Genomic DNA, 72089 nt, shown 5'->3' on the forward strand with positions numbered 1-72089 from the left:
AGTTACGATTTGTCATGTTCAAGTCGGTGTTCATATCCCCCATAACTAGTATACGGTTATAACAAGGCATAAGAGAAAGCAAGGCATTTTCGAAATCTGTTAAATGACCTATTTTCGGTGGGCGATAACAGATACCAACGAGTAATTATCAGTACTAGATAAGGATAATTCAAGTAGCATAAACTCTGGTCTGGAACAATACTCTTGTTTAGATGTGATTAAAACTTTTGTTTTGATACCTTCTTTCACATAAATTGCTACACCCCCACAAGCTTTATTTAATCTATCATTCCGGAAAAGATTATATCCAGGCAATGCAACAAAATTTGATGAAATACTAGGCTTCAAAAATGATTCGGAAATTCTGATTATATTGAAGTCCTGAAAACGGAAGATTGCTCTGAGTTCATCAATGTGGCAACTGAGGGATTGTACGTTAAGGTGAGCAGCCTTGAAAAGTTTTTTGAAAGAGTGGAGCTTATTTGCTAGAAACATACCTGCGTCATTATTACTATTATTGAAATAATCATACCTACTTGAGGGCGAGCGAGCTGACGTGTCAGTGAGAGGCATCATGGAAGCAGCAGACCAATCGTGAACCGACCTCAGAACGACACATGACGGGGAGAATGGGGATGAAACTGATAAAACTTAACCTAAATGAAAAAGTCTCTTGATTCGAGTGCATTCAGCATGCCTTGACAGTTCGGCTCCCTTCACTATTTAAAGCACTAGTTCCAAAAAAAATTCGCTAAACACAATAAGATGTAGATGTGTGGAGTTCCGGTGATGAATAATCCTAATGGTGAATAAGATGAAGATTGAGGAAGAACTGGTAGTGGGAGATCTGGTCCAAGTGGAGATAGAGCGAGTAGGTATCCAGTAGTGGAAGAATCGGGTCCAAGTGGAGGTAAGCGAGAAGGAATCCAGTAGTGGAAGATCGAGTCCAAGTGGAGACAGAGAGAGATGGAATCCAGTGGTGGAAAATCGAGTCCAAGTGGACATAGAGAGAGATGGAATCCAGTAGTGGAAGATCGTGTTCATGGTGAAGATAGAGGGAAATGGGATCCAGTAAAAACTGAAAAAGAGAAGAAAAAGCCAGCAGAAAAACGAAAAATCTTTGAAGAAAGTTATCAATTGAGAAAAGATACATAATACAACTGATAATGAATAATATTCGCATAAAATTGAAGAGGAATAGTATGATTTAATGTGGGAAAGAATCGAATATTATATGGATAAATATATGGATATTATAATATAATATATGGATACTAGTAGAAGGTAATCAGATAGAAAGAGAAAAGGTAGAAAGATAAATAGATATAGAAAGAGAAATAAACATTTGAACATGCTGGATAGCTAGTGAAAAAAATCACAGGGAAAATAATGATAATAATAGGGAAGAAAAGAAGAGAAAGAAGGAATGTGCACAAATTGAGAAGAACTTATGAACTGAACTATAGAATAAGAAATGGAACATCGTATTGTGATCTTGAATTAATCAAGGAGAGAAGAAGAAGAAGAAAAGAAAAAGAAAGAGTAGAAGAAGAAGAAGAAGAAGAAGAAGAAGACGAAGAAGAAGAAGAAGAAGAAGAAGGAGAATAGAAAAGAATAATAATCATCATCGCAAACAACAATATTCAAGTAATCATTATGAATATAAGATCAAGAAGAGAAATTAGAAAGAAAAATAAGAAGTAGAGGAGACGATGGAGAAAGTGCTAGATTATTTTAGATGAGTTTTAAAAATAGGATTGAACGGTGAAGTGTGAAAAATATTATATAGTATTTTACTATACTTCTAATAGAAGTATAATTAACTATTGGGAGTTGCAATAACAATAAAAGTAGTAAATTGAGAACTGTAATATTTTAGTGATGAATGTCTAAGATAACGTTAAATGAAACACAGCCCCTATATAAGCATATGAACAGACTACCCACCCCTCCGTTCTATCAATAATTCTTCACACATTTGCTTCTATTGCTCGAGCTGTGGCAACAGTAGGAGATATCATTATGTACACCAAAGCTACAGAGTTCGCATTGATGAGACTATTGCATGAAAGAATCAAGTCGTAGTAAGAAAATGTAAACTTTAACACGAATCGTGCGGTGATGTTAAACTTTAACATCAATGCATGCGGTGAAAAAGACACTCCCCTCAGTCCATCCCCCCTGAACATAACGAGTCAATAATAATATTGAACAATATTGTAGTAGAAGTATGAGCTAAGTAGGTCAGTATTCAAGCAAGTGTATAGTGTACTGTAGCATTGTAATAAAAGAAAAAGCTTCTACAATAATTAAATTCAACAGGAATAAAAAATAAATGATATGATTGAATGCTATTAAAATTAGGATTCAATGTTATTAGTTGCGATTTAAACCGAAATATATGCCAAAAGAAGCGAAAATTTGAATTGAAAATTCATTATTGAAACCTGAAAGATAGTGAATAATATAATCATAAAAATTAATCATGATTCCCAATCAAACCCCAAGCAATACCTCATTCTCCCCGCATACACTTCAGTATAACAATTTACAAGAATACATATTAATAGAAACAATCTATAGGAAAAAAACTCTCCTCTCCGAGAATGCACTTTCTTCGCACCAATGTTAGTGACCCGTTTATGTAAACTGGCTGTATAGGTAAAGCAATAAAGAGCAAAACTAAAATCTTATATATAGATTTTGGGATAATCTTCATGACCTTATAGAAGAAACTTTGTGGCTGAATCTGCTAATCAAATTTGACCATGTTGATAAAACTTGAAATACAAAAAATGCTGTTGATTTTATCATTTTCATTCATAATTCACTTGAACATACTTGGACGCACGGTACGATTCAATCACTTGAAAACATCAATAAGAGATGTAGAAAAATGTAGCATAACCAAACTTAAAAAATAATATATGTTGTAGGCTAATAATATATGTAATAATAATAATGTTTCAAGTGTTGAACTATTTAATATTCTTTCAATTTTGTAAATCCATTTCTACACTTTGAATTATTTGAACTATTACCAGTTTTTTGACCTTGTGCTTAAACATAATTATTTCGACTTGTGTTCATACACATAAACTTTACCTACAAGTTTCTACAACATTCCAGTGATTTGACTTGCAGTATTTTGTCTGAACTTGATATTCGTTATACAGGGTATGCCTTGCTAAACATTTACCTATTACATTTTAACGACTAGAACTCTATACATCACTTATTCCTACCTTGGGCCAAATGGATTATCTACATAATTTAAGCTCATCTTTCAACTCCACCTACCTGCTGATGCTGTTTGAGATTCTAACTACCATAGCAGTAGGCCTACTTTCTCATGCTGTCCATAGCTGTCCCAGGAACCTTGGGGTCTGCTTCTCTTGGGAGTCTATTTACAGAGCTGAGTATTTTGTGTTCATGTCTTTATATTTGATTATTAATTCATATTAATTAATTTCAAAAAATATGATATTTTCCAATTGTTCATTATTTAATATGAACCAAACTGAACTTGATTTCTATGCCACATAGCTGGTTTTCACTATTCATGACTGCTATTATTATCACTTATTATTATTGCAGTGAATTTATTTGGTATTTGATTATTAATTCATGTTCATTGATTTCAAGCTACAATATTTTCCAATTGTTCATTTCAATATGAACCAAATTGAATTTTGATTTTTGTCACATTGCTAGCTTCTACTGTTCATGACTGCAATCATTATCACTACTTGCATTGCAGTGAATTTGTTCTGTGTTCATATCTTTTTTACTGATTATTTTGTTTACACTAGTGCTATAGTTGCTATTCAATTATTGCCAATATCAGTAATGTACATTATATAACAATGACGAGCTTCTCTATATCAAACAATTATTTTTTGAGTTGAATTGAATCAAAGTAATTGGCTTTCACTAAAATTGTCATTATAGTAGAAATTAAAGCATTATAATATTGCATAACATTTATTCCAAGTCAATTAAGCATTTCTATTCTCAATTTAGCTACCTTTAAATTGTTGAGTGAATTTGTAACCACAGTATTTCAATTAATATTTTTCAAATTGCATGTTTTATCTGGTATAAAGATTTTCGGATTCCATTGATAATTTGATGGTTAAATGATATATTTTAATATTATTGACAAATTTGTTTTGCTTGATTACTGTATCAAACCTTTTGAGACTATAACCTTTTATCCAACCTTTATCAGGATTCCATTGATAATTTGATGGTTTAATGGTATATTTTTATATTATTGACAAATTTGTTTTGCTTGATTACTGTATCAAACCTTTTTTAAGACTATAACCTTTTTTCCAACCTTTAACAGACTATTATTTTATCTTAGCTATTTACCTTTATCAACCTTTTATATGTCAATATTTTTTCTGCATTTTATGTACAAATGCAGTGGTCCTCCTTTTTCCACCAAACCCCTTCATGTTGTGTCTGGATACAAATAGCTATTTTCATTCATCCACTTTCTCTCAAGAAGCTACCAGAACCCAGATACACCAGATACATAAAATTTGGTCCTCCGTGCCAGATCAGTTATTAATCCTATGACTATCCTAATCCCTGACCATCAAATTCTTGATTTTTGCAATGTTAATCATGTCTATTCAGATTGAGTCTGTGCAAAGCATCAATATTAAAAAAAACTGAAAATCATAGAGGAATGTGTTGGTGATAATTGAGCTGACTTTTCAGGAAACATATATTAAAACAACATGTTGGAACAAAGCCTTTATTACCTTAAAAGTTCAACAATGTCAGTATCAAATAACCATCTATTTCGAAGTCAAGTTAATATAATATTGCATTGGAATTATTGCATGGGATATGTCTCAAACATTTCTATTAATACCTGATACACTCTACTTTTACAATAATCAATAACACAAGTGAATAAATTTGTTCAGTGTGGGAATGAAAACTAGTTGAAAGGGGAATGATGGGAAACACGTTTCACACTAACTCCACTACTCTACTAACAATTTATAGTTTTACATATTCAAAATTCATAATATTTCATATATATTAATTTGAATAATATTATATCATAGATCTATCATGAAACATGCAAGATTGTGTAGAATCAATGTTGAAAATAGTGTAATCTGGAATGTAGAAGAGGGATAGTAGCAATATTTCGCTTCACAAATTGTAAATATTCTAAAGAAAAGGAATATTTTTGTCAGGATTGTACTCTCGATAGTAATAAAGTAATATTATATTCATTGATAGCATAACAATTGGAAATGAAAGCACCCTTTTCAATAAATAATTTGAAAAAGTTACTTTGATTACTAATTTCCAAGTAAATAGGAGTAGCCCTGAACAAGAAAGTAAACATTATTAGTAGCAGTAATAGAACGTCAATATTGAAAACATGTGCAAGGAGATCCAATATTCCCAAGAATAATAGACACCAATAAATAATTTTAAAACTACACATCAATATTTGAAAAAGACAAGTTGAATTATCCAAGACCGTACAATATAGGGGCACTAACTAGTCTAGTTTGTGAAAGAAGTTTCTGCAAAAACTTCACTTTGTTCATATTCTTATATTCTTTGTAATTCTATCAGTAAACATTTACTTAGATATATAAATACTGTAGAATCAAAAATGTAATGTATCAATGAATTATTTGATGACCTTGAATAATTTAAATGTTACAACATCAATTCATCAATTTACGACTGAGCTCCTTTCACATTTTGTTCGTAATCATCAAGTTCATGAAGGTTGACTATATGGAATTGAGTTGTTTGCCCATTGAATACTGTGAACACGTTGTCTTCGATTTCAGCATTCCTCTTTTCAACTGCAATTTGAAAAATTATTTCAATAACTTGAATAAAATTCTATCAACTGTAAACCGTTAAAACTTATTCAGTGAGCAAAATACATTTTGAGAAACAATATCAATAAACAAATATACATCATCATTCCTTAAAAAGAGTGCTGCTCTAAAAATTATTCCTGGGAGTAATTCATAAATTAAAATTTGGAAGATCACATGCTTCGATGCTTCGCAATATGATTTATTCAAATTAGAAAAGATACTTTTGTAACAAAAATACTTTGAACTAGAACTATTAATCACAACAAATAAAATTTAATTTTAATTCATAAAATTTAATACCTCAATTTTTATGTTGGATATTTCTAATGAATAGAAGTTACAAAAATGATTGAACAAGTTTCAACTTTCTTATAAACATATTTTCTCATTGATTAATTAACTTTTCACAACTCAGCTTAGAGACAGAGGCAATACTTTATAGACCTAGGAATGCTTCAAGAATTGATAGCTTTCATTACCTTTCGACTCTTCAATCTTTTCCAGTTTGAATATGGGGAACATGGTGCAATCGCGCTGGATATACATTCCAAGCCTGCTGCGATTGGAGATGGCGGGAGTGACCACACGCATTGACTGACGCAAAATTGAGAAATCCAACTCATAGTACCCTATGACAACATACAAGAAAGCAATTCTCAAACACAACTATACTAAAAACTACCAACTACTTTAATTTTAAGCTTTAACCTTTTGTATGATTGAAACCATTGAAGACACACAAGGAGAAATGAAAAACATCTAACTACTTTCAAAATCGTGATGAACGGATTTCATTTGACTTCGTGTCCAGTGGAAGGAATGTTAATATACAACAGGTGTACATCAACCTCACATGTAATTGTCTTGTATTCTGCACAAAACAAATACAACAATCTGAAGATGATAAGGGTGTTTATTCAAATAGTATGCAGACGATTTCACAAGGAATATTGAAAATTATTTTGTTGGCTAGACTTGAAGCATTTTTTCTATTCAAATCAATTATTAATAATTTTTTGAAGTGAAAGTGCAGTGCTTAGACAAGAATTTGGAATTGATATCAAGTTATCAAGATTCTATTTGCAGGTGATTAACAAATTTTTCCAAGGAAACGATTTGGTTTTAGTATTATTCATCCATAACTTATTCATACGTGTAACATTCATTTAGTATTCTTGATTTTGTGTATTTTGAAACAGAAATCCAATTTTAATTACAAATCAACCTACTTTTGTATCATCAGTATGATTGTAAAATTCTTACCAGTCCTCATCTTAATCAAGAGATCGTTGAGATTCTTTGGTGGAAGGACATGAGCGCGATCCAATGGCATGACGAAACAGCGTTTGGAGTCCTGATCAATTATAGCAGTTTCATTCTAAAACAGATGTCATGGAAATTATTGGTTTTGGCACGGCTTACTAATAATATCATCAGTTCATTCAATCACTCAAATAAGCGCTGCAAATGAACGAACATTTCTTGTTGGTTTCATTATCAATCATAGCGACGTAAAACTTTTAGGTACAAAAGCTTGAATTATTGAAAATAACGTCTACGTTATAAGGGTACGCGACTAGGTGCCACCCCGACTACTTGTCCCCTTTAGAAGTCATACCCGTCTACTTGTCTTCTTTCTGAGGAGGTGACAACTAGTCGGGGGGACACCCTGTCGCAAGGTGTCAAGTTGTCATTTACGGTCAAGACTAGTTGGCACCTCCGGTCCAGTAGATGTCAAGTAGTCGGGGTGACAACTTGACGGCAATGGTATATTTTACAAGGGTACAAGTAGTCGTCTACGGTCACGACAACCTATCCCCTCGACTCCACTCCACAAGAAATCACCATTCCAACTGGCTCTTCATTTGAAAGTTGGAAAATGAAGCCTAACTATCAAGTTCTATATGAAAAGGCATTAAGATTCCTAATTTTGATATAAGATATTTTCAACATCATGTCTTTGTGAGTGAGCCTTTTCAGCCATGGTGCAATCAAGAATAAGTATAGAAAGAGACTGTATAGAAACAAGTGTATATAAATAATTATTTATCCTCATATTAATTACCAGACTTCATGTAATACCTCAGTTGATAACCAGACTGATAGCTTCATCTGCCATATCATTGATGTATGAAAATTTGACTGTCCTAGCATTAGGCTCAATTTACTCGTAAACGGTGCGTCTGACGGGAAAATATAACTGAACAAAATGTGTTTAGAATTGTGTTCTACACCTGGTTCAGTCATCAAAAGGGCTTATTATTCTTTTCTCCTGTTTTCAACCAACTCGAAAAAATTTGTCCTAAAAATAGCAAAGACAGCAAATATCTCCCGAACCGTGTGTTTGACGGGAAAATGTTATAGAGCCAAAAGTTCTGAGAATTCATTTCTACATCATAACCAGTAATAAAAATTGTTTGATCCCTCCTCCCTACGCCGCGGGGGTGTAAGTTGTGCCAACTCTGCAGGTGACAAGTAGTCAGGGTGACATCTTGACGCCAGCGTGCAAGGTGTCAGGTAGACGTGAGCCATCCCCGTCGACTTGTCTCCTATCTAAGGAAGTAACAACTAGTCGGGGGGACACCCTGACGCGAGGGTGCGAGGTGTCAAGTAGTCGTTTACGGTCATGACTAGTTGGACCTTTGGTCTAGTAGGTGTCAAGTAGTCGGGGGGACAACTTGACGGCAATGGTGTATTTTTACGAGGGTAGTCGCCTATGGTCAAAATGACCAGGGGCCTATTTCACAAAGGTAAAGTATTGTTACCAACCATGGTTACGGACAAGTACTTGTAGTTACAAGTTTACAAGTACTCACGTTTCACAAAAAAATTTTGATCTACAAGTTAACAAGTTTACAATTTTACAAGTCTACAAGTACTTCAATGGTAAACATAACCTATTTTCATGATAATTTCCTTTTTTCATCCTTTATAAAGGTTACTTGTACTTTTCAATAATTACTTTGAAAATATTAGAAAGCAATATAATGTTTTTTGTACAGTCTACTTCATTGATTGCTGAATTTGTAACCTACACAGTATATGTACTCCATATATATATATATATATATATATATATATATATATATATATATATATATATATATATATATATAGTATATGTACTATATATAATGTATACTATATATACTGCGTATATATATATTATAGTACACATAACCTATGAGGTAATACATTAATAACTATTTTGGAAATTTATTAAATTCAATTTCCTAATGCATATATTTCCAAAATAATGAACTATAGAGGAATATAGGGCATTTTTTAATATTAGAAATATTTATTGAATATTTAAAATCATTTTTATGATCACTTGTAAATCCTCTACATAGCTTTCCACTTCGGTTGAAATTTCATAGTTACGAACAAGCTAATTTCGAAAAAAATTGTTGGCTACAATGAAAATCTTTGTGAAACACTTGTTCGTAACAAGCAAATCAATTCTGCTTTTGTGAAACGCTTGTAATCAGCTGTTCTCCAAAACCATGGTTGGCAACAAGACTTGTAGCCTATTTGTACCTTTGTGAAACAGGCCCCAGGTCTCAAGTAGTCGGGGTGACAACTAGACGGCTACCCCGTTATAATGGCAGTATTTAATTAAGATTGGTGTTGTTATCCTTTTTGAGATATACCGGTATCAGCTATCTTCACAGAAGGCAGTGGCGAGGCAGAGTATCGGCAAAGCTCTTGTCCTATCTTTTCCAATGATATTATAACATGGACCTCACTAGTTTCCACTTGATTGCCTACTCCAATTTGACAATCGATGTTTGTTTAAAAATAATTTTTTTGAAGTACAACACAAAATTATTGTTGGCGGATGAAATGTTTCAACTTCCATTTCCACTTCTAGAGTTCTACTGATTTAGGTACATTTTAGGATTCTTAAAATTGCATCATGGAGTTTGTGTGGCTATGTAAGCATGACTATAATGAAAATAGTTTCCAATTAGAGAAGTTATACTGAGATTTTTTTAAAAGAATTTTTATTTTTCAATTAGAGCATACAATACAAATTGAATACACTGGATACAAGTTCCAACAACATAATTGAAAACTGATACAATAAAAAATTCTTAGGCATGGCCGAAGCCGTCAGCGAGAGTTGATAGTTATTGTCTTTAGGTGGAAAACATCTTAATCTTATCATACTAGTCAAACAGATGACGAGTAATAATCACGAATTCCATTCTCGAGTAAAGTTCAGAAATAGAAACACTGATGCACTTTTATCTAGATTGAGCTGCCAAAAATTGAATGTCCATTCTACAGCATAACAGTTGACTACTGTTCTATGGATACAGAATAGAAAACTCTACTGTGTCTTGTTATTCAAATATCGAGATTATTTCATGCAACTTATTTCATACAAGCAAAATGTATTCACAGCGAAAAAATGTATGGTATTACATGTCCATTAGTAAAAACTACTAGCCTATAGTGAGGTCCACGTTACAATGGCAGTGGATAAAGATAGAAGACTAGCGATGCCGATTCTCTGCATTAATTAATTATATTTCTACACTGTGAAAAACATAATTGTCATCGTTATGGACCTAGAAAAGGATAGTACCACCGGCGTTGTCAAATGATAGACAATGATAGCAAAACCAAAGTAGATCAAATACTGTCATTATAACGTGGACCTCACTATACCAATAAACAAATAAACCAAAAAAGGTCGTATATTATACTTTGAGCAATATATAGATTAATTAATCACACCAGTTAACAATCACAGTTACATAATTGAAATAAATCGGTACAATAGAATATTATGTTTCATTGAGCAATGTGATTCGTCGATATTATCAATTTAAAAGTTGAATTCATTCACGAGAAAGCTTCTATATTTTAGTGCGGGCACATACATAACCTGATAAGCTTTCCCAGTTTTCCCCATTTAAAAACTTGTGAACCATTTCTTTGGTTAACAGAGAGCATCCAAACCACCTAGACCTGTATTCTGAGAGGTCCTTACACTTTCCATAAAATGATAAGACTCTTCAATTTCTCGGCTATTACACAGACAACAAATATAAATATATTCTCCTCTATCGACTCCAAAGTTTGGTGGCAACAGAGAACCTCTTGCCTTGAATATCGTACTGATCATCCTTCTCTTATTAATAATATCTATATAGTCTCGCCTCACAGAGCCGTTAGCGGTCAGATTAAAATATAACCGGTGGAGCTGTGAGTTAGCCGCCCTCTCCCACCACATATCCTGCACCTTCCGGCCTATCTTATCAATGACTCTCTCGCACATCATCCCCCATCTATCTGGTCGACTTACCGGATCTACCCATTTCTCATCACATTTATCAAATAGCTTCTTCCACTCACTACACCAGCCGCTACTACTCTGTGCTAATAGAATCGATACTCTTTTTGGAAATCTATTATCGGGGAGGTTCAGACTTTTCAAAATATATCACATAATATCTCTACCACTTTCAAGGTGTGATATGTAGTTGGGCGTGTTCTGAGGCAAACCGAACATTCGCTTCATAAAGAAACGTCTGAAACATTCTACATCCTCTCTCTGATGATATCCCCATACCTGGCCCGCATACGCGACGGTTGCCGTGCTAACTGCGTCAAAGACTTGCCATTTCGTGGCCACCGGAACATCTTCATTGCTTATGAACTTCCGCCATAAACTATTTATGCCATACTTTGCCGCTGAAAATAAGCTGATAAAATGCTTACTGAGGGACAGAGTTGGGGTGAATGTGACTCCTAGATATTTGAACTCATTCACAATCTCAATATCATCTTCACCATACTTCCACCTATCATTTTGTGATAGTCTTCCTCCTCTCCTGAGAACCATAATTTTGGATTTTTCTCTGTTCAAAACCAAGTTCCAACGGACACATTATTGTCTCAGCCTGTTAATCATACTTTGCAATTCTGTCTTATTATCTGTGAATATAACTAAATCGTTTGCATATAGGAGCGAATTAATTCTAGAGTTCCCCACCCTTAAACCTCCTCCTACACATTCACAGATATCGTGCGTGAAGATTGAAAACAAAATCGGGGATAGTAAACAGCTCTGTTTTAATCCGCTATTGAACTTGACACTTCTTGTTAGACCTTTTTCACAACATACTGACGAGGAAGACTCTCTATACAAGGCTCTGATCATTCGTACAAATTTATTTGAAATTCCTATTTCAAGGAGTCTTTAAAGAAGGGTTTCTCTGTCAATAAAATCACAGGCTGCCTGCAAGTCGATGAAAAAACAATATATTTTTCCTCCACCTACTGTCTAAAGTACTTTACTTTACTCCCTGAAACATTGAAATTGAAATTGAAATTCTTTATTCTCCAAAATTTACAATACAATAAATAGTACATATGGTAAACAATTTTGGAGGCTTCTCTTATGGGCACATGCCTGTGATAGAGAAGCGAGTTGTGAAAAATCTTATTTTAAACCAACTTAAAGAAAAGTATAAAACCGAATAAAAAGTAAAATAATACAAGTTAATTTCACATGAATAAGTAAATCTAAGTGGAAAATGAAAAACTAAAAATTATATAAATATGAGAAAAGAAAAATATATTATGGGCAGCATAATGAGATTGATAAGGATGAACGATGGCTAATCATGTAAAAAAAGGCAATAAACTAACGGGCTACTAGACTGTGGTAGAAAAAACTATCCATTCCAACACTCACACGCGCACACACACACACACACACAAAAGAGTATCTTCATTTGTGCAGAATGTCATGAATAATAATATGTGACTCAGATTTCAATGAGAGTAAGGTGACACTAGGATTCTTTCCTGTTCTTCAATGTTCAGAGAAGACACCCAATTGTTGACCATCTTTTTATAATGGCTTATTCTCCTGTTGCCAGGTGTTTTCAAGTGCACTGGTAATTTTTGGAAGAGGAAATGCATTTTATAAAATGTGGAAGTGGAAGAGAAAGTTGAAGTGAGTCTAGGGTTACCAATACCTACGTTTGATGCTGTTCGTGTATTATAATTGTGTTGAATATATGGAAATAAAGCTGGATCTTGTTTAAAGATGTACAGGATTAGAGTTCTTATATATAATTGTTGAACGTTGAATACCTTAAATTCTTCAAATAGTGCGTCTGATGGGAATGTTCTTGGCTTGCATAGGGCACTTTTCATTATAAGTTTCTGTACTATAGATAGAGGAGATAAAATAGTTTTAAACGCACCTCCCCATGCTATGATACCGTACTGTAAGATTGATTGGATGTAGGCAAAGTATACTTGTTTTATTATATTCTGTGTGAGTATCCCACTCAAGGAAGAGAACACATAAATAAATTTTCTGAGCTTGTTTCTCGTATAATTTACATGGTTTATCCACTTTAGCCGACTATCAAATATTACACCCAGGTATTTGTACTCCTGCACCCGCTCAATATGCTCACATTGGCATTGCATTGTCCTACTAACATTCGGTGCGCCACAGGTGTGTAACCTCAGCTCTAGACCAATTGGGTCACCATTGGCTCTGATAGAAATAGGGAGGTATTTTGTTTTACTGATATTGATAGTAAGTCGGTTGAAGTCGAACCAATCCTTTACAACACCCAAACCGAGCTCAGCCGAACGGAACACGTCATCCCAGCTCTTCCCCTCAAACAACAAAGCTGTATCGTCTGCATATAGATATAGACGACCATTTTCAATATCCACCCTGCTTAGATTATTTATATAAATTAAAAACAGTATTGGGCCCAGAGTGCTTCCCTGAATCACGCCAAAGTGGTTACACCGTGGTACACTCTCCTTATCCAAGATAGAGACAACTTGGTACCTTCCACAGAAATAGTTCTCAAACCACTTCAGGGCAGTACCCCTAATACCAATATATTCCAGTTTTTTCAAAAGCAGTCCTCTGTCAATCGAGTCAAAAGCTTTGGATAAATCTATGAATGAGAGAAGTACTTTTTTGTTATCAGAAATAGAACTATGTATTTGATTAGTGAGAAGAAAGAGGTTGTCATTAAGGTTTTTGTCTTTTCTGAAGCCAAATTGGTTTTCGAACAGTATGCTATTGTTTATTAAATATTTTTCTAACTGAATTCTAACTGCTTTTTCAATAATCTTAGATATGGTACTGACTAAATTTATGGGTCTGTAACTAACGAATTCATTTTTGGGGCCAGCCTTGTATATGGGGATAACTTTTCCTACTTTTAAGGTATCAGGGAATACTCCTTGCAAAAAGCTGCAGTTGATAATATGTAATAATGGTACTTTCAATGAATCAATATTTTCTTTTATTAGAAGAGCTGGAATTTTATCAATTCCAGGCGCGGATCCTCCCTTAAGGTCACCTGTGATACTAGTTAATTCAGCATCAGTAATAGGCAGCAGTTCAAAGTGTGAGTCCACACTGAAATCTGCATCATTAACTGGTCCTTCAGTGATATTTGGTAAAGCCCCAGCAAGGTTAGCACCTACACTCACATAATATTGATTAAATTTATCAGCCACATCCTCTACACCATCCGGCTCAACAGTGTAATTACCTCTATTAATGAAATTTTGGAAAGGGAAACTGTCAGAATTTTTAGATAAACCAGTGATTTCCTTGATACAACACCAAAGTTTTTTACTATTACTACCAGCGTTGGTTATTTTGTTTTTAAAATAAGATTCTTTGGATGTCTTTAATAATTTAGAAAGTTGATTTCTGTATAGCTTGTATTGGTTTCTTAGAGTGGCATTAAAAGGCTGTTGTTTCACTTTTTTACTTAAATTATCTCTATGTCGAATAGATTTTAAAAGACCACTGGAGATCCATGGTTTTAATTTAATGTTTTTGGAAGAGATTGTTTTCGACTTTGTGGATTGAGAAATAATCATTTTAAGTTTGTCGGTAAAAATTTCGCAACTGGAACTCGCATCTTGTGCGGAGGTTACATCTGACCAGTCACACTCTGAAATGAGCTGAGTTGCTAGTACTCGATCCAAAAACATTATCTGCTTGCTGTGATTAATTTGTGAGCGTACGCTCTTAACCGACTGGATTTGACAAACTGTAAGGTCATGATCAGTTATGCTACATCTTATCACGGCTGCCTTTAGAATATTAGTATTTTTAATATCTGTGAAAATATGATCTAAGCAGGTGGCAGATGTGTCAGTAATTCTGGTAGGCACGTTTATGCAACTGACGAAACCAGTTGCATACAGAACATCAAGGTATCGTTGAGCTGCATGATCAAGAATTATATGAGGCAAAATACAACAATTAATATCACCCAAAATATAATGAATACGATCTCGATCTCTATGAGTGAGATGAACTTCAAGATCATCAATAAATTGTTCCATATCAGCAGAAGGGCTTCTGTAAATTGCGACTAAGCACAATCGTTCTGCACCCAAAGAAATGTCTAATTTGACACTTGAGGCGCCATACAAACTTACATCACCTTGACTCACAACAAAACATTCATTTACATATACAATCACACCATCGTTCTGATTTCGACTATTCTTATTTAAAAAAACATCATATCCATTCATACACACAGGTATACAACAATCATCCGTCCACGTTTCAGTAAGTACTATTATATCAAATTTTTTCTTGAAAAATAATGAAAACCGTTCTACCTGAGATTAATAAATTATTATTACTAATTTATTACCATACTAGAAATTATCATAGCTTGTGGACTGAAAACCATAAGAAAATCACATAAATTAATCTAGTGCTCATATTAATACTATATTCAATTAATTCTGATCTTTTTACTGTCATATGAAATGAATGATTTAATTATCCTATAGAAGTAAAGTGACAATAAAACGTGATCAAATGAGATAGGTACCTGAAATAGGTTCCTGAAATCCAGATGAAAGCAATACATAGAATGGAGGATAAAGTAAACATACCCTAATATAAGTGCGAAAATTTTACTGGAGTATCAATGAAGAAACAATGTTATAGCTCTAGTTATTAACAGAAGAGGCAGAAGTTAATTATTAAAAACCAAGCAGAAGAATTTGTAGCCGAATAACTAATCAACTGAGACGATAAACGGAAAATGGCTTAATTATTTTAAGTTTTAAATTGAACAAAGCTTCATACTTCAGGTACCTCCCTTTTAGATATGAAGATTAATCAAAGGGATAATATTGTTTTTAAGCAAATTTATGGTACGCAAAAATAATTGTATAATAATCGTATAATCGAATAATAATTATATTCGTATTCAATTGGCTGGTGATAAATGATTAGAGCAGATATTATGAGCAATAATTTTGTACAGTATTAAATCATAATTATTTCAACTAATAGATCTAATTAGATTTTTGGAACAGTATTTATACAATTAAAATTTCGATCAAGCGGGACTCTGTTGCATTCTACTATCCAATATAAGAAATCACCAATTCAAATAAGACTTTAAAAAAATAAAAAAAATCAATACACTCAAATAAATTATAAATAAATTCAAATCAGTTCAATAAATTTCAGATAAGATAGTTCAGAGATAACAAATGAATAAGAAAACGAAAGGATATGGATTACAGTACCTTCACTTATTTGCGTTTAAATTAGCACTTTCACTGAGTGGCGTAGGGGAGGGCGTCGGCAGGTCGTCAAGCGCCCAGTAGACTCGACGTGCTCTCGCGTCCGGCGTCTTCCTCACGAACACCTTGCCCTCTCGCACCCACGCGTGTGACAGCTCCCCTGCCTTCACTCTATTCTTCGCCTGCTTTAGAAGATAACTGTTGTGCTTGGACAAGTGTTCGTTTATGAATACCGGAGTCGCACCAAAGGAGGCATTCACGTCAGACGCCTTCATTTTAATTGTTCGAGCTGCCTGCAGCCACTCGGCCCTTACTGGACGACGAACAAACGAAACAACTATAGCTGTTGGATAGTTGTTTCTCGAGGGCGCTAATCGGTGGGCATTCGATATTTCTCCCTGCTGATAGGTCACTTTCAGGGCTTTGGCGACTGCGTCCAGTAGAGAATAAATGTCTTCTCCCTTCGTTTCAGGGATTCCCTGGATCACGATGTTGCGTAATTTGGAGTATTGTTCAGCTTCCATATTCACCCATTTCCATTCGCTCATTTCCTTGTTCACCTTCAGGTTCGCCTCCTCCAGCTTGTTGCACCGTGCCTTGAGTTCCGAATTGTCGCTCTCCACCCGAGATAATCTTTTCTCAAAGCCGTCGAATGTTGTTTTCAGCGCCGTCAGCGTCAACTGAAGGGATGCAAAGTTATTAGCAGATTCCTTCTTATTCGCCTCAATTTGATCCTGAATATTCTTCAGCATGTTCATAATGGCTGTGTTGTCTGGGCAGGTTTGTGGAGTATTCGGCGTCGGCGTTGGCTCAGTGCATAGGTCGCATTTCCATGGCGTACCACCGGCGACCATAGCGTTCAATTTAGCAACCGTGCGTATTTTGCAGCATGCTGGGTGGAACTCGTTTGCACAAGTGTTGCATATTGCAGCTTCCTGTCTGCTGATGGACTGATTGCATTTTTTGCACACCATTATAATGCGATGAGTAGTAAACGAAATAGGTAATAGATCACGAATCACAAATGAGATCGAATTAACACAGATATTTGTCCTTTCAGGTCTGTCGGTGACACTCACGTTAATATCACGAGATAGCGAGATAATTTCAATTAAATAACGATCACTATTTTGATTTAGAGCTTATGATTCAGGTTAAATTAATCGAAAGCAGTTGAATTTAGCAGTAGGCAACGTGTTTAACTTTACCGAGTCGATAAAGCACGAGCTATCTTATCTCCGACCGTCCAGCTCGGCTGTCTGAATACAACTGTACATAATTCTAAAGTGTCACTTTTTCGCTCTCGGTAGTAAAAAACAGAAAAACTCCCTAGGGAGGAAAAGTTACTCCATTTAAATAACATGGGAAGCATCTCTATTTTAAAAATCTGGTGTGGCGCACTCACAGAACTTTCCTTGCCGTTATGAAAATTGATCACCTGACGCTAGTGTTCCCGCGCATCTCAAGTCTACTATTCCAAGATCTGAGCCAGCTGGTGACAGGACAATAACGCTGCAGACACATGAAGTCTGCTATCTCTTCATAGTGAATGATTTAATAGAATCAACAGTTTGCAATTGAATAATCACATTTTCTCGAATTCCGAGCATATTTTCAATTTTAGGTGAAAATGTTACTGAACATTAATTGTAGAGATTTTCATGCTCAATCTTTTCCACCTGAAATTTTTTGTTTAAATTGTTCGTGTCGGATCCTTATAGTGTAAGGACCTTAAGTTCAAAATTTCAAGTTATTCCGTTCCTTAGATGAGATATCGTGTACACAGACGCGCACACACACACACACACACACACACACACACACACACACACACACACCAATACCCAAAAACCATTTTTTTTGGACTCAGGGGACCTTGAAACGTATAGAAATTTGGAAATTGGGGTACCTTGATTTTTTTCGGAAAGCAATACTTTCCTTACCTATGGTAATAGGGCAAGGAAAGTAAAAATTTACATTGTAATAGGTAAGAAGGTCTAAGCTCAGATGAGGAAGCATATAGAGTAGTCAGTCATTGAGCCAACTAAATTCCATGCTATTCAAAATACCAGCCAACGAATAATCCTTATCAACTAATCAAATTTGAAACGGGAACTTCATCATAGCTGCAATTGTGGCGGCCATTGTTGTTACAACTTTTGCCGACAGATAGCGCTGTCGGCGGAGAACTGTGATTACAAGCCAGCTGTTTCTGTTTACTTTTTAGATTATGTTGTAACACATTGTTTGGTCACGTACGTATTTAAAAATTATTTTATTTGCAGTTGTTATAAAGATGTAGGTGGAGGAAAAATGTTGTGTATATCACGAGTGAAAAATGTCTTTTCTCCCTCAGGAAAATTGTTGCCCTCGGCTTTGCCTCGGGCTTCAAACTTTTCCCTCAGGGAGAAAAAACAGCACTTTTCACTCTAGATATACAAATAACTATTTTTATGTTGTACATTTATAAAATATCTGATCAAATTGAACAAAACAAATATATTGTCGATGGAGAAATATCCTGCTCTAAAGCCCGCCTAATTCTCTGAGATAATTTTTCGGTCTTTAACCCATTCTTCTAACCTCTTTAATAAAGTACCTACGAAAGCCTTGTAAATTGAATTGGTAAAAGAAATTGCTCTATAATTTCCGGCTACTGAGATATAATTTGATAATTTGCTCCTAAAAAAGTGCTGATTGAATTACATAAAGCATTAATAATTTCTTTTGTATCCTATCTTTATATTAAATACAGTATTTATAAATTTTCAATTTATTTTTTTTTATTTTTTGTTGTGGAAATAGTTGAATTCAAAAAGAATAACTTATAACTTAATATTACCTATATTTTTTTGAAATGTTTTAAATAAATTGAAATAGAAATTAGTTATTTTTGTGAAAATAGTTTAATTCAAAATGCATAACTTATAAAATTATATTTACCTATATATTTTTTAATGTTTTGAATAAATTGAAATAGAAATTAGTTCTGGGCTTGAGCCTGTTGTTCCGTTCCGCAAGTGATTGTAGTAATTGTAAATAAATAGAATAAACTGAATATCTAAAATCTAAATTTGAATACTTACTGAACTGAAGTCGTAGATGAAACTGTTATGCTTTCCACCTTGGAAAGATGTAGTCAACTTCTCATGATTATCATCCATGATGTACGACTCTTCAAAATATTTTCCATCTTCAAGGTTCTGGTTCTGACTCTCGAAACGGTTTGCGAATGCTGCAGACATTTTCTGAAAATAAGAATTTAAGGGATCATAAATTGGAAACTATTGTAAAGTTTTAAAAACTGGGGTTTCAAAGAAGCCAATGAAAGTAATAGGAGATGTTTTACCTCTAAAATTTATTTTGAACGAATCTTATTGAACAAGATCACAACGATAAAGCAATTACTTCAACGAAATATGCACACAGATATAGAATCACACTGATAATATGTAGATTATAGTCAATCAATTATTACTGTCGAATGTAGGTTTAATAAAAACTGAACTTCATCTGGAAATTGAATACAACCTACAATATAAGAGTAAATACAACAAGAATATACAGTCAAATGGTAAATAGAACAATGATATCCGTTCACATTCCAGCACTTTGCTTGGGCAGATCGAATCTGTTCATTATTATGTAGGATATGATATTTTAGCGATGGTAATTCTATTTTGACGTATGATATTATCATCATATTATGAAAGTAGTCATGTAATTAATTCAAAAAGTAACATCGTTAATAAAATAAATAAACAAGTTAGTTTTTACAAGAAAATCTCAATGTACAGATCAAGAAAATATAAAATGTGAATGTGAGAAATGAATAAAAGTAATTGATTTATAAGAGGATATTTATTTTTAGAATAATATCCTACAATTATTGCAATTATGAAATGGGAAACAGGTGCTAGCCAAAAACGTCTGTTCCTAAATTTATTACAATAAAATGTCCGAAGTAGAAAAATTATTGTTTTGAGCTAAGGTAAGATCATCCATAGAAATATGAATAGATACGATAGGTTCCTTTATTGTCGTATCAACATAGCTGAATCTTAAAGCTTATAAGCTGAAAATTCAATTTTTACAACAATGCTGTATCTGATGGATAGTTCATAAAGTAAGCTCATTTGACTTTTAGAATAGTCATTACATAAAATTATTAGCTATCTACTTTGATTGCGAACGGTCAAAAGATAGGCCTACGTCCAGGGCATCACAAAGAAATAGATTTCCAATAGCTTAAGAATTATTCATCATCATTAGTGCAAGTACCGTATTTTAAAATAACTAATTTAAAAATCAAATTCAATACTACAAATTCCGGTTGTGTGATGAAGCGAATTATAACAGCACTTCATCTTCATTGAGTCAGACAAATAAAATATTGAAGAACAGAACATCACCTATAAAAAGGTATGTCCCAAAAATATGTTCAAATTAAGTTACCTGGAGCATATTTAAAGTATTCAATGATTTTGTATCCTCCTGTTGGAACATTGCTGAGTTCGTGACTTCCTCAAATGGAATGCGGCAACGACCTCTATATCTGTGCATCTGCAAAGGGAAAATGAGAATCATGCCTATAGAAGAAAATTATGCGACATCACTAAATATCTTCATAGATGCACCATGTGAAAGCTCACTTATTACAAAGCACACAGAAATGCAATGGTATTATATAGCTTTGAAAACACGTAAATGAGAGGGCTTTAAGAAAACAAAATGAGTTTCTAATAGAAAGAAGATTTTTCATTAAAATTTCAATAGACAAAAAATTAAAAGACAGTAGTATCATGTTCAAGAAAAAAATTACCAACTAGGCAATTACTATTGGTACAATTTTGACTATAAGTACAAAAATATAACGTTTTAGACAGCAAAAAATTGTATAGGTTTGCAATATCTTTATAATATTAGTTTTGGGCTTTAAGCCTGTTAATCCTTTCCCAATCATTCATAGTTCAGAATGATATTGTCAATGTCCTATCAATGTTAATAAATAATTCACTACTAGTGCAATCACGTTATCGGTATTCTTGAGTTTATCATGTAGAAATTTCAAGGTTGAGTGATAAAGTGAATCATTAGAAATTCATCAAGGCCAATGCATTAATTTTATTTTGTAAATCTCATTTCAAGGCTAGGCATTTGAATTTACAAAGTGGAATTCAGAGAAAATAAAGGTGAGTTTCGTGGACCAAGTTTTCATTCAAGTTTGGAACTTTAATTCATTACAAGTAACTAGTGACAATAATAAATTGGAGATTAGGAGGGAAATTGGAAAATAAAATAATTTTTCAAATGCTAAACAGAGCACGAATAAGAGCAAAATCTCGATTTGTGTTTTGAATTTATGCCGTAAGAAAATGTCTCCATATTAAGACATCAATGGGTTATTGAGAGAAGATGGCATGCTGGGCTGGTGGAGGGCTCTACTAAGTTTCGTAGTGTTATGGTCGACAAGCACCTGAGCTGGCAACAACATTCCGACTACCTATCTAAAAAATTATCCTCATCACTTTATGTGGTAAGACGAATCAGAAATACCACGGATGAAAGAACGGCTCTAACTGTTTACTATTCACTGTTCGCTTCGCACCTCCGATATGAAATTGTTGCCTGGGGAGCTGCACTCCAAAACAGTCTCGATTTTTTACTAAGAATACAAAAGGAGGCAATACGAACAATCTTCCAATGCAATTGAACATTGTAAGTCTCTAATTTGAAAAAACCAAAAAGCCTCTAATTTCTAAAAAATAAAATTTTTACATAATATCATTTTACATCTTAGAAATTATAATACTGTACAAGCAAAAACTTAAATCCACCTGCAAGAAGCAACCAACACAGCTGCAACACAAGGAATAAGACCAATATAAATATATCTCAGCATCGACTTAATAAATTTAGAAACTCTCCAATTTGCGCAGGATCACGATTCTTCAACTTTCTCCCACTACATCTCAAAACTAATAAGAGCAAAATTTATTTATCTCTGAATTTGAAAAATATTTGATTGTAAGGCAATACTATACAGTCAGACTACACATAGGAACATACTTTCCATATTTGCGGCATCAGATTATATAATAATAATATTTTACAATTAGATTATTAAGATTTGACAGATGGAAATTACTGAGAAATCGCATTTATATTTGAATAATTGTTATTACTATATATAATGAATAATGTTTGAATTATATTATATAATAATATTTTACAATTAGATTATTAAGATTTGACAGATGGAAATTACTGAGAAATCGCATTTATATTTGAATAATGAATGAATTAATATTATTGAACGAAAATCCAAATTGAATGCTGTAAATGAACCCGATGACTTCTGCTTCTGTAAATATTGACAACAGGGCAAACAACAAGATGGAAATTCGATGAGCGCTACTATTCAAAAACTATTTGCCAGCCCGGGAATTGAACCCGGTACCTCCTAATTGCTAGTCAGGAATGCTTACCCTTACACCAAACTAACAATCTCTGGATAGCAGCGCTCATTTTATACGAAGCCATAGCGGCCAGCCAGTCTACAGATGGAAATGACTGAGAAATCGCATTTATTCAAATGCTAATGAATCTGAAAGATCTGTTGTGTGTAAATATAAAGCCGAAATTTTAAGCAATTGATTACGGAGTATATTTATTATGTTTGTGTAATATTTTCGTATTATGATTATGTAAATAATAATCGTATTATGTAAATTTCTCTGACACAGTTATCACTGTATGTTAGTGTTGGGGACTGCAACTATTAAAAATCTGGTGTGGTACACTCACACAACTTTCCTTGCTCATTGAACTGTAAGCCTCATTCTCAAACGAGAATAAGTTGGGGGATTAAAATAATAATGATTGGAGGCTACATATTTAAAACTACGATCATACTATTGCATCTAATAATTTTGTTTTCAGAGTACATTTTACTTTGTGTAAATTGTGAAATTCGATGATTTTTTTAAAAGTAGTCAAAACAGCAGTTCTACACATGAAATATCCCGACTATGTATTCTACCTACCTACCTCATACACGAGAAGGAGACTACAAATACCATGTTAGCTTCCCCCGGTTAGCTTCCCAGGAAGGAGACTTATACCAGTTGATAGAGCTGATAAATAACTATACAGGGTATGAATTTGAAGAAAAATCGGTCAAGTCATTTTTGAAAAATCGTGATAGAAATTTAACAAAATCCATTTTTCTCAAGAATATTACTGAACTCCTGCAATTTTTCCAAAAATGAGACTCATGTCAGTTGATAGGGCTTATAAATAGCTATCCAGGGTATAAACTTGAAGAAAATCGTTAGAACCGTTTTCGAGAAAACTGTGAAACATGGTTTTTAGTCATTATCCACCATTTTTCCCGCATCTTGAATTGAATTTTATTGAATTTCTAATTGTCGGATCCTCATGTTATAAGGACCTTGAGTTTAAAATTTCAAGTCAATTTATTAATTAGGAATTGAGTTATCGTGTTCACAGACACACACACTCAGGGGACTTTGAAACGTATAGAAAACTTGAAATTGGGGTACCTTAATTCTTTTGGGAGAGCAAACTTTACTTACCTATGGTAAAAGAGCAAGCAAAGTAAAAATGACTGGAAACAAGCATTAAGAAATCATCTATTTCCAACAAATTTAAACAATCACACAACTTGGTCATTCTAACAACTAAAAAAATCTAACAACCGAGAACAGAGATTTGGTCAGAGAACCCGAAGTAAAAGATAAAAAACAGGAACATTTTCAATATATTGCAAAACTATAACTATTTACTAGGTAATTAAATAAATCAATAAAGAATGGGAATGAAAGGTGAAGCAATGTGTTGGTGTTGTACCTGAGCGAGTGCAAACTGACGATAGAGATAGATGCCGGAGAGCACGCCGAAGCTCATGACCATGAGAGCGGTGAGGAAGAGGCAGACGGTGGTGGCCGAGGATGCGCGGCGCGTGCGCGTGTAGCAAGTGCGCGCCACAAACAGGTTCGCGTCGCCGCCGGCGCCAGGGCTCGCCTCCGGTGCCGACGGGTAATCCCCATTACCGCACTGCCAAACAGTCAAACGTAGTTAGTCAAAACTCTCCAAGAAAGGGCTCACAGTTCAACCAAACAAACAAAAGCTTTATGCCTTACAGTTGTGTTGTGAGTGATGTTGTGGTACTTAATATGGTACTTATGTGGTTCCATAATGAAAACACTAATTTGAAATTTTCAACCACTTTTTATTATTATAATATATACAGAACCAGGTTTCGTGGCTTTACCAGCCACATCTTCAGCTGTTTGTTTACAACTACTGTCTACCCAAGAGGAAATGGCGGAGGAGGAAGTGAGGAGGAGGAGGTGGATGAAGTGAAAGAGGAGGAGGAACACTTCCTCCTCCGCCATTTCCTCTTGCGTAGACAGTAGTTGTAAACAAACAGCTGAAGATGTCGCTGGTAAAGCCACGAAACCTGGTTCTGTATATATTATAATAATTTATAACAATAAAAAGTGGTTGACAATTTCAAATTAGTGTTTTCAAAAGCTTTATGCTTTCAACATCACATTTTTAAAACAAAATTATTGATTTTTCACATTTTCTACGAAAATGGCATGGAGGCATGCCCAGTAAACTTTTTTCTAGTGCTAATTGGGTGAAAATGAATATATAAACAGAATAGAATAGAATAGATTTTATTCCTTTAAGCATATAGATTACACAATCGGAAACGTCACGATGTTCAATACAATAATAAAAAACAATCAAAAACACTGACTATCATATGATTCAGCTCATACATAAATAATGTTACAAACATATATATATATATATATATATATATATATATATAGATATATATATATATATATATATATAATTCAAATATATTCTCATACACTAAAATTATTGCCAACCTAATATTAAAATAATTACTAATTATATCCCTATCCATATCAAAAAATTCTGACAGTGAGTATAGAGGATTTTCTGTCAAGAGAGTTTTCAATCTACGTTTAAACAAAGAAGCAGACATGGTTCTCACTGAAGCAGGAAACTTATTGAAGATTCTCAGAGAAATTAGCTTCGAATTCATTTGCACTCTCCTCAGCCTAGTATAAGGAACATCAATTTGCTGCCTATTTCTTGTATCATACTGATGCAAGTCCTCCCTACATGGAAATGATTCAATATTTTTCCTCACATTCAGTGACAGCAAAAAGACAAATAAGCTATAAACAGTCATTATTTCTTGGTCAATGAACAACGGTTTGCAGTGGTCCAGGTAGTTAGCATCAGAAATAATTCTAACTGCCCTTTTCTGAATCAGCAGGATTTTTTGGGTATCAGGAGCACATCCCCATAAGGATAGGCCATACAAAAAAGTGCTTTGAAAAAAGGCAAAGTAGGTTATCCTCAAATAATGCCTTGGGACACACTCCTTTAATCTGCGTAAAAGGTAGAGAACCCAGCTCAACCTAGAACAGACATAGTCTATATGAGGGCTCCAGGTTAGTCTTTGATCCAAATTTATACCAAGAATCTTAACACTTCTTATATCTCTTGCCTCATCTACTTGTCTCAATCCTAGAATCATTGTTTGCGTCTTAGTACTATTAAGAAGCAGATGATTTGCTTTGAACCACAAACTCGCTTCCTCCTGGCAACTGGACATCTTTTCTTTCAGAGCTGTAATTCCAGAATCTGTGGAGAGCATGGATGTGTCGTCGGCATAGCAAACTATTTTGGAACCATTACTATAACTAATATCATTCATCATTACCAAAATCATCAAGGGCCCAAGGATTGATCCTTGAGGGACTCCATGAGGAACAGAGCAAGACCTTGAAAAATTAGCATTCATATTAACAGTTTGTCTACGACCACTCAAATAGGACCGCAGAAGTTTAAGAGGTTTTCCCTGCACACCTAGATGGTACAATTTTTCCAATAGTATTTCATGGTGAACAACATCAAAAGCTTTACTCAGGTCATAGAGCACTAGACCTGCATATCTTTTGGAATTGAAACAGTCCAAAATATCATCCACAATTGAGCTGACTGCATCAATGGTAGACCTGCCTGCCCTGAAACCAAACTGGGAAGCTGCAAGTAGGCCGTTGCTCTCAAAAAACTCATAAAGCTGAGTACCAATCATATATTCATAAATCTTACTGAAAATTGGAGGAACTGATATTGGTCTGAAATTCTCTGGTAGATCTTTACTGCCTTTCTTATGGATAGGCACTGTTCTAGAGTGCTTGAGTATTGTGGGAAATACTGATTCCTTTATACAAGCATTAAAACAATATGTTAATGGAGCAGCAATAGAATTTATTACATTCTTGATCAGTGAACTAGACATACCGTATATATCTCTACTAGATGAAGATTTCATTTTAGAAGCAATAGAAAGAACTTGATCAATTGAAACCTCCTTCATCTCAAATCTCAAATTAGTTCCTGGAGAGAGAGCCAATAAGTCTGATGCAGAAACCCCAGGTGAGTCAATATTCATGTGTATTTGCGATATTGCATCAAGAAAGTATTGATTGAAAGCATCATGAGAGACGGATGTTTCACAATGTTGAGGTGGATTTGAATATTTTTCCATGCTACTGAACACTTGTTGTTCGCCGATTCAATAAATCTGGCATTGGTGTTCAACCTGAATAATCGCAATTCTGATTTATATGATTTTCTTAAGCTAAGATAGTTGAGTCTTGGATTTTCAAGTCTACTTTGCTTGTATTTATCATATGCAATCAGTAATAAATTCCTCAAATTATTCAAAGCAGGTGAGAGTTGATTAAATCTTTTAGATTTGCCAAAGGTAGCCTTTCTAGTTGTTTATTCCCGGCATAGCCCTGTCAATACGCATGGGTTTTTCATTTTTAGTAATGCTCTTTCGATTATTTTGATATAGAGTTTGCTGAGATGATGATCTGTGAACCTGAGCCTCTACATGTATTCTATGAGGCATCGAATTAGACGGTCTATCTGAGTATAGAACAGAAAATCTGTTATCAGTCTTAATAGCATCAATATTTTTTTGTCCGTTCCTAGGCTAACTGTGTTCTTAGGTGAGATAAAACTGTTATCCTCAGCAGTACATTGTTCTCTGTCCCGTGAGCTAATTTTTTCTGTTTGAATCAATTCTATTATCGCATTCTTATCTTTTAACTCATTGATCAAACTTGACTTGGTGGCCTCAAGATATTCTATATGAGATTTCAAAGAATTCACTTCCTCGTCCGCCTTCTCTTCATTGAACAGAGAATTTTCAAAACATTCTTTCCTCCTATCCCTTTCAACCTCCAATAGTTTGGACAACTGTTTATTTTCTTCCGAAAGATCCATTAAATTGTTACTCAATTCGTTGTTGACTGATATGGAATTATCAAGTTTACTTAAGACTCCGACTAAATCAGGAATCAATTCAATAATGGCATCATTCGAATAATTATCAGCTATAACTGAGAGAGTTCCTCTGATTTTCACAGCCAACTCTATAACAGATTCATTAAATAAGTCACCATTCATATTTCTAAGGTCAGATTGAACTTCCCGATTCAAATTTTCGCGCCTACGGCATGTGTTTATCGGCTTATTCATTTCTTATAAGAGGCGTGAGGAGTATAGATTTTAGAATACAATAGGAGAGAACAGAGAGGATAGAAGGAATTTGCCAAGAGAGCAGTCAAAGCGGATGAGTAGGAGGCTCCTGATTATGGATGTGAGAAGGATTTGTTTACAAGTCACCCACCTTATTAGATACCTATTGAAAGTGAGAGTTCCTCAGCCAATAACAGAGATAGAATCCAACCGGCCATGCTGACGTTGTCATGGAAACCAAAAGGACGCCACTGTCGCTAGGAGATGATTGCCTCGTCGACCGGCTGATCGTTAAGTTGAACAACAGAGTACAATTGAAAGTCCGTAACGTAATATCAGTTTATCTCATCTGATGACTATCGCAATCTTGTTTACGCTAGCGCAATCTTGTTGACACTACTCACTAGTCAAAATTTCTTCAATAGAATCAAACGTGCACTTGTCAACTTGTCTAAACTAACCTCTTCAGAAACAGCCGAGTATCCTCTGAAACCTTCGTCACAATATAATTCGAAAAATCAGGTAAATTACTACCCACACTTAATGATAACCACTTTAACTTGCGTCGATTGCCAAAAATTGAGTAAATTCTTCCAATTAAACTATGAAAACTAGAAATAATTACAGAGCAGTACGGAGAGAACACCAACCGGGCAGTCCAGTCCTGCCAACCGCATTAATAACCAGGTGAACCACGAAAAATATGAAAGTAAAAAATTACTGAAATCACAAATATTAATACAGTACTAATAACTTTAGCCTAGGCCTACTAGTCTCACATGATTTACAATAAGTTATAATTTAATTTATTTATAATCCTAGCCCTATTGTATAAGTATTACAGACTAGATATTTCACAGTGGCGATAAAACCGCTTGTTTTATGTAGTCAAATTTCGGGGGAGGGGATGGGGTGGATAAGTATTCAACTATTCCCACTCAGGATATGAGTATGATTGACGCGAGAAAGAAAATAATGAACATCAAATCAATATCGTCAATATGTCGTGAGTTTATTTCCAACACTATTCAAGTACAGTATATGACTGCAATTTTTATTTCATTTTATACTGAGATATAATACAGTCGAACCTCTCTATAACGAACCTCCACTTAACGAAATCCTCTACACAACGATTTTTCATCTGCTCCCATGACATTTTTGAGTTTTGGCTGCTTATTTACCTCTATTTAACGTATTACGGACCTCTCAACAACAAAGTTTTCTCTTGACTTCAACATACAAAGTGTAGTGTGTATAGGAAGCAGACGGTTATTTTCAAGGAATTGTTTAGTTTCAGCAGAAAGGTTAATATACTAAAAATAATGGCAATTCAGGTAGGAAGAAGCTATGGTGGTAGACAGTCAATAGAGGGTGAAACACATGTCGGAAATTGAATGCAAGTTACTGGAAAATGAATTCCAAGAACTTGTCATTATTGTAGACCAGGCAGGTGAACGACTGGACTTCCCCATTCTTGCTTTTGTCACACATTTCAATTCTTTAAACTGACTATGATGATGATAGCTGTGACGAACCTGATGAGAAGAATCCGTCACATCAAAAAGTTCTAGAGGCTTTCAAAATTATCAGGCAAGGATTAAAACTGAAAAATAGTGTACCAGACATGTCTGACTGTTTGAATAGATGTGAGTCGTTTATCAAACATGATTTTTTTATTCAAATGTAAAATTCAGCCGAAAATTACTCACTTTTTCAATTATAAAACATTAAAAAAAATAGGAAAGTTGAGTTATTATACCTAGTATTTATAGTGAAGTTATTGACAAAATAACCGTACTTTGCGTTCCATCTAATAGTAGTGTAAAGAGTTACTAAAGAGTTACACTAGTGTATGTACCTTGATTAAACTCTACTAATAGTACAAATCAAGCTTTCTGAAAATAAATTGGTGAGTTTACTTACTTATTAAATTTTATAAATATTCAAAAACCATGTTTTTATTCTAAACTGCATGAATTTTCAAATTTCCGTATTAATATTGGCCTAATAGGTACCCTACCTAAGTTCGCGATGATATGTTCTATGTATCATATTCATTTATTTACCGCCGTGATACGATATTATTAGATCCATAGGATCGTGGCAGTTTTCTTGACAGAACCTCTCAAAAACGAATACCTCTCTGCAGCGATTTTTCTCGGGATAATCGACTTCGTTATACAGAGGTTCGACTGTTATATACATTCTAGATTGTCTTGTTGTGAATTTCTTTGTCATTGTTATCATCACTTTAGTTCAATGTTTATTTGATTTTAAAGAATTTTATAAAAATATAATCTGGGGTTGCGTTGATAGTTTGTTGAGCGTAATGATTCTGTTTTACGATATGAACTAGTACTGTCAATCGTTATTCACTATAGATCCATGATAGTGACAGCGCTCTTTTGTGGCTTGAATGTGTACAGTTCATGTTTAATATTTGTGAGCATATTGAACATGAACTGTGTACACATTGAAGCCACAAAAGAGCGCTGTCACTATCATGGATCTATAGTGAATAACGATTGAGAGTACTAGTTCATATCGTAAAACAAAATCATTACGCTCAACAAACTTTGCATTGCCACTCGAGTCAGTAACTTGGCAAGTGAATAGGCTAATCATAGATATATCTCATATATAACAAACTTTGCATTACCCACTCGAGTCAGTAACTTGGCAAGTGAATAGGCTAATCATATATCTCATGGGATATACAGACCCAGCGTTCAGATTCTGTTGCAGTCTGAATTACTTGATTTGAAACGACACTCTGCAATCGGCTCAAAATATTGTTTTCAAATAACTTGGAAAAAGTTTCTATGATTGAAATTATTAGATATGACCGACAGCAAAACGGGCCATTGAGAGGTGGTGACTGGTAACCGCTCTCCAAAATATTATTTTAGGGTCAAGAATACTACTATTTATGTATACTATACAAACGATTTCCAGATATATTTTATTTATAGATATCGCATATTTCGAAGCCAGAAACTGATTAGGTCCATTCATCATCAACAATATCATTAGCCAAATTAAAAGTAATAGAGAATGTCATGAATTAAAGCGTTGAAGCTGATGAGAGGACGTTTTAATTAAAACGCATATTTCATCATTATAATAAAACTTCCACTTATTCATTATTGAAACTGTAAAAAAGGATGACTTGAAAGCCACAAGCCATAAGTTCCTTATCATTGACTTGTTTGTCGGAAACAGATGCCATTTCATTCAAGATAAGGTGAAGTTTCTGTTTAGAAATATAGATAGCGACGTTACAGACGTATCAATTTATTCCAATTGCACAGAAATGTCTAGAGTCTAGGATAGCATAGAACTAACATAATGATAATAGGAGATGAAGTAATGATAGTGAGTTGACACTTGAACCTACTGTCTATTGAGAAAAATCAGTTAATGAAATTTGATAAAGATTATGAATTATCATTCAAAAGACATTTCAGTTGAAGCCTGAAATAATTATCAAATTCAATACAGAAATACAGTTTATATTTACATTTCACAAATCAAACCTAAATGAACCTAATGAATGCTACTGCTGAAATAATACAGGAATCAGTTAAACCAATTTTCCAACTCTATACCACATATTATTATCTCCACAATATTATTTTCGCCACACTGCACAGAAAGCAGCTGTTTTCCAGTCCCTACGTAGATCTGAAAAAACATTGTTTGCAGACGACTCTCGTCTGACGTCAGAACAGGTTTCTTTCCGGCTAAGGCCGGAAAGAGTACCCTTTCCGGCCGCTAACATGGAACTAAGAAAGGTGAAAGAAAAATGGTCTTTAGCATTGTTTATTTACATATATTGTTTGTTTTTCTGTGTGGCGAAAAATAGCGTTCGCACCACGGGCAAAAATGTTTTTCCGGCTCTCAATCTTTTCTAGTCCTCGGCCTACGGCCTCGGACTTGAAAACCGATTTCGAGCCGGAAAAGTCTCATTTCGGGCCCTAGGTGCGAAATAAACTATAACTTGTGCTTGTTATGTTTTCGTGCAAAGGATCTGTTTAATAAAATTCTATCAAGGAGATTAGATAGTAGCATTCTATTTTGAAGACTGGTACCAGAAGAAAAATATCCCATATTACGTGACTAGAAGGAAAACGACTAATTTCTCAGAAGTAGCTAGCATTTATTTATAACATCTATTCAACACATCCATCTTTAAAATCTCATAAAATGGTAACTATACTTCCATTCAAATGGGATATCATGTACTTTTGAATGATTGTAAGTGCACAAATTGACAAGAACTCTTCATTAATGATTCGTCAATTTCAACAAATTAAATAGATACTAGTGACCCCTTGGGTTGGAGAACTCGTTCGAAAACTGTTGTATTGTAATATTTGAAATATTTGAAACCAGCAACTTTTAATTATACAGAGTTAGTGAAAATTATGGAAACAGCTAAATATTTCTTCTACAAGAATAATATAGACAGTAGGTTTCATTGGGATTCCTATTTGAAATGAAAAATTACTCTGACGCTTTTCAAAATCTTTGTCCTTCATATGAATCTACATGATTCTGATATAGAGTTCAAGAGAAAATGAATAGCAAAAACCGCACATGATATCTCAACCCGTATCAGTTTTTTACTTTCCTTGCCCTACTACCATAGGTAAGGAAAGTATTGCTTTCCAAAAAAAATTAAGGTACCCCAATTTCAAGTTTTCTATACGTTTCAAGGTCCCCTGAGTCCAAAAACATGATTTTTGGGTATTGGTCTGTGTGTGTGTATGTGTGTGTGTGTGTGTGTGTGTGTGTATGTCTGTGAACACGATAACTCCATTCCTAATTAACCGATCGACTTGAAATTTTAAACTTAAGGTCCCTATACCATGAGGACCCGACAATAAGAAATTCAATAAAATTCAATTCAAGATGGCGGAAAAAATGGCGGATAATTACTAAAAAACCATGTTTTTCACGTTTTTCTCGAAAATGGCTCTAACGATTTTCTTCAAATTTATATCATGGATAGCTATTTATAAGCCCTATCAACTAGCATAAGTCTCATTTCTGGGAAAATTTCAGGAGCTCCGTAATATTCTTGAGAAAAATGGCGGAAAATGACTAAAAAACCATGTTTTTCACGGTTTTCTCGAAAACGGCTCCAACGATTTTCTTCAAATTTATACCATGGATAGCTATTTTTAAGCCCTATCAACTGGCATAAGTTTCATTTCTGGGAAAATTTCAGGAGCTCCGTAATATTCTTGAGAAAAATGGCGGATAATGACTAAAAATCCATGTTTTTCACCGTTTTCTCGAAAACTGCTCTAACGATTTACTTCAAATTCATACCATGGATAGATATTCATAAGCACTATCAACTGGCATGAGTCTCATTTCTGGGAAAATTCCATGAGCTCCGTAATATTCTTGAGAAAAATGGCGGATAATGACCAAAAACCAGGTTTTTCACGGTTTTCTCGAAAACGGCTCTAACGATTTTCTTCAAATTCAAGCCATGGGTAGCTATTCATAAGTCCTATCAAATGACATGAGTTTTTTCCTTGGAAAATTGCAGGAGCTCCGTAATATTCTTGAGAAAAATGGCGGATAATTACTAAAAAACCATGTTTTTCACGATTTTTCAAAATAACTTGACCGATTTTTTTCAAATTCATACTCTGTATAGTTATTTATCAGCTCTATTAACTGGCATGAGTCTCCTTTCTGGGAAACTAATGGGGGGTCCACCCCATCCTTGAGAAATGGACTTTGTAACCTCCTTCTCGTGCATGAGGTAGGTAGGTAGAGCAGTTCATAAAAAGAACACATAGTCGAGATATTTCATCTGTAGAACAGCTGTTTTGACGACTTTAAAAAAATGACGACTAAAAAAATCATTGAATTTCACAATTTACACAAAGGAAAAAGTACTCTGAAAACAATTATATATACACATATACAAAAGTCTGATCGTAGTTTCGAATATGAGCAAGGAAAGTTGTGTGAGTGTACCACACCAGATTTTTGATGTAAAAGTTGTATGTTGTATATTAACCAGCTGAAATTATGTGTCAGTGCATGAAGGTCTGTCAGTCTGTGTGATAGCTTCCAAATAGCCTCAGCTGATGTTATGAATGAATGGGAAAACTGTAGTAATTGGATGCAATGAATTCTTCAGCTGACTAAATGATAAATCACAACTATTTTTTTCTTATGCACTTTCAACATTATTTTTATATCCTGAAAAAGGACGATGGAGTGTCAATTCTGTTGTCCAACGAACTTGACCTGTAAAAAGGTGTTCAAAATTTGAAGCTGATTGATCAATTCTTTCTTAAGTTAATGTGAAACTTACAAACAGACGGACAACAACTTTGGCCTTCAGTAAGTCAAAAGTGAGAACTCGCTAAGCTCGTTCAATTAAATAGTTTTACAATCTATGTCGACTTGGCATTGTGTCAATTTTGATGCATTTTGTGCTAAAACAAAGGTCAGCATCACTTTGCATCACTTCATTTCCTAAAAAGTATTATGTTTGTTAGTCAAAATACAAATCAATACTGGTTTTCAATTAAGGTTAAAGATTTTAATCAAAGTTCAAGATGTTTTTCCTAGAGAAACAGAAATCTCCACTTAAATTAACATTATTAACACTACATTATGTAATATATTTTTTAACAAGGTGAGAGATCCATTTTATTTCTTACCAATTTATTTCAATTGATTCTTCACATGAGAAATGTTTAAAATCCCGAGCGAACCGAGTAAATGACTTCATAAAGCTTTCAAAGCAAACTTACAAAAATTATTCATTATAATTTAATTTTTTTTCCAGTCTTCATCTACTTCATGTGACTCATTTTTAAAATGTTTGTTTGAATGAAAATTAGTTTTCTACTTGAGTTTTATTGGTTTGTAACAGTTAAATTTTTGTTAGGGCGGCCGGCCCTTGCTGCCTAATGTAGTTCTTGAAAGAAAAAAGGTTGGCCACCCCTGTCAACCTGTTGAATGAAAAAATGTGTTTAAAAATTAATTATGAGTTATGGTTATTGATATTGAATGTGAAATATTAGCAAAAATATGAGCCAGTCTTTTATTGATTTACATCTTGAAAACTTTTTAATTAATTTGAAGCGACACGGCAGTATACATTCTTGTAAATAATAGCTAATAACTATCACTCATCATGTGGAGCGCTTTCGGATAGTTCGCAGTAAATTATACTGCGTAGATTATAACAACACTATTATTCACCACTAGCTGGCCCGGCGAACTTCGTACCGCCGAATAGTTGAAGCATCTGATGACAAACTTTAGCTGGATGCACACCTGAGGAGGCGCGATGCGGCAATTTGCATCCAGGTGCTACTTGCTTATTGCTTTGAATGGAAGCACTCACACAAACTTTGTCAATTGTAGGGACATTGAAACGTCTTGGGTGTTGTCTGGCAGGTGTCTTATCAGCTCTGATGACAATTTTGTGGTAATCAGATGGCATGCGGTCTAGTGCAGTCTCGAATGGTGCAATCAATTCATTGTGTTGATGGAAAAATATTTGGAGTTGTTGTGTGCACAACGCTGATTGACTTGTTTTTATGAATCGCACTTAAAATAAATTTGCAAACATTTGTAGTCACTATCTGTCATTGGCAATAGGGAACCCGTTCGGTGATAAATTTGTCCGTGAATTTTGAAAGTAGGCATAAATCCATCCTGAACAATTGTTGTTCCCCCAAATAATGTCATTTGAAAGCAATTGTTTCATTGCTGGATATTTTTCAAAAAATGTTTGGAGTCTGCTTCATTTCCGGAAACCGATGGATGAAGTGGTTCCTGGTGGTGGAGTCAATTGAAACAATAATTTGACTTGACCACTGGCGCAACACAATCCGGGTGCTTCATTTATACACTTATATGCTCCACAGTACTGACACACAATGTTCATTGTGCCAATAGCAACAATTGACCGTGAGCTGTACTCGATTGCCGAGATATGGTTGAATGCAGCTCGCTGGAAATTGAATGGTATATCTCCTTGCTGCTGATTTTCCCATGCATATTCTAAATTTACAGAATTTCGAGTTCTAGGACCCAAGTTTGGACGTCGTTCGAACCGCGGCATTATTAGGAATTGAACTTTTGTGAATCAGAAAGAAAATTGAAAAACAGATCGAGTAATAATAAGTAACTGAATATATGTGACTAATAACCAATATAATGTAATAACTGTAACTTAATAATTTACTAAAAATCAATTATTTCTAAACACAGAAGACAGCACAATATTATTCGAAAAAAGCTATGTCTTCATTGCATGTAAGTCTTTAACCTGAGGCCGCACTGCTGGATGGTTACACACAGAACAGTCATTTTGTTTTTAGACGGGGCGTTTAGAATAAAATACATGGTGGTTATGGAGCAGCATACACTCTTGTCTACTATCTATCGACGACTGTTGGATCACGCAATGATTATAACAGCTGATTTTTATTTCTGAGTGTGGCCAGCTCACAAATCTTCTCCCATAAGGATAACATGTAAACTTTGAAGGATCGTAGGAAAGAGTCCTGAAATCGGATTTTAAATTTGATAGGCCATGAACCTGGTCCTGAACATAAGGAACGAAACTAAAAAAAAATCATCAAATTCGGTGCACACATAAAAAAGTTATTGAACGTCAAAATTTGAGGCTCGATTTCTATTTATAAGAGCTATTCCGTTAACGAGCAATTCGTAATGACAAGTGAAATTGAAGAGTATTGAGAACAGAATTGTTTTGAGTAGTGACTACAACCATGATATTTCATGTTCGCATTACCGCATTAGGTGTTCTCACAAGAAGATTCTCCCCAATGACTTCATGACGCTCAGTTGTAAATTTAAATTGCTCTCTACTGAAGATTAGCTGGGAGTCATCCGTTCATTTGAGTCAGACCCATTATCCAGGAAGGGCTTGAGCGTTTTTTTTTTAGATTTTAGGAGATGATTGACTGAGTTTTGTGTATTATCGCAGAATTGAGCTGATCATATTAACAGTTTTCAATGCATTTCTGACGGCAATTTTTCAAAATAGCTTGCCCGGGATAGCTACGAAGCATAACGCACTAACTCAACTGAGATTCTTAACATGCGTGAACATGGGCTTATCGCATACCAACGTTTTTGATCATCAGATGGATTTCCTTCTTTAAGAAGAATCTACTCGAATCTCAAGAGTTCATGCAGGCAGGTGATTGGTGATCTACTTACACTAGCGCGACTCAAATCGTACGATAAGAGTCGCGGAGAATCCAGTTGCTCGGACATGAGTAGATTATCATGCCCATTGCCACTACTCTAGTTGCTAATAGTCGTTCAACTTGTTTGTAATTGTAATGATCGGATAATTTCTATTAAGCTTTTTCGGGATTTCACTTTTAACTCTTAACCTTTTGTAACCTTAATAAAAATACTCGATACTCAAGTCGCTTTGCTTCTTCAATCCCTTGATCTGAACGTCACCTTTTCAAAATAAATGCTGCGTCGCAGAGTAACCAAGACTCAAGTCGCTTCGCAATTTGATTCATGCCAGTGTGAGTATTTTATAGCACTAGACTGCAGTTCAACTCAACGCTGATATACCAAATGGAAGTTCAAAATAACAGCGATTGAAGGGTCGTCAGTGCCTAGTGTTACACCAGCGACCACTGATACCTAGACCAACTCCAATAGAGAAACCGGGAGTGCTTCCTCGACAGAGGTGGTGGATCTGCTTTGGGCCTCAGTTCAACCTCCTCCTCCACCACCTACATTTTAGCATCTATTCTTACTTCATCACTTTCGATGCAGATGATTTCCAGATTCGCAAGATATAACACTTGAATATTTGTTTTAAGATGCGTAGACATTGATTTGAAATTGAAGTGGACATTGTGACTCATCAAAACCTTCTATATACTTGACTAGCCGGCTCCGCCCCTTGGACCCCCGGCTGGATCAGCCAAAAATCGCTTTGCTCTCCTGCATTATTCATTTGAGCTTGCTTCCTTCCGTCAGAAATAGAGACTTTCAGGCTCAATTCAATCACCAGAACTGTTTGAATTATGTAGTAAAGGGTTGAAAAAATCTTCATTTTTGTCAGAATCAATAAATGTTCAGCTATTTCTTAATTGAAGGCTTGGTTAAGATATTATGATAATTATTATTGTATGTCAGTCTAATAGATCTTTGAAATTTGAAATAGGAATGATGTGGAGAACTTAACAAGCATCCATTACGAACCCTCTTAAGCATGAAATACTTGAGAAAAGAAACGCTTTAATTTAGCACCGCCTTTACTTAAGCTAAACCTGTGTACACTCTAGTGTTCACACTTTCATTTGATCCTGAAAACTTCGGAAAAACTTACTTAAAACCCCAAAAAGTATAAGACGGACCTGTGTACCAAATTTGAATAATTTGTGTCTATAAGATAATGAAAAGGCTGAAAATTTTAGAAAAGGCAAATTTAAATGCCAATTTTGAGCGCATCTCTGGCGAACTATTGAAGCCCTTTCAACATAAGAAATATTTATACCCTAGCTGAACCTCTGTACCTAATTTGAACAATTATGTAGATTTGGTCTTGTAAAATCTATTAAAACGCAGAAAAACATCTATTTTGGGAGTTTCTTCGCCCGTAGGTTATTTCAAAGCCCTCCTGATACAACATTTTTCCATCTCAGCTGAACCTGTGTACTAAATTTGAATTAATATTTTTTATTTATTATTGAAAAAAGTAAGAATCCTCAGAAAACACCGATTTTGGGCGTCCTCTCTAACAGAACGTTTTCTGTTAATCTATTATTGAAAAAGCAAAAAAAAAAAACAGACTTTGGGCATATATTTTGGCGTTATTTCAAAGCCCTTCCAATACAACATTTGAACATCTCAGATGAACCTGTTTACCAAATTTGAACATCTTTTGCTAATTAGTTCTTGAAAAAGCTTAGAAAACTCAGAAGAACGCTGGAAAAGCGCAGATTTTGGGCGTATCTTTGGATTTTTTTTCAAATCCACTCTTAGTGCGTCTCTAGAAGGCCATCTGAACAAACTGGCAAAATTTAAAACTATTTGGTCAAGATGTTTTTTAGTTTTGTTGATTATGAATGAGTGAGTGATTGAATCATTGCCATTCCACTTTCATATAATATATAGATTACACTGGGCCGTATTCATTTGGATAAATTAAAACACTCTGGCGTCGATGAATCTCCTCTTGAATTTCCTACCTGGGGTCTGGGGGTTACAGTTGGTACTGACTATAAAAGTGCAGGTCAGAGAATATTGTGCTGACTGTAGAATGCTTAAGGGGGCTCTGCCCTCGGTTTCTATTTTTCGATTTCAGCTGATGACATAGAAAAAGTGTTGTCTATTACGCAGATGACACTAAATCTTTAGTTAAAGTTGCGAAATTCAACTGACTGCATGATGGAATGGTTCCTTTAAAAAACGACTAAATAAAATTAAATAATACAAGAGGAGTCAATAACATTCCGCCTCAGAATTAGGGATGAACATTATAGTGCTCCACTGAAGCTGTATGGTTTTAACCTACTCTTACTCACATGAGACAAATGAATGTTATTGACTATTACAATTTTCCAAATCTACCTTCAAAACAGTTGGAGAGGGGGGGTGCATTAAGAAGTTTGTGAATTATTTTTTCTTAACGAAAGGTTATAATATTTTTACCCGCTAAGTTAGAATCATTGATAAAGCTGCTAATGATAAAATTTGTTTATCTAAAACCTATAATTTACCAATAAAATTGTAAAAGACATAGTAAAAAATAGATTACAGAAAGCGTTTAATCATAATTTCCTTGTCTTTCATTGAGTTCATGCAGTACTACATACAGGCATACAAAAATTAACCACTTATTCAGCAAAGCATACAAGCAATCAAGGGTAGGTAGCCCTCCTTTATTTGAGGTTGATAAGTAATAAGACTTACCACAGCCTACCTAGTCATTATTCTCATTTCAATTTCAATCGAAACGACAACTAGGTCAAGTGCCATGCAAAATAATATCTTACAGTGAGTACTAATAACAATGATTAACATACATTAAAAAACCTCATCATATTGAAATAGTGATAATAATTGGTAACAAAAGATACCTATGGATTGAACGACTTACGGGATATTCCGTGTGGATACTGACAACCAAAGGTTGATCAAGCTTATCAGTTTTCTTCTCACTGATGGGTTTAGTGATAATAGTCATGATGGCAATCAAAGATATCAAAATTGATTTGGAATATGATTTTACCCAAATAAAGAATAAACTTTCCTTGACTCTTGACAGATAATCTTCACGTTCACTCGTTCACTGACCGTCTGACGTCTGACACTTCTGACACAGAATAGGTACAGAATGGAAACTTGTGATCAAATATCAAATGCCTATCTAACTAATGCTTTATACATGACGCCAATATTAAACACGTCACGTGACCTTGGGAAGTTCCAATCCTGGTCACAGAATAAGTACAGAAAGGAAACTTGTAATCAAACACCTATCTAACCAATGCTTTTTACATGACCCTAATACTAAACACGTCACGTGACCTTGGGAAGTTCCAATCCTGGTCTTCTGATTGGCTCGTGGCAGTGAACGAGATCAATTGATCCGGATCATTAAAGTAATCCGAACCTACCATCAATACTATTACAATGCGGCGCTTCCTAACAAGATGTCGGATTTTGGCGTCAGGGTATAGCCAAGTTTCTGTACTGTATGTATACTGTGCTTCTGACACAGAATAGGTAAAGAATGGAAATTGTCAATAAAACGCCTATCTAACCAATGCTTTTTACATGGCGCAAATACTAGACACGTCACGTGACCTTGGGAAGTTCCAATTTTGAACTTCTGATTGGCTCGTAGCAGTGAACGAGATCAAATGATCCAGATCATTAAAGTAATCCGAACCTACCATCAATACTATTACAATGCGGCGCTTCCTAATATGGCGGGTACTATGATGAGGTCCACGTTAAAATGGCAGTGTACGAAGCAAAGACCTTAAAGATGCATAGACTTACATGCAGAGCTAGCACAGTATACATACTGTATGGAAACTTTGCTATTACCCTGACGACAAAATCCGCCATCTTGTAAGGAAGCGCCGAATTGTAATAGTATTGATGGTAGGTTCGGATCACTTTAGAGATCCGATCAATTGATGTCATTCACTGCCACGAGCCAATCAGAAGGTCAGGATTGGAACTTCCCAAGGTCACGTGACGTGTCTAGTATTTGCGTCATGTAAAAAGCATTGCCAGGATGGGCGTTTGATTGACAGCTTCCATTCTGTACCTTTTTTGTGGTATGGTAGTCAGAAGTCAGAACGTCAGAAGCACAGTATAGTAAGGTCCACGTTATAATGGCAGTGTGTGATTTGCAATGGTGTTACTATCCTTGTCTATCGTTCAACAAAGCTTCTTCTTAAACAAAGCTTTTAGAATATGACATGTTTTCTTATACTTTAAATACTATTTTCGTATACTTTATATTTTTAGGCCCTAAATTTCTAAACAATTGATCTATAATTCCTATTCATTTTTTTCTTTCTAGTCTGTTTCAAGATTTCATCGTAGAGCTTCTAATATTCTATAGATTCTCTTAATCCTGTTTCAATCAGATTATTGGCCTTTTAGTGGGCCTAATAGTCGTGTTTTGTCAGACTTCCTTATTCCCATGCATCCTGCTTTCACATAGTTGCTTATATAGCTTACGTATAATTAATTATAGATAGTCTACTTATTTCAGCTGTATTTGGCTGTTTAAGCAAAGAAGTTTATGTAGCAAATTGTTTTGTTTTTTTCACTTCTGTGTCGCAGTGGTCCTTGCAAATATTGTGCTGAGGTAAAATCTGTAAACTTGGCACAAACTTTGCTCTGGATTTTGGTGGTCGGGCTTGGTCTGCTGGTGGACAGAGCACGCGCGATCATACATTGATAGCAAAATTTCATAGACTGTAAAGGAGCCTGTGTGAGGTAGTTTTATTGGAGGTGGGAGTGTAGGGAATTCTGAATCTTGCATTATGATATAATAGCAGAACTTACGTCTTTTTCTATCAACTGTAGGCTATTTCTATTGTTTCAGAGAAGAATCTTATTCCTTATCAAACAAATTATCTCGATTAGCGATAATCAAGTATCTTCAATTCTTCTCTTTAAATAGGTATAGCATTTTCAACATTCTTTCTATTTTAATCACAAAGCCTTAGTTATTATAACCTTACTTAATCTCTAATAGCATGGACCTCAACATGTCCTAGCATATTTTCCCCTTCAGTTCAAAACACAGTGGTTTTGTAATATAATTTATAATCATTCAGTACTGTTTTTTCTTATCCAACTACTCTTTTGTGGAGTCTTGAGTAATTTTTATAGAGGCTTCTAGATAATAAATAAAATAATAGATTCCGTCATTTGACATTGATTGACTTGATTGTCTCTGTTGACTAATAATAAAATATATTCAAAATCTAATTGAGAGAGCAGCTTCTACTTTTGTTTATGAATAACTTTATTGAATTGCATGGTGGGTATTGCTTATTGTTGGTGTTGGATTATTTTTTGTTTAACTCATGTGTTTTCCCAAATAACTGGATTGCATGCTATACATTCATGCATTTGAACTGTGTTTGTCATATTAAGTGATTACATTACGAAGAATATTATTCCCTTCCACTGGTTCTCATGATGAATTGTTCTTGTCATTGATCACTAATAGAAATAGTTGCTACTGGTTGTCTCGTCGTTTTTTCCTCTCTCACTGGTTTGCATCAATCATTGTTCTTGTCATTTATCAGTAGTGGAAAATATTTGCTGCTGGTTGTCCCTTCGTTTTGCTGGTTGCTTCCTGGTGTTAGTATTGTGCTAGGAAAATTTATTTATTATTCTACTGTCCACTTCTTTCAAAATATGGAGAAATTTATACTGGGTATGACTAATAAAGGTAATCCAAAATTAAATTTCAATAGATATGACTATAGGAAAGGTTCATCTAGAGTTAACGGAGGTGTCTCAATAAAAAGTGTAAGGCTCAATTAATTACGGATAAGGATTCTAAAGCGATATTGGTTGCATCAGGCTCTAGGGTTCATAGTCATCCTGCTCCACTTCGAGAACTAGAGGAGAGTAGTGATGTGTCTCAGATATTTTGTTCAACGCCAAGTATTACAACCAATAATGATATAGGTGTCATCCGTGACTCGGTCTCTTTGGATAGAGTTGATGGTGCCGACAGTCAAACTGAATTGTGGTGTGCTAGCATGACAGATGACGGAACTTGTGGCTGCTCTGCACTTATTCAGAACCTGATTGATGAGAATAATAATTTGAAGTCAGATAACCTACAGCTTAAAGAACAGTGGGAGGTGGCGATTGATAGGTCTATCACTAATGATGTTCGTATCATGGAGTTAACTGATTGTCTGACAAGGCAGTGCAGTGATTCGAGTACACAGACGGATGTAGTTGTGAGTGATAAAACAGTTGATACTCCTCTTCTGTCGGTGGAGCAAATGAGACTAGCAAATAGTGTTGTTTTGCCTTTTGGATTGGATAGGTCTATTGATAGCTTACAGCTGCTTATTGAGGAAAATTGTAGTTTGATGTATCAATTGATTGCCGTAGAAGAGGAGTTAGAGATGACAAGGGAGGCGCTTACTCGTTTGCAGGGTTTAAGCAATAGTCTGGGGAATGGTCAGCATAATTCTGTCAGTGCTGGTTTGGTACATTGCTCTCTATTCCAGGAAAATCCCTCGATTAAAATATGGTCTGATAGTCATGGTAGGGGTATAAATGAGCTGTTGACTAATCGGTTACCTTCCAATACCAGATGTTATTCTTATGTTGCTGCATGGGCGCCTCTTGAAATTCTGATTGAAAAAATGTTAGATAAGAGGGAGATTGGTGAGACAAAAAGAGGTGATTTTGTTGCTTTGATTGGGGGCACGAATAGTTTTGCTCATGGTTCTTACTCCCAGGATAATATTGACAACTTATCAGTAAAATTGTCCAAAGTGATAAATAGCTACAGTCATACCAACCTCATTCTTGGCACAGTCCCTTACAGATACGATCTTCCAGGGAGCTCTGATGAAAATCGTGTTATTAGTTGTGTGAATAGGGCTATAAGATGTATTCCTTATCATTACCTGCATTTGTCAATTAGGATTATTAATTTATGGAGCTACAATAGATCTATGCATACCAACCACGGTCTGCATCTGAACAGAAAGGGAAAGCTGAGGCTAGCTAAGGATTTTCTGAATATAGTTGCTGAGTTAACTTTGGCAAAAAATAGTCTTCCTTATGAGAGTGTTGAATCTTTTAGTCACGTGAATGACAGGTCTGCACACGTACGCATTTCACCAGCTGGCCAGTCTTCATCAATGATTAATGGACAGGCTCTAGGCATTTCCAATCAAAACCATGAAGATTAAAAAGAATAGTTCAATAAAAAAATGGTTGACTCCAGGTTTGAGGATCTCACTTAAAACAAAAAGAGAGTTGTTAATGTCTTTGAAGAATGATGCAAGGCGGGATCCTAGCTTTCATTTATATGTTAAAAAGTATAGTAAGGTACTGAAAAAAACAATTACTTTGGCCAAGAAAAAATATCTTGATAGTGTGATTAAGCATTCGGATAATGTTACAAAGGCTACTTGGAAGGTAATAAGGAATACTATGGGAAATTCATCTTTCAAAAACAAATGCCCAAAATTGTTTGTGGATGGAGTTTTGGTTGATGAGCCTGTGCAGGTTGCAGAATGTTTCAATGAGCACTTCAACAGGAAATCCAAAGCACATAGGTGCAACTTAGAGGACATTAAAGAGTACCTACAAGCATTCAGACAACATAGAATAGAGAATAATAGGGGTATTAGACAGTTCAGATTTCAACCATTATTGGAAGGGCAGGTTCTCAGGATAATGACAGGCTTAAAAAATAAGAGTTCAGCGGGGTGGGATGGCATTCCTATATTTATCATTCAAAAGTCATGTAATCTCATACTTAAGCCTCTAACATACTTGATTAATCTCTCTTTTGATACTGGACATCTTCCTGACTTTTGAAACCTTTGTACAAGAAGGGGGATAAGAATGATGTTGCTAATTTTAGACCAGTAGCTCTGCTCTCATCTTTCTCGAAAGTTTTTGAACGGGCTTCTCATACTCAGCTCAATAATTTTTTTGAAAAATCCTCTCTTTTTTGCAAGTCACAGTTTGGATTTAGAAAGGGCAGATCCATTGAAGATGCTGTTTTCGGAATTAACCAGGGGACACTTAAGGCTAGGGATGACTCTGAACAGGCTCTGGGTATTTTCTGTGACTTGTCGGGAGCTTTTGATAATGTTCAACATGATCTTCTATTGCACAAATTGAAATATTATGATGGTGTAAATGGGAAAGAATACTCATGGCTCCAGTCATATTTATTGGGGAGGTTCCATAGAGTGTCAATATCTGTTGGTAATGAAACATGCAGCTCTTCTTGGTTACCTATGTCTCAGGGAGTACCGCAGGGTTCAATATTGGGTCCCCTCTTATACCTGGTCTATGTTAATGACATCGAGAGTCACGTCAATTTCAAACTCTCTCTTTTTGTGGACGACACTACAGCTTTAATCACCAGTAGGAACAGTGAATGTTTGATAAGAGAGGCTGAGAGGTGTCTTGCTGAATTAGATTCGTGGTTTGTTCAGAATAGTCTTAGTTTGAACTGCAAAAAAACTAAAGTAATTCCCTTCAGTAGAGACTATAAAAGTTTTGGAATAAACTTGAATACGCAAAGTAGAGTGGAAACTTCTGATTCCACGACATTCTTGGGTCTGATGATGGAGAGTGATTCGAAGTGGAAGCTTCATATTTCTCATGTCACTGGTAAATTGAATAGAGCCTTGTTTGCATTAAGAGTAATGGCTAGAGTAGGGAGTGAAAAAACTGTTCTTTTTGTATATCATGCTTATTTTCTGTCAGTTATGAGATATGGAGTTATTTTTTGGGGAAAAAGTATAGAGAATAATGGAATATTCATACTGCAGAAGAAAGACATTGGGATAATTTTGAGATTAATACAATGTGCTCTTGCAGACCTTATTTTAAAGAAAAGAGATTGCTTACGGCTCCTGATATTTATATATTAGATTTAGCAATCTTCGTTTTTAAAAATAGACGAATGTATGAGGAAGACCAGGTGAGTCATCCCCATAATACTCCATTTAGAGGTTTTGTTCACCCACATCACAGACTAAGCCTGCTGGAGAGTGGCCCGTTTTATATGGGAATGAAAATATTTTATTCAATCCCATCTCACATAAGAGAAATTGATGGCTTGAAGGAGTTCAAAAAAACACTCAGGGAATTCCTTATTGTATTGTGTCCGTACAAGTTAGCAGACTTCCTTGATGAATAGTGTTTGATTGATGTATGTTATGTGGGATCTGTAGTGTTGAAATAGGAGGGATGGTAGATATTAGATTAAACTTTGATGTGTCATATACTGCGGGATCGTTGCCCCCTTAATGCAGTTCAGTAATTGTGACGAACAAGTAAAAGTAAAGTAAAGTAAAGCAGATTGCGCTATTTCTTTTATGCATTTTGATGTTGCCACATCGTTTATCAACAATGTAGAAATTCAACTAATTGACAAAATATTTAATCTCAATCGTGAAAAATTATTATTACATCTTTAAAAAATATATTTCCTTGACAAATAAAATATGATTACTATGATGATATGATTACATAGTGGTCCATGTTTTGAGCCACCTTCATGGTAATTGAGCGTCTTCAGGGATACACTGCTCCAATGACTCAAGCTAGGCGACCTGTGTTTCATGGGAACTTTTGACAGTTTATCACCCGGTCGCCATCTTTGATTTTTCTAGCCCGGGTCAGGAATGAGCGCGCCCTATTGTAGACAGATCACAGTATACATACAATACGGAAACTTGGCTCTACCCTGACGCCAAAATCTGCCATCTTGTTAGGAAACGCCGCGTTGTGATAGTATTGATGGTAGGTTTGGATCACTTTAGTGATCCGGATCAATTGATCTAATTCACTGCCACGAGCCAATCAGAAGACCAGGATTGGAACCTCCCAAGGTCACGTGACGTGTTTAGTTTTGGCGTCATGAATAAAGCATTGGTTAGATAGGCGTTTGATTACAAGTTTCCATTCTGTACCTATTCTGTGGCCAGATTCGATGGTGAACTTTGGTGTCACATTGTAAAAATTTCATATCAAAATCCTTAGCATAATCAATCATTCAGCTTCAATTTATTTTGTCCACTCAAATAAATTGATTCAACCGTCAAAATATTAACCATTATATTTTTATATGATTTTGTCATTGCCATCTCGATCATACTGTTGACTGTTCCAAAGAGGATAATAGTAATAAACTGTTCCAATACTCTGTTACAGAATAGTATCTGTTCCATTCCCAAATATTACTATGGAAGTTTTGAATAAATTAGCCTATTATTCTACAAGCACTACAGACATTCACCTTACAGTCTTATTTTTAGTTAGGACCTTATTATGTGATGAAAATGTAATTTTATTTAGTATACTGTTGAGTGTTTTTTGAATGAGTGATAATTGAGTTTCTTATCTAGAATATTAATAAGTGAATATAGAATTATCTTCTTGCAATAATTGCTGTAATAGCCGGTCTTGAAAGTAAAGCTAGTTTTCTTTTAATTCTCTATAATAGAATGTTTGTTTTATAGTTTATGCAGTCTGTTGAGATTTGACGTATTTATTTTTATATTTATTCTTTCTCAAATGTATTTTTTAAAGGTAGGCTAGTTTATAATACAAATACAGTAAAGCTAAAGTTTATCTGATAAGCTCGATTTTTTATGTTGCGTGATTCAATTAGGCCTATTTAAATTGTGCCAGCAATTAAATTTTGTAGAATTTGGACAGCAAGGATTACAATTTTCAACTGAAGCTTTCAGTTGGGTACCTATTGAATTCATGTAGGCCTATAGAGATTTGGTGAAAGACTCCAATGTTGGCCATAAAATGTAACTTTTATTCAGAAGACAAAATATTCCAATAGAGGAGTAAAAGTAAAGAATAGAAATGATGTAATTTTTTATAATAATATACAAAAGCCATTTAAAGTAGCTAAATGAAAGGTTAGTCAAATTTGTAGGTTAGGATTGGAGTGCAAGGATGCTAATCTATTTAAAACTCTTATTTATTTATTCATTAGATAGAGCAAACAATACAATAGTCTCTAAAAAAAACAGGCTATTTTTTCAAATCCAATCAAATTTTATTCACCAATTAGCCAACAACAGTTTTACATGATGAATAATTTGTAGTTGAATAATTGACATGGCTAGAAAAAGAAATCTTGTGCTCTAGCATCTATTGCCTAAAACTTCTTCAATTTCCTAATTTTGCCTAATTGTCCAAATATTATGTAGGTTAGGTATGTCCATTTCAATTTATACACTAAATCATCAATCTGAATATACAAATAAGAATAAAACAAACAATTGATATGAAATTCAAGTCAAGTCGCACTTTATACAACGAATATTATAACTATTTTTACACGAGTAACTTGAGCAGGAAGAGTAACATAAACTACATTCTACGTGATTCTACTTGGAACTGTGCTTTAGTAAACTAGGCCTATTTATAGCCTGCTTAATTATAATCTTTCTATTGCTTGACATTTCTGAGAAAGTGCACTATATGGGTGTCTGTCAATAAATCTTTATGATTTAAATAGGTCGTTCTTTTTCAGATGAATATCTTTTCAAATGGTAATAAAATATGGTAGGCTACACCTTTTTCCAAATGTATGAATCTACAGTAATCAATTGATCGCTTGGAAAGATCATCAAAAAATCATCTGGTTTGTTCATACTACCTAATTTAAAATTCACATCACTTTTAGAAAAGCTCATACACTGCAACCTATGGGAGTAAAATAATATACATCGACTTTTATGATAAACATTGATCAGTACGGTACTGTATGGATTTTAAACCTGAACAACCCATACCAAACCTAACTAACTTGAGGGTCAGAAGCCCATAAAGTACAGGCCACACCAATCTCGCTCCCGCGGCGGTAGCGAAGTTTAAAATCTCGCTTTCCATGTTATTAAATTGAGCAGGCCACACCAAGCTCGCTCCCGCAAAGGGAGTACCTCGGCGGTAGTTTCACTTGGCTGTGCCAGGCAAACTTTTGAAATGTCTGCTGGTGGTACTACCACCGAGGTAGTGAGCTTGGTCTGGCCTACACTATTGAATAACATGGAAATCTAAAATAGTTTTTGAACATCACATCCAGCTCCGAATCTCTCATAAGATGATGGAATTCCCCATAAATTTGCCGAATCTTGTGTATTGGGTGAACCCACTTTGACCTCTTCGATACAGAATAGAGCATAATGAGTTCCTCATCACTATCGGAACTACTGTCCTCTAACCACTTGAATTATTCTTCTTTATAGAATGGAGTGCAAGAATATTCCGGCCAAGTTCCATCATGAAAGAGTTGGCATTGCATCTAGTGCAGATGCTCCATTCACCCATAAAAAGATCGAAGGTAAAGGTCTAATTTGTTTTTCAAAATTCCCATATTGTGTACCATTAAAAGACAAGTCAATCTGTATTTGATGCACTTGAACCAATTATTTCTAAAAATAAGGGAGTTAAGTTGTTCCAATCAGATCAGGGAACAGAATTCTTTAATTCAAAAGTTAAAGCATTATTAGATAGATACAGTATTGAACATTACCATGTTTTTAGTGATAAGAAAGCTTCCATAGTTGAAAGGTTTAATAGAACAATTAAAGCAAAAATTTATAGATATTTAACTGAACATGGAACCAAAAACTGGATAAGCCAGCTAGACAGTTTGGTTCGGAATTATAATGCAACAATGCACACTTCTATTAGAATGAAACCTAAAGATGTGCGCAAGAAAGATCTTAATCATGTTTTAATGTCTTTGAATTCTGCATTCAATAGACAATATAAATTGAAAAATTCAAAACCAAAATTTAAGCTAGGAGATGTTGTACAAATCTCAAAGAAAAGGGTTTTTTCGATAAATCTTATAACATAAATTGGAGCACAGAGTATTTTGTGACTCATTCTATATTCCCTTCTCAACCTGTAATGTACAGCTTGCAAGATCTAAATGGGGAAGTAATTAGTGGTAGGTTTTACAGAGAAGAAATTAAAAAAACACAATTAAATGAATCGGAGAGACAAGTATATCTGATTGAAAAAATATTGAAGCGTGATAAAAAAGGATTGCTTGTTAAGTGGATTGGATTTTCAACACCTAGTTATATTAGTAGAAGTCAACTATTAGATGAAAAATAATTTATTGTAATATCATGTTGTAATACATTGCATTTACTGTAAATGTCACAAAGATTTGGTGTAGAAATAATACATCTTTATCAAAAAATGCTTCTCAGTTTCATTTCAATCTGTAGTTTCATTTTTGTAATTTGCTTAAGAAAATCTTTGACCAAGCCATAGATAAGGAGAAGCAGACCTTATGCATTCTCATAAAGAGGGTGCGGGAGAGAGAGGGAACGATATATTGAAGTGAGAAACTTCTATCAGTTTGCTAGTGCTTTGCTGTGAAAGGGGGGAGTGACAGCCAGCACGCATCGGCCGCATTCCGATGTGATAAGCCATACACACCCACACTCAGAGAGCCATGTGGTGACTAACACACCCCCTTTGATAACAACAACATGATAACTTACGAAAAATGATTAGTTCCTTATCAGATCACACGCTGTACATGTGTCTAACATGAGTAATATCCTGATAGTGAATTTTGACAAGATTATAAGACAGAAAGAAATCCCAGCATGGTGTAAAAACGGTAAGTTGTTACCTCATAATGCAAGGATCCTTATAATAGGGTCTTCAGGGTGTGGTAAGACCAATTTGCTATTTACTTTAATTTTTTCAAAGAATGGGTTGAGATTTAAAACTATATACTTGCAAACCAAGAGTGAGTATCAAGATAAATATATTTTTTTAAAAAACGTTTTTTCCAACATGAAGGATATTGAATTTCATATAAACAACACTTCTGAATCTATACCACATCCGAACAAAATATCAGAATATTCTTTAGTTATATTTGACGATTCACAACTTAATCATGTACCTCAAATGAGAGAATATTTTACTATGGGCCAACATCATAATATTGACACAGCATATTTAATTCAGAGTTATGGAGCTACGCAGAAACATTTCACTAGGGACAATGCGAATATGATTATAATCTTCAAGATAGATTTATTGAGTCTCAAATTAATTCATAGAGATCATGTTGGAGGAGATATTTCTTATAAAGATTTCAGTAAACTTTGCCATAAAGTTTGGAATTGTAAACCTCATAATTTTGTAACTATTATGACCAAGTGCAGAATTAATAGCGGTAAGTACCAAGATTCACTCAATACGTTTCTTACTGTTCAGTAGAGATTAATTCTTTGTACAGTCATGTTGTCTAAAACACGCAGCAGAAAACTGAATAGAAAGAACGTCGGTTTAATTGATAAGATTAAGAAATTGAGAAAAGTAATCAGTGACAAGCATAAAAGCTTACTTAATTTTGAAAAACGATCAGAGGAATACAATAGGAAAATGCTCTCACCATTGATAGAGCCCATAATTGAACTGGGAAAAACCAAATCCAGTTTCTACTCTAATCATGGTTTTACACCAAAAAAGGAAGAAGTAAAAGAGGAAGAAGAGAGCATGGAGATTGATGATGAGGAGGAGGGGGAGTCAAGTTATGATAAAAGCTATGAGAGTTCAACAGAGAATCTTTTAAGCTCAACTTAATTTGAAAACAGTTTACTTGCTTCTAGTAAAAACGATGAGGTGTTGGCACAATACCTAAAAACGTTTCATGCGGAAAAATTGAATAATTCAATTAGTTATGGAATTTCATACGATTCTAAAGATGACGTGTATTATATTGGAGATCAGCAAGTAATATTTGATAACGGTTATATAGATATTTATAATGAGAGATTTCATATAACACATGGTTTACTTGAGTTAATATTCAGTTCAAGGCCAAATTTGAATCTTTATAATCAGAGAGATCTGGATAAGTATAAAAAAATCTTAACACTTACAGGCATACATTTAGATCAAAGAGGGTATGTTAAATGTAATCAGGGAATTAAATCGCAAATGATTCAGAAATTATTTTCCAATAAAAAAATTAGTAAAAAGAAGGGATGGGGTTTATTGAAATTTGCAAAAAATAATTCTCATGATAGAATTTATCAATACTTTGATAATTTTGACGAATCAGTGGAAAGATTAAATTTACTCTATTCCTCAAAAGCTTCTGGCAACACTGGACATGATGTTGAGATCGCTTCTATAATTGAAGAGCTAAAAGAAGCAAAACTAATATACTAATTGTTTAGTGTTACGATGACTTTGCATTGATTTGGTCAGATTGATACACCTAGTAGTGCTAATCTTACATGCGATATTGACTCGATAACACAGAAAATAATTGAATCGATAAATCAGCAAGGAATCAGCGAAGCTGTGAAATTTTATTCAGATTCACAAATAACCGAACTCGTTTCGGAAAATACTAAGAATATCGGTGTGAGCATAATTGAAAGAGAACATATTCTAAGTTCATTAAAAAATTTTAGTGCCAATATTGATAAAGCTATTGCAGAGAGAACTCTAACTTTAGAATCCGCTCTAGGAGAAGTGAAAACTTTAACAGACAGCTTTTCATCCCAGTTGGACAGTATTAACAACGATAAAGTTGATAAAGGTTATTCAGATGAGAAATTAAAAGCCATATCAGATAAAATTAAGAATTTGGAGGTCTTGGACAGAAACTACCTAAATACTAAATCAAAACAGCTTAGTACAGAAATTTTTACTAAAGTAAATGAAACACACCCATCACCAATTGATAAGCAATATTTAGAATCTACTTTGCAGAAATCGACTAGTTCTTCATTAACAAAGGAAGAGTTTGAAAAACGATTATCTGAAATGGCAAGTGCAATAAAAGCTAATATTATGGATGGTATTGAACAATTCATTACAAAAGATGCTATTGCTATTCTGATTAATCAAATTGCAGACAAGTATGCAACTAAAAATGATATAGGAGATTTTATTAAAAAAACAAGATGGAAGTCGCTGTGAAAAGCGTTCATGATGAAATAGCTGAGGCAATTGAAAATTCGGAAGAGGGGTCTGTTATGAGACTGCAATGTTCAGCTGCATTCATAGATTATCTTAATTTATTCATCCATAAGATAGCTTATGATATCGTCAGTGGGTATGCATGCATTAGTTTTAATATGAATTGGATAGAAGCTAAGCAACATAACCTTTCCGAAGATCAGGTTGCGGAAATGATAACAACAAAAATGGGCCTAGCCCAATATAAAGGCTTTGTATTGTCTCCGAAAACATAAAATCTTGTGAAAGGATAACACTTGGCATATGAGGGAGAAATTTGAAGTACAGTGAACTTTAATGGTTTTCTTGCTAACACAAACACATGCTACTTCAAGATGATAAATCAGACTATACATTTCTTTTCATGCGTGTATGATTGAATGTAACAGTTTTATGTAGGAGTTATATGAAGGCATACACTCTTATCTATTGAATTTTGGAAGGGGGAAACATTCACCCACAGGGGGGCGTAGCACAGGCGTCATTTCTCTGGGGAAACATTCAGCAAGAGGGGGCGTAGCACACATGTCACTTCTCTCTAAACAGTTGAGCTGACAAGTTAACAATGTCTCACTATTTTGATTGGAGAAGTTTCAATTAGTTCTCTGTAGAAGCAAATCCACTGGCCGATTGGAGTTATGAATTTTATCCTTTTGATTGGTTCATAGTAACAAAGGTAACATTTGCCGATAATGGTGAAATTCACTTTAAAATTATTGATATTGATAGTGAAGGTGACTTTAAACACACTATTAAGTTACCAAAAGAATATTCAGTGGTTTTGAATGAGGATAACATCAGAAGTTTTAATTCTTGTTCATGGGAATTGAATGTGAGTGGGAATCGCATATTCTTAAGAGAGTTTCATGGTAACTATAGACGTTGAGTATTAAGATACCCCGCCCGAGTGAAATAGGTCTGAGAATATGTAAGTATTTTTAGATATGCTAGCTCATTCCAATTATACTTACATATTGTCGGAAAAAACACCAACAATAATGACTGGGATGCTTATACAGCAAAAGAGCTCAATTTTTTACACATGCATAATATTGATAAACAGTTTGATTGAACTCTTGACTGTCAGTTGGAAACCAAGCATAATATGGATATTATAGAACTTAGATTATTGTAGAGATAAGGATTCACTTTAATCTGACAGTATAGCAATAGATTATTAAGCAATAGATGTAGAGAGAGAGAGAGAGATTGATTGATTGATTGATTGAGTACTTTATTTATGTTGATTACAATATATACTGTCTTATACACTTATATACAATAGCTTACAATACAGCAAAATTATAGCTGAATTTACATGATATAGACTAAGAAAATAATTATTGAACTGTATATGATATGAAAAAGCAATTTGTAATATAATAACTATAGGTAATAATTATATTGTTATGCATCTACATAAATTGGCGGAGCTTTGGACATATCAATGTCCATTCTTTGGAAAGAATATTAAAAATATCCTCCCCACTAACTCTCTACCAAACAGAAAGAGAGAGAGAGTGATAGGGAATTTCTTAATTCACTTTAATCTGACAGTATAGCATTAGATGTAGAGAGAGAGAGAGAGAGGGAAATTTTTCCCCCAAAGGGAAATTATTTTTTCCCTCACTTGATAATCGATATCCACCCCCCTCATCTATACTGGGGAAGGGGAAGGGAAAATCTATTTGAGAGAGAGATATCTCTCTCTCCTTCTTCATCCCTCTCGTCCTCACTGGGAGAGTGGGTGAGAGAGAGGGAGGGAGATTAGATTAGATTAGATTAGATTGGATTAGAGAGAGAGAGAGAGAGAGAGTGGTTTGGGAGGGGGGAAATCTATTTTTAGAATCTAATTTAAATTGGTGGGATGGGGTGAGGTGGGATTGGAGAGGGGTGAAGGGGGATTTCGAGCAAAAAAGAGGCCTCTCACTGTCAAATCATACCTACTTGCAAGATACTAATGTTTTTACTACACAAGAAATGAGATCCCAATGAGCCTAGCAACTATAGGATTGATTGCCCTATAAAATTGTGAAAATTAATCAAATAATAAAACTAATTAATGAAATTGTGAAAATTCTTACAAGAATAGTTGAGATCCATTTGTCATTGTGGGCGGAAAATAGTGGTGCTCTTCCCAAGGACAAAGTGAGTTTAGAAAAGATCAAGGCTGCATTGATAGCATCTTTGTCTTACACTCAATACTATTTCAAAAATCTGGTGTGGCGCACTCACACAACTTTTCTTGTCATTATGAAAGTTGATCACCTGATGCTAAGGTAGTGTTCCTGTGCATCTCAAGTCTACTATTCAAAGATTAGAGCCAGCTGGTGACAGGGTAATAATGCTGGAGACACACGAGGTCTGCTATCTCTTCATAGTGAATCATTTAATAGAATCAACAGTTGACAATAGTTTGCAATTGGATAATCAAATTTTCTCGATTTTCGAGTTTATTTTTAAAAGATGAAAATGTTACTGAAAATTAATTGTAGAGATTCTCATGCTCAATCTATTCCATTCGAAATTTTTTGTTTAAATTGTATCTGAAGCTTGATAATTAAGAATCTAAAATCAAACTTTGCATAGATGGGGCGGAACTCCTGAATTTTTTACTGATATGGGACTTGTGGCAGTTGATAGAGCTTATCGATGACTATTTCAGGTATAACTTTAATCAAAATCATTGGAGCTGTTTCTGAGAGAATCGCGAAAAACCCTGTTTTTGACAACATTTTCGCCATTTTAGCTGCCATCTTGAATCGCATTTGATCGAAATTGTTCGTGTCAGATCCTTATATACACTGAGAGATTAAAGTGAATTAAGAAATTCCCTATCTCTCTCTCTCTCTTTCTGTTTGGTAGAGAGTTAGTGGGGAGGATATTTTTAATATTCTTTCCAAAGAATGGACATTGATATGTCCAAAGCTCCGCCAATTTATGTAGATGCATAACAATGTAATTATTACCTATAGTTATTATATTACAAATTGCTTTTTCATATCATATACAGTTCAATAATTATTTTCTTAGTCTATATCATGTAAATTCAGCTATAATTTTGCTGTATTGTAAGCTATTGTATATAAGTGTATAAGACAGTATATATTGTAATCAACATAAATAAAGTACTCAATCAATCAATCAATCAATCAATCTCTCTCTCTCTCTCTCTCTACATCTATTGCTTAATAATCTATTGCTATACTGTCAGATTAAAGTGAATCCTTATCTCTACAATAATCTAAGTTCTATAATATCCATATTATGCTTGGTTTCCAACTGACAGTCAAGAGTTCAATCAAACTGTTTATCAATATTATGCATGTGTAAAAAATTGAGCTCTTTTGCTGTATAAGCATCCCAGTCATTATTGTTGGTGTTTTTTCCGACAATATGTAAGTATAATTGGAATGAGCTAGCATAACTAAAAATATTTACATATTCTCTGACCTATTTCACTCGGGCGGGGTATCTTAATACTCAACATCTATAGTTACCATGAAACTCTCTTAAAAATATGCAATTCCCACTCACATTCAATTCCCATGAACAAGAATTGAAACTTCTGATGTTATCCTCATTCAAAACCACTGAATATTCTTTTGGTAACTTAATAGTGTGTTTAAAGTCACCTTCACTATCAATATCAATAATTTTAAAGTGAATTTCACCATTTTCGGCAAATGTTACCTTTGTTACTATGGACCAATCAAAAGGATAAAATTCATAACTCCTATCGGCCAGTGGATTTGCTTCTACAGAGAACTCATTGAAACTTCTCCAATCAAAATAGTGAGACATTGTTAACTTGTCAGCTCAACTGTTTAGAGAGAAGTGACATGTGTGCTACGCCCCCTCTTGCTGAATGTTTCCCCAGAGAAATGACGCCTGTGCTACGCCCCCCTGTGGGTGAATGTTTCCCCCTTCCCAAATTCAATAGATAAGAGTGTATGCCTTCATATAACTCCTACATGAAACTGTTACATTCAATCATAGATGCATGAAAAAAAAATGTATAGTCTGATTTATCATCTTGAAGTAGCATGTGTTTGTGTTAGCAAGAAAACCATTAAAGTTCACTGTACTTCAAATTTCTCCCTCATATGCCAAGTGTTATCCTTTCACAAGATTTTATGTTTTCGGAGACAATACAAAGCCTTTATATTGGGCTAGGCCCATTTTTGTTGTTATCATTTCTGCAACCTTATCTTCGGAAAGGTTATGTTGCTTAGCTTCTATCCAATTCATATTAAAACTAATGCATGCATACCCATTGACGATATCATAAGCTATCTTATGGATGAATGAATTAAGATAATCTATGAATGCAGCTGAACATTGCAGTCCCATAACAGACCCCTCTTCCGAATTTTTAATTGCCTCAGCTATTTCATCATGAACGCTTTTCACAGCGACTTCCATCTCGTTTTTCTTAATAAAATCTCTTATATCATTTTTAGTTGCATACTTGTCTGCAATTTGATTAATCAGAATAGCAATAGCATCTTTTGTAATGAATTGTTCAATACCATCCATAATATTAGCTTTTATTACACTCGCCATTTCAGATAATCGTTTTTCAAACTCTTCCTTTGTTAATGAAGAACTAGTCGATTTCTGCAAAGTAGATTCTAAATATTGCTTATCAATTGGTGATGGGTGTGTTTTATTTACTTTAGTAAAAATTTCTGTACTAAGCTGTTTTGATTTAGTATTTAGGTAGTTTCTGTCCAAGACCTCCAAATTCTTAATTTTATCTGATATGGCTTCTAATTTCTCATCTGAATAACCTCTATCAACTTTATCGTTGTTAATACTGTCCAACCGGGATGAAAAGCTGTCTGTTAAAGTTTTCACTTCTCCTAGAGCGGATTCTAAAGTTAGAGTTCTCTCTGCAATAGCTTTATCAATATTGGCACAAAAATTTTTTAATGAACTTAGAATATGTTCTCTTTCAATTATGCTCACACCGATATTCTTAGTATTTTCCGAAACGAGTTCGGTTATTTGTGAATCTAAATAAAATTTCACAGCTTTGCTGATTCCTTGCTGATTTATCGATTTAATTATTTTCTGTGTTATCGAGTCAATATCGCATGTAAGATTAGCACTACTAGGTGTATCAATCTGACCGAATCAATGCAAAGTCATCGTAACACTAAACAATTAGTTTATTAGTTTTGCTTCTTTTAGCTCTTCAATTATAGAAGCGATCTCAACATCATGTCCAGTGTTGCCAGAAGCTTTTGAGGAATAGAGTAAATTTAATCTTTCCACTGATTCGTCAAAATTATCAAAGTATTGATAAATTCTATCATGAGAATTATTTTTTGCAAATTTCAATAAACCCCATCCCTTCTTTTTACTAATTTTTTTATTGGAAAATAATTTCTGAATCATTTGCGATTTAATTCCCTGATTACATTTAACATACCCTCTTTGATCTAAATGTATGCCTGTAAGTGTTAAGATTTTTTTATACTTATCCAGATCTCTCTGATTATAAAGATTCAAATTTGGCCTTGAACTGAATATTAACTCAAGTAAACCATGTGTTATATGAAATCTCTCATTATAAATATCTATATAACCGTTATCAAATATTACTTGCTGATCTCCAATATAATACACGTCATCTTTAGAATCGTATGAAATTCCATAACTAATTGAATTATTCAATTTTTCCGCATGAAACGTTTTTAGGTATTGTGCCAACACCTCATCGTTTTTACTAGAAGCAAGTTAACTGTTTTCAAATTAAGTTGAGCTTAAAAGATTCTCTGTTGAACTCTCATAGCTTTTATCATAACTTGACTCCCCCTCCTCCTCTTCATCAATCTCCATGCTCTCTTCTTTCTCTTTTACTTCTTCCTTTTTTGGTGTAAAACCATGATTAGAGTAGAAACTAGATTTGGTTTTTCCCAGTTCAATTATGGGCTCTATCAATGATGAGAGCATTTTCCTATTAACTGTAACTATTATCCTCTGATCGTTTTTCAAAATTAAGTAAGCTTTTATGCTTGTCACTGATTACTTTTCTCAATTTCTTAATCTTATCAATTAAACCGACGTTCTTTCTATTCAGTTTTCTGCTGCGTGTTTTAGACAACATGACTGTACAAAGAATTAATCTCTACTGAACAGTAAGAAACGTATTGAGTGAATCTTGGTACTTACCGCTATTAATTCTGCACTTGGTCATAATAGTTACAAAATTATGAGGTTTACGATTCCAAACTTTATGGCAAAGTTTACTGAAATCTTTATAAGAAATATCTCCTCCAACATGATCTCTATGAATTAATTTGAGACTCAATAAATCTATCTTGAAGATTATAATCATATTCGCATTGTCCCTAGTGAAATGTTTCTGCGTAGCTCCATAACTCTTATCAGTTGTTGTTAGATTCAGAAGTGTTGTTTATATGAAATTCAATATCCTTCATGTTGGAAAAAACGTTTTTTTAAAAAATATATTTATCTTGATACTCACTCTTGGTTTGCAAGTATATAGTTTTAAATCTCAACCCATTCTTTGAAAAAATTAAATTAAATAGCAAATTGGTCTTACCACACCCTGAAGACCGTTTTTACACCATGCTGGGATTTCTTTCTGTCTTATAATCTTGTCAAAATTCACTATCAGGATATTACTCATGTTAGACACATGTACAGCGTGTGATCTGATAAGGAACTAATCATTTTTCGTAAGTTATCATGTTGTTGTTATCAAAGGGGGTGTGTCAGTCACCACATGGCTCTCTGAGTGTGAGTGTGTATGGCTTATCACATCGGAATGCGGCCGACGCGTGCTGGCTGTCACTCCCCCCTTTCACAGCAAAGCACTAGCAAACTGATAGAAGTTTCTCACTTCAATATATTGTTCCCTCTCTCTCCCGCACCCTCTTTATGAGAATGCATAAGGTCTGCTTCTCCTTATCTATGGCTTGGTCAAAGATTTTCTAAAGCAAATTACAAAAATGAAACTACAGATTGAAATGAAACTGAGAAGCATTTTTTGATAAAGATGTATTATTTCTACACCAAATCTTTGTGACATTTACAGTAAATGCAATGTATTACTACATGATATTACAATAAATTATTTTTCATCTAATAGTTGACTTCTACTAATATAACTAGGTGTTGAAAATCCAATCCACTTAACAAGCAATCCTTTTTTATCACGCTTTAATATTTTTTCAATCAGATATACTTGTCTCTCCGATTCGTTTAATTGTGTTTTTTTAATTTCTTCTCTGTAAAACCTACCACTAATTACTTCCCCATTTAGATCTTGCAAGCTGTACATTACAGGTTGAGAAGGGAATATAGAATGAATCACAAAATACTCTGTGCTCCAATTTATGTTATGAGATTTATCGAAAAAACCCTTTTCTTTGAGATTTGTACAACATCTCCTAGCTTAAATTTTGGTTTTGAATTTTTCAATTTATATTGTCTATTGAATGCAGAATTCAAAGACATTAAAACATGATTACGATCTTTCTTGCGCACATCTTTAGGTTTCATTCTAATAGAAGTGTGCATTGTTGCATTATAATTCCGAACCAAACTGTCTAGCTGGCTTATCCAGTTTTTGGTTCCATGTTCAGTTAAATATCTATAAATTTTTGCTTTAATTGTTCTATTAAACCTTTCAACTATGGAAGCTTTCTTATCACTAAAAACATGGTAATGTTCAATACTGTATCTATCTAATAATGCTTTAACTTTTGAATTAAAGAATTCTGTTCCCTGATCTGATTGGAACAACTTAACTCCCTTATTTTTAGAAATAATTGGTTCAAGTGCATCAAATAAAGATTGACTTGACTTGTCTTTTAATGGTACACAATATGGGAATTTTGAAAAACAATTAATAACAACTAAGATATACCTATGACCTTTATTAAAATGTGATAAACTGCTCATCTCAATGAGATCGGCTTGAAGCAAGTCTTTTTCACTTTTCAACTCATATTTGCGAGTGGGATAGTTGACATGTGGCATGCTATGAAGTTCTAATGCTATCTCAGATCTAATAATATTCATATTTACAACAGGAAATCAAAATTAGTGGTGTTGGATGATCATCATGGGACATACTGAGCAATCAGTTAGAGCATTGTCGGCACTCTATAATGTCCAAAAGGCAAAGTGTCCACACTGTTCTCTGCAATGTATCTCTTGTCGTCATAAGGACTCAAGCAGATTTTTGCACATTCAATCTGATACATGGTGTGATTATAGGATCTTATCATATTGAATTTAAATTAAAATTGAGTTTTCTACATTCCACTCCAGTCTGCACACCCTTTGCTACACATTTATTTACAGGTTCTTCATTCTCATTACATACTAAATATGAGTAAAGTTTAGATCGAAGCCCAATAAATTGATGGACGGGTTTTGAGGCTGTCTCATCCTTGAACTTTCCTACAACTTTATTTCTCTCCATGGGAAAGCAGGGGTGGTAAGGGGGGTAGTTACTAGTGTTGAAAAGGTTCAAATTTTCTTTAATCAACTGATACACATCCTCCACTTTTACATTTAAAAGAAAACTATTGGTATCAATCATACAGAGTTCTATGTGATCCCTATATGCTTATTTCTATATGCTTATTTTGTAATTTACAATAGAAAAAATCGTATATATGGAATTTACTCAACTCCAGTAAGGAAAACCCAGAATAGATAGGCTTGTCCATTTTTAGTTCCAACTTATGAGAGAAAACCGCGATCATGTTCGGACTAATTATTTGCCAGTGTTTGCATAACAGATTTGAAATCTACTTATCTAATCATTTTTCGTCTGTGATAATTTTAACATTGATATGCTTGCGAACTGATTGTATAGTCTTACCAAAAATAAGATTACAACAGGCCTTAAAGAATGATACTTCAAATTTTTTTTTGCGGTCTGTCTATTGCGGATATTGAAGTCTATGTAGCTTTTCAGCCAGGGAGATTGGGAAAAGCTAATTACGCAATGTACTTTCATTAATTGCAAACCAAGCAGAAGGTAGAGTTTTAAATTGAGGTAGTGGACAATGTACTTTTCATGGTCAAAAAGTGTGTTCATGAGCTTTTTGGTTCCAGTTCGACCGTTCTCATTTGTTTGATAGTTTGACAGCAATTCGTGTGGAGGTGTTTGGTGGAGAGGCACGAGTGGGAAGTTGGCATGCTTATCATGTAACTCTTTCGGATACTTGAGATCACATTCTATTACATATCCAGTTTCTGAATTGCTGTCCAAATTTGCGAAATCAAGCTTGGAAATTTCTTCCTCTGTGAGGAATTTGAAATTTCCAACAGGTAAGTTTTGACTCATGGCCTCCGAGTATAAACTGTTCGCATCAATATAAAGGAGATAATTACTCAGTTTTGAGGGGCCATATGTCTCAGGTAGATGCTTGTTATTCGCCTCACAATAACGTTTACCAATAAATGAGAACCCACCCCTCATCCCCGCCTCAAACATGAGATGCATGTCAGGATGTGTGATCAACTCTAGTTCAACCTTAGTGTACTGAAACATACAATTCCAGGTAAAGTGTGCGATGGAAACAAAATGAGTGACATCAAGGCTGTATGAGCTAAAAAGCATAGACCTCATAGATTCAAAAACTTCCGCTGATAGCAACACATCCAAACATAAATAGAAATTGTGATATTCACCAAGTGATTTCAGTTTGAATGTCGAGAACACTCTTTGAGCATGCTCATATTCTTTGCGAGACAGAGGTGTATCAGTTGAATCATTATGAAAACATTCGATGGGAGGAAGTGATGTTTCCATGAATTTTTTGGGACAACTCATGTATGAGTAAGGATATATTCCTTTTTTCAACAAGAGATGTCTGTGTTCACGTGGTGGGTCATGAAACACTGAAAATAAACGTTTGAACTTCTTTTCCATGTCTGTACTCTCTACCAAATTATGCACCAATACTTCCAAGGATTCGTTCATAAACTTGTAGGAATCTAAAAATTTGATTTTGCCTACTGAAAGTGTCAAAAATCTCTCTGACGTATTCGTGATGCAGGAAATTTCTTTTTTGCATTTACCAAGTGCTTTCAGAATGAAATGTGAATCAAACCTGGAGAAATTGTGAAAATAACACGAAATGTACTCCGGAGTACAAGCTGATAAATTACAAGAAACATGGGCTGCACATAGGTAATTTCCGGTTTCATGCGCGTGGTGATGACGTTTAATATCGGTGTCTAAGAACGGTTTGGCACAAAGCCCACAGTTTACTGAATTTTGAAATTCGCACTCTTGACTTTCGGATAAATGTTGCATCGGAATTTCACGTTTCATATCCTCATACAAAATGTCACCGAGATCTGTAATTTCCTGAAGAAATTTCTCCATGATTTTGTCATCTAAATTATTCGATCTATGGAGTCCATGGGCAGTCCAAGTCCATGAGCGATTTCCCCATTCACATCGATAACAACAAAACAATACCCACAGGGAATATGTCATGCTGTTTTCTTTGTATAGCTATGAGTATTTTCATCAGAATCAGATTCATCATCATCATTATTATCGATATTAACAACGTAAGTTTCTAAATCCGGATAAATTGTATACTTTTTCTTCAATGTCATGCCTAGTTTCTTAAATTTAATTTGTCTCCACATTTAGGATATGAAACACCCTGTGATTCAAACTTGGAACAAAGCTGCTCATGTTTCATCAAATTTGCTTTGCCATCACAATTTTCAGATTTGGTCGATGTAAATCTATGGAAACAGAAATTACAAACATGTACTTGACCATCGTGTTTTGAAAGGTGAGAGAGAAGACGCGATAATCAGTTTTTCCCGTTTGCGGTATCGATTAAACAAAAATGCGTTTTTCCTGCATTGGCTTTCAGCATTAAAAGATTAATTTGGTGCTTACGAGTGCGGAAAATGCTCATGCGGTAGGGGTTCACATCCAGTGACTCAATTTTCTTCAACACCCAACCGCTGCCATGTCGAACAAAGTTCTCAAAAGATGAAAGGATTTTTCTTATAGCCAACATGAAATGATCATTAAAATCTTCATAATACTCAAGCATGTTTATTGCTATGTTGGAGTAACTATGAAGATTGACGAGAGATGAGACAGACTCGCTAACCCCGTCATCAATCACCACTAATTTGTACAATAAAACATTTAACACAATGGACCATTTTACTTTGCTATCATGCTGTGCCGCATGCTCCCTAATTATCTCGAAAACGCGACGTTTCGACCTCTTGAGCACATTCTCGATGCTGATTTCCTCAGGATCCTCAATGTTAATACGATGGTGGACCGCGCTGGAATTCACGCCACGTAGTCTGTGTTCCCTTAGCATGATGATGATGATGATGTTAGATTCTGAAAAACAAAAGAATAACGATCAGGATGATATAGAATTAGAGTGATAGAGTACAACTGCATGTTTTTAAATCAGTTGTGAATTAGCATTGGTAGGAGAATGCTGTGTGAAAATGTTATCTCAGGATCAGATAATGTTGCATGAAAGATTAAGATTATTAACTTTTGATAAAAGATGGATGAAATCTTCTCAGCATTTGTCAGCAGAAAACATGGCAATAGAGGGATTTATATTCATGTGTGTACCAGACATTGTGTGCTGTGTATTTTGTTCAATTTATTTGGGAAAATAGGAAGAAAGTGACATACCAGCAATAGAACATGCAAGGTACAGTCCGAACTGTGCATTGAGAAGGAAAGATAATATAACAATTGAAGAGGAGAATTTCGATAATAATATTCTATGTCAATATGAAGAAAGATATTTAACTTTTAACTTTTATTTTGAAAATCATCATGGTCATCTACATTGTGACTATTGTAAATCATTATCTGATGAAGCAGACTATTTTGCGAGAAATGGTTATTTCTTACATAAAAATCACTATCTGCAATGTGTCTATTGCAAATATATTATCGAAAATCTATTTGAAAAAGTGATACATTTACTGTTTTGTTTATATGAAGAGTGTGAGAAAGAAGGGGGAGGAGAAGATTACCCAGATAAAGCACATCGTAAAGATGAGCTAAAAAAAATTGCATGCATGCAGTATGCTGTAGAAGGTTTTATGTCCTCCGAGGACAAAAATTGTCCTCCAATGACAAAAATTTGTCTTCGGAGGACAATTTTCCTCTCCTCCAACTCCCCTCTGAGGATAAAATCAAAGTAAAAATGTACTTACATGTGTTGGTTGATGCGTGAATGTCAGATATCTCCTTGGCTATAGATGTGCAGGTATAGATAGATGACTATTCAGCTATGCTTCCTTTTCGGATTGTGTGGTAACCTCTCAGGTATGTTGCCTTGACGAGAGCTCAACTGCTTATGACATTGGAAACCGAGTTGAGAGGTGAGCACTCCAATGCTGTGAAAACAATGAAATATTTAATAACTGATAATATTAGAAATCAATAAGCATCACAAGAGGCAGGATGCTATTCAAAAATATAGAATGTTTAAGTGAATGTTACTGTTTTTATGATAGGAGAGAATACTTACAAATCTTAATGATGTTGATAACGATGTGGGAGGATATAGCAGCAGGCACTGCTCCATGCTGAGTCCTAAGGGAGAAATTCGAATTTTTTCCGTCTTGTAGCATGTGTGGCTCTCACTCACACGAGCCTGGAACAGAGAGAGAAATGCATGCTATATAAACAGATGTAATGTGACCAAAATTATCATTTACATCAGAGTCACATTCGAGTGTACTACATACCGTACTCTACTTCACTATCATACGAGATGAGTTCGTCATCATCATCAACCTCGTCCTCATTCATCCTCCCAGATAGCCCACCAGCACATGGGCGTATCCTCAACTACTGGCAACAGAAAGCGGCCCTCGCTGCCGACACGTCTGCTGCTGCACCTGCTCCTTCTCCACTCACGGTGGAACCGCCATCGCTGGGGGAGATTGTGCTGGGTGACAGTCCAGTTCAACACTTGGCTCCATCTGCTACCTGGGCACCGCGATGTGCGGTGCTAACAACTCTGAGCAACAATAACATGAAGCAGAAGCAGGGGAAGAGGAGGTTGGTGTTTGACGAGGCTGAGGTTAGCGGGGATGAGGACGAGACAATCTTCTCACAAACAAAGGTTAGTTTCAACAAATATCATTAACTTGTATGTGTACACATTTTTTATAAAACAATCGATCATTGGAAAAAAATCTGTACACATACAAGTCTTTTATTATTATTTGATAGCAAAGAATTATTGTTAAATGTAATTGCTCATGAATAAATTATTTGATATCAAGGAAATATTATTTGAACCGATTAGAGATACAATTGAATTACAAGATATTATTGTTTAAAGTAATTGCTCATGCATAAATTATTTGATATCAAAGAAATATTATTTGAACTGATTAGAGATACAATTGAATTACAAGATATTATTGTTTGAAGTGAACGCTCATGCATAAATTATTTGATATCAAAGAAATATCATTTGAACTGATTAGAGTGTCACAAAGTGAATTTTTGTGACGGATGGAGAGCCGTCATCTAGTGTATAATTTAGCGAATTTATTTTATTTTAGAATAGGAATAGGATCGACTGCCGGATATATTTTGTTAGATTTGTAGTTGTGTATATGCACATCATCACCATCGTCGCCAATCTCTATGAATCAGCAGCAGCCGTATCATCAAAACGATAAGCGGCTACCGAGTCGGGTTGGTATCACTCTTCATGAAATTTCTGGAATAGAAATATTGTTTACCGGCCTGAATTAGTGTAGCAATTAGTATCATTGTCATCATTAGCTGCACCCTTAACATCAGGAGCAGCTGAGTCAAACCCTGTCACATGACCAGTGGCGTGATCATCTTTTCAGACTCTCATTGGTCGGGAAGCTCTTTTCCCCTGGCCTCCTTATTTTCAGCAACCCGGTGCAGCTTCAAGAAGACCTGGGAGAGAAGCAGTTGTTCGGTGAATGGGTTCGTGTATGGCCGTGTTCCGAGCGGCGCTCCTAATAGTGGTGTACTAGAGGGTTAATATTCTATTCTGTATTTTAGTGAATGGAATATTGTATGTCGAATTGCCGACTGTATTTGAAGGTGGATTTTCCTGGGGGATTCTCTGTCCTTGTAGGTTTCATTTAGGGCAGTTGTTCGGTGGTTGAGCGTGAGATCGGGTCGCAAATCTCCTCTCCTTATGATGTTACTGATACTAATTATTATTCTATCTTGTGTTAACATAGAATATTGTAGGTCGAGTTCCGAACAACTCGGAGTTAGAATTCCCTTGTGGGTTTTTCTTTCTTGCCAGCTATTTTTCCCAAATTCGTATCACTGGGGGTGAACGAGTTATTCTTGGTTTTGAAACCTGTAAGGGATCTCAAGTTTGTGCTACAAACAGTTGAGTGGGGAAATTTAGCTAGGCTCTTAAGCAGATTAATTCTGAGGGCTTAATTCTCAAGTCTCAACTCTGTCGCTTCACGACATTTAAATTTAGTGCGGGAATTTGTTCGCTATTCTCCGTATTTAGTCCTGCAGTGATTCAGGTAACTGTATGTCAGGACTGGTCACTTGTGTGCATTTCCTCTTCTGTAATAAGGTAATCTCAGTTTTTATGGGTGTATTTTCCTTATTAATTCTCATACTATAGAGTGGCCCTGTATTTTAAATTTGCTTAGCAGTTTCTGACTTGCTGTAATTCCAAGTAGGAAAAGTCCAATCCTTTTTCCTAGAGAACTCAGGTGCAGCTTGAGTTTGTCCTTGTCGAAGTTTCTAGACTGTGACGTCCATTCTCTTTCTCTCTCTTCACTTTCCCTATTCTAAAATCCTTCTTGCTCTCAGGTACAGCTTGAGAACGTCCTTGTTGAAGTCACAGACTGCAACGCTTCCTGCTCTCAGGTACAGCTTGAGGACTTCCTCGCCGAAGTTTCTAGACTGCGGCATCCTTTCTCTTTCTTTCTCTTAATTCTTCCTGTGTTAAAATCCTTCCTGATCTCAGTTTCAGATTCAAGATCGTCCTAGTCGCGGGTTTTCAGACCCGCGAATCCTTTCTAAGATTCTTAGAAACCTGTCTTCTTTAATAGCAAATATTATTTGCTGGCTTCACCTGTGGAAAATTCACGAATTTTCCCGTGATCTCAGTTGCAAATTAGAGATCGATCTTGTGGTAGTCCTTAGACTGGCAATTACTTGGAAAAGTCTATTGAAATCTTTTCCTGAATTAGGAGTCTCTGACTCGATATTTTCCTTGTGGAAAATCCTGGAAAAATCCTTTTCTACCCTGACAACGACAGACTGTTGTCTTCCCGATGTTATTCTACAGACTGTGTCTGTGAAAAATCTTTTCTATCCTCTCATAATAGTCGACATACTGACTATTAATTTAAAAGCGTTTCGGACGATTGAGAGTGATTCCCATACCCCATACCCTTAAGGGTAGTCACAGATTGGCCCTTAATAACCGGCGCGCAGTCATCAGATTAGCGCGGAAATCCTGTTTAGCAGTTTCAGAATTGCTGAAAATCCTTTCGCAGCTGCAGGCTCGCAATTCAGAAATCCAACACCTAAAAACTTATCCTCTAAATTTTAATTACCACATAATTGAAATTGATATACTGTATTTAGCTAGCAGGTCCAGCCTGCTGAGAGCTAGAGCGCAATTCTCAGATTGCGGATTATTGAGCAGACATTTATTTGCTGTAGAGAATAATAATCTTATTATTGATTCTCTGTTCCCTACACCCTATACCGTGCCCTATTTAACCACATCCCAAATACTACTAATAACTCCATAGTTCCGTCATACCTTTACCCCATAGCTCTCACCTCAAACCCCATAGAAAAACCACATCCCGGGCTTGCAGGTACAGCTTGCTCGCCGTCAATTCGCAGTTGGTTCAGATAGCGTACTACCTTTATAAATAGAATTATTGGTAGGGATCTGATAGTCAGATCCGTCTCCTTGTGTAGGGTTATCTTAATATCCCTTAGCACCCACCCTGTATTCCAAAGGCCGAGGGCCGAATCGGCCAGTAACGCCACGGGTAAACACTCTTCCTCTGAAACTAAAAATCTCGCAAGAGAAGCAGAGGGTAAAGAATCAGGACAGAGGGAGAAGTGTAGGTCCGGTAACTCCACCTGTCAGTACGGCTACTGACCCCGACCCATATCCGACTGTAGCTAGTCCGCGTTGTAGCAATACTTCGCAATTATTAGGAAACCTAGAGGGTGGAATAGATCATGCTAATAAGAGATACAATTGAATTACAAGATATTAGTGTTAAAAGTAATCGCTCATGCATAAATTATTTGATAGCAAGGAAATATTATTTGAACTGATTAGAGATACAATTGAATTACAAGATATTATTGTTTAAAGTAATCACTCATGCATAAATTATTTGATATCGAGGAAATATTATTTGAACTGATTAGAGATACAATTGAATTACAAGATATTAGTATTGGCGGATTCTGCAATACATAATTTATTACTCACTTTGAGATTGTGTAGTGAATCTATTGATCAAGTTATCTAGTATGATTTGACAAATCTGATTTGATGATAATCTGAAACAAATAAGACACTAATCAGATATTTTTCAACAGAAATGTGCTGCAGTGGAGAACGGGTCATCACTTGTCCCCCTGATGAAGGAAGTGCAGAGGCAGAGGAGGATGAGAGGGGGGAGATGAACTCTGTTCAACCCATCAATCAGCCTGCACCCAAACTTTGGGTGCCACTGAGAGAGTTGAAAGAGGATGTACCCCACCCCATTATCAGTGCGAGGGAGCATACCAATAAACATGGACGATGTGTTATTTTGAAAATTAGCAATGTAGGAAGCAAATTGTTGTGTGAGGTATATTTACCACAATGATTTGCTTCCTGCATTAGCGCGGAAAAAATTGTAGAATTCAATAAAAGTTGTAAAAATTTGGTAATTATAGTATCACATAAGTCGGGGAATTGGACTGATATAAAAATTGTTAAGCATTAACAATTGTATATCTATACAATTCGTCAACTTAAGTGTTACAAATTGTATAGATGTGTGTGTTAAAGTAGTATTAGTAGTAAATAAATTGTGTACATATTTTGATAAAAAATTGTTCTCAATTCTTACCTGTTTACACTTGTTGTTGTTGATAAGTTCACAATGAATAGTAGAAACACACACACAGAAGAAGAATGGTTCACCTTTCACCTTGCACTCTGTTGTGACTGATATGTAAATAAGCTGGGCTCCCCTTTTATAGTTTGTTGCAAGCATGCACAGTGCCAAGCGTCTTTACTACTACTACACAAACACACACACACACACACACACACAGACACACACACACACCACACACACACACACACACACACACACACACACACACACACACACACACCACACACACACACAACACACACACACACACACAACACACACACACACACACACACACACACACCACACACACCACACACACCACACACACACACACACAGCCAAGTGGCTTCGGTGAGTTGATGCATTGCTCTCTCCCACATCTGTTTTGGCACGCGTTCCTACAGATATAGGCGGGTGTGATGGCATCATTTCTCCCTTTCAAATTGCGTTCACCTTTTCAGATTTGTTATTTGAAATAATATTCTTATCATTTGAACAATTTTATAAGCACATAGCAATCTGATAGTGTGTGAATTCATTTCCAACTTGATTAAAAATTAAACCAATTCAATTTTCTTTCGATTAAGTTAGTGTAATGATTAATTAATTAACTTCAGTTAATGTTCAACCATTGAGTTGAAAGGTAAGTAAATGGTATGTAGGAGAAAGCAAAGTTCGAGGAAACGAGGTAGAGGAATCTTGAGTTCAGCGGCAAAAGTTTTTAAGGGTGTGACGGGTTTAGCAGGTAATGTGATATCCACTATTCTAAATAAGCTCATTGACCTTCAACAAAATGAAATTCACCTCCCCAGATATCAGTATTGCAGACCGGGCACCAAGGTTAATGAAAGGTTAAAGAGAGGTGATCAAGGTATAAATTCATTAGATAGAGTGTGTAAGGTACATGATATAGCATATACACAAAATAGCGATAATAAAACTCAAGCGATAGCTGACAGAGCTCTAGCGAGCGCAGCATGGGAGATATTCAAAAATCCAGAAACACCCCTTGCTGAGAAAGCACTTAGCTATCTTGTTACAAACTTGATGAAAGCTAAAGCAGCGTTTGGTGGGTCTTTGAGAAAGAAGAAGAAGAAGAGGAAGAATGAGAGGAGAAGTTATAGTAATGATATTAGACGCAAAGCTATAGCTCAGTTGAAAGAGCATATTGCAGGAAAAGGGTATTTTTTGAAACCTTTTCCTCCAATAACTAGTGGGGGGAGAGTTTTAATCCCACCCCCTTTACCACCACCATCATCATATGGAGTGAGTTTATTCCCCCAAAAACAAGTTATGAAACATAGAACAACAAAGAAGAGTAGGAAGAAGAAGAAGAAGAAGAAGAAGAAGACATGAATATTGAAGGAGAATTGAGTAATTATGATTTGATTGATTGGTTGAAATTATTACAGATTCGGCTAAGAGGTATGCTAGATGCATTACCCAAAAAAATTCAAAAAAACGAGATTGGTATTGTGAATTTAGCGAGGGAAAGCGAGGATCGCACACATTGAGTTGCATATGAAAAAGTCGGCTCTAATGTTTGGTATTTTGATCCAATTGGAA

At 34.9% G+C, this 72089-nt stretch overlaps 2 protein-coding genes across 2 annotated transcripts; one reads left to right on the forward strand and one right to left on the reverse strand.

Annotated features, from left to right (window-relative positions):
- Positions 1 to 4754: 4754 nt before the first annotated feature.
- On the reverse strand, positions 4755 to 40758 carry LOC111054459 (integral membrane protein 2B). Its single transcript, XM_022341499.2, has 7 exons — positions 40225 to 40758; positions 24318 to 24524; positions 20901 to 21008; positions 19532 to 19693; positions 7137 to 7251; positions 6353 to 6502; positions 4755 to 5852 (listed from the first exon to the last, which is right to left on the reverse strand). Exons 1-7 carry the CDS (start codon positions 40309 to 40311, stop codon positions 5722 to 5724), a joined length of 960 nt encoding a protein of 319 aa, XP_022197191.1. The 5' UTR covers positions 40312 to 40758; the 3' UTR covers positions 4755 to 5721.
- A 25108-nt stretch (positions 40759 to 65866) lies between these two features.
- Positions 65867 to 70435, forward strand: LOC120350443. Its single transcript, XM_039423840.1, has 2 exons — positions 65867 to 66496; positions 69973 to 70435. The coding sequence occupies exons 1-2, from the start codon at positions 66143 to 66145 to the stop codon at positions 70057 to 70059; spliced, it is 441 nt and encodes a 146-aa protein (XP_039279774.1). The 5' UTR covers positions 65867 to 66142; the 3' UTR covers positions 70060 to 70435.
- The last annotated feature ends 1654 nt before the right edge of the window (positions 70436 to 72089 follow it).

Source organism: Nilaparvata lugens, chromosome 3 (genome assembly GCF_014356525.2).
Source record: "Nilaparvata lugens isolate BPH chromosome 3, ASM1435652v1, whole genome shotgun sequence".
Lineage (NCBI taxonomy): Eukaryota > Metazoa > Arthropoda > Insecta > Hemiptera > Delphacidae > Nilaparvata > Nilaparvata lugens.

Excerpts from the sequence above, each read along its gene's own strand:
- LOC120350443 (XM_039423840.1), top strand. The coding sequence starts at position 66,143 with ATGAGTTCGTCATCATCATCAACCTCGTCCTCATTCATCCTCCCAGAT. Across the intron at positions 66,497-69,972 it reads CAATCTTCTCACAAACAAAG|AAATGTGCTGCAGTGGAGAA; the intron begins GTTAGTTTCAAC and ends ATTTTTCAACAG.
- LOC111054459 (XM_022341499.2), bottom strand. The coding sequence starts at position 40,311 with ATGACTATTATCACTAAACCCATCAGTGAGAAGAAAACTGATAAGCTT. Across the intron at positions 6,503-7,136 it reads CTTGATTAAGATGAGGACTG|GGTACTATGAGTTGGATTTC; the intron begins GTAAGAATTTTA and ends ATGTTGTCATAG. Across the intron at positions 5,853-6,352 it reads AAAGATTGAAGAGTCGAAAG|TTGAAAAGAGGAATGCTGAA; the intron begins GTAATGAAAGCT and ends TTCAAATTGCAG.